Consider the following 72,089-nt stretch of genomic DNA (forward strand, 5'->3'; position numbering starts at 1 on the left):
TACATAAAACTAGTGTGAGTTGGCTCAGAAATTCTGTTTCTATGGGTCTGCTTCAAAAATATAATTTAAATACAGAACCTGTTTTCAGCACCATATTTTCACATATTTAAAACTATATGGCATTAAAAGCAAGATAAACATTCCCAATTTAAAACAAAATGGTGGCAATGGTGACACTGCAGGTAATTTTTAATGGTGAAAGATAGTCCTGTGGTAGGACTATGTTCTGTTTTAAAAGTATGTGTGTGTCCAATCTCTGACACTATTAATGGTACTTTGCTATGCTTGCAGACCAGAGCATGTTGTCCTCTGAGAGGACACCCAGCAGGTGACACAGACAGATAAAGACACCCACAGACAAACAGTGGATGGAAGAATTTCAGGAGGAATGATTGTGAGTCCTGAAGGGGATAGGAACTCCACAGGAAGACCAACAGAGTCAACTAACCTAGACCCTTGGGGTTCTCAGAGTCTGAACCACCAACCAAAGTACATACATAGGCTGGACCAAGGCCTTCCTGCACATATGTAGCAGCTGTATAGTTTGGTCTTTATGTGGGTTCCAAACAACTGGAGTGGAGGCTATCCCAAAAGATGCTGCCTACATGTGGGATATATTCTTCTATCTGGGCTGCCTTGTCTGGCCTCAGTGGGAGAAGAAGAGCCTAGCCTTACAGAAACCTGAAATGCAAGGGTGGGAGGATACCCAGGCAGGACCTAAATGCTCAGAGAAGAAGTAGAGGGGGAATGGGGAAAGGGTTGTGGGAGGGGATAAGTGGGAGTGGGCAATGTGCAGGATGTAGCGTGAATAAGTAAAAGAATAAAGTAAAATTTTAAAAATGTGTATGTATAATTTTTATGTGTGTTTGTGTAGATGTGCTTGTGTCTGAGAGTGTACATACACATTTGTGTGAGTGTGTGCAGAGGTCAGTGACAACCTTGGGAGGTGTTATTCCTTAGGAAAGTCATCCGTTTTGAGACAGGCTCTCCCTTTGACAACTCCAGGATGTGTCCAATTGACAATTGGAGCTAACAATGACATCAACAGATGATCAAACTTGACCAAGTAGCTGAGAGGTTTGATTTATGATCAAAGAAGGTGCCCTGAACAAAGATTGATAGACACCTATGAACTGTGGGTCTCAGAGTAGCAGAGCAACGTGGTTTATAAAAAGAGAAATAGAGGGACCTGGGAAGATGGCTCACTTGTTTACACACTTGTCATACATGCATGTGGGTCTGCGGTGAAGCCACATCATCCATATAATAAGCAGGCACGGTGGCTGTGCAAGGATGCAGGCCTGGTTTGATCCTTAGAACCTAAACTTCCAAAACTAGATGCAGTAGAATGTTCTATAATCCCATAACTGTAGAGGCTGATACACGATGAACCCTGGAGCTCACAGCTCAGCCAGCTCCACGTACTACTGAGCTCCAGACTTAGAGTGAGACCCTATCTCAAAGAATAAGGTAAAAAGTGACTGATGAAGACACTGATGCTGACTTCTGCTTGCCCCACACACCAGAGGAGAAAATGAATTATATATATTGTGGTTTTTTTCTCATTTTGTTACTGTTTGTCTGTTTTGTTTTATTATTTACAACCAAAAGAGTGTAATAGTTGAATCATTCATATTCAGGTGTTTCAAAGGTGAGTTATTTAGTGATAATATAAAAAAGATGATGTTTGCCTGTGTGTTTTGTATTTTGATGTAATTTTAGATTAGTGTTATCCTGATGGATTTTAGGAGAAACTATAATCTGTTTCCAGGTCATTTAGTAAGACAAATTGCTGTTGGGGGAGGCCCTCACCTATTTTTATGCAAATGACTATAATTATTTTAATTCAAATTAGAGAGATAATTATCAATTTTTTTCTCCAGTGTTAATTTTTTTTTAATTTGATATAAAAACATTGTTGTTTGGTCACACTCATGGAGTGTTAGCAAAATAATGCAAACAATACAAGGTGACTCTTCATCTGTATTCTATATGTAGGGCTTGCTGTAGTGGTATTGTGGTTTGGATAAGAAATGTACCCTAAAGTACATGTGTCGAACACTTGGGCCCTCCGGTTAGTGGTAATGTTTGGGAAGGTTGTGGAACCTTTAAGAGCTGGAGCCTTGTTAAAGGAAGTGGATGACTGGAGGCAGGTCTTGTGGTTTTATAGCCAAGCACTGCTTCCTGTTCATGTTCTGCTTCAAGTCTGCAGATGCAATGTGAATGGCTGCTTCACAACTTCAGCTACTATGCTTTCCTACCATGATGGACTATATTTCTTTGAACTGTGAGCTGAAATAAACCTCCATCTCTTATGTTGCTTCCTATAAAGTACTTTATTATAACAGAGAAAAGTAACCTTCTTGGTACACATACAGTGACACAGGTAGATTGGCAGATACTATTTTTCTGCATTAGATATTCAGTTTGGTTTTAGCTTCCCATTCTTCTCAACTGCCAACCTTGGTGAACATGGTGCATTATATGGTTGTATAGACCAGAAGAATTCCTTCATCATCTTGAGATGCTGTACTTCTTCAAGATCTCCATTCAATCTCCTTTTCCTTTGGCAGAAACTCCTAGGAATGAGAAAGTCAATATTCTTTATCATATCTATTAATATTACATCAAAATCCCCACAGACTTTAGAAAGGTTGTGCATGCCATGTACAGACTTCAAGGTGGTAATGCATGCATTACCCATGGAGAAACTGCTCTACCTGGATATCTGGTAGGTCAGCAAGCAGCTGGTCAATTGCATCAAGTACTTGAAGAATTACCACAGTAAGTTCTTCAAGACCTTCTGTCTGTCACCCACTCACCTATACCACTGGGTAGAGATGCAGACCAAGAGGTGCATCATGGGCTTCTGGGACACAGTCATCAAGTACCTGGACCAGAAGGTGGGAGCAGATCAGGGCACTGAGCTACTGGGTGAGGTCAGCATCTTTATCATGGCAGAGCCTTCCTGGTCATAGAGAATTGCTGCCACCAGACATAGCAACACAGAAAAAAAGAGGAACAGCAGACAGCCTAGATGTGCTAGGGGATACAGTGGGTCACCGGGGTGGTGACATAGGTTCAGATACCATTGATACCCATGCTAGGTGCCCTAGAGGAGATGCAACCTGAGCTGCGGGAGGTGCACACCCAAGTTTGCAATGCAATGTGTACTTTACTATCAAGTGCCAGGCAGCACCTCTATGCAAGAAATAGCCAGCTGCTGAGACCTGCCTTTATTTGTCGCCCTGTGTGCCTCAACTTGGCTTTTTCCTGAAACTATCCTGCCTGGCCTGCCCTGGCCCAGCAGAGGCCACTGGTATCTTTATGCAACTGTGACTTGTGGGTACATGTTAGTACAGTATGTGGAAATTGTACGCTAAAATCTTATGTGTTGGACTCTTCAGGATCTAACAGGACCCTGCCACCTCCTCCAGGAAACAACCCATAAGGAGAAGCTTTCAGACAGAATCCTCCAACTTTTGACTCACTGGCACCATCTACAATGCTCAAGGGCCACCCAGCACTATCTTGAACTTTCAAGGTCTTGACCAACATGTCTCCCCACTGCTGTAGAAATGGCAAAAATGAAACCAGGGCTCAAGTCTGATTAGGACCTACTTAGACAAGGGCCCTTGCTCATCAGAGGAGTGCTTTCTTCCTTGTTGGTAGTTACAAGCAACCATGAGGTTCACTTCAGGGAGATGCAGCTCAGTGTCTGACCCTGTAAAAGAGGAACAGTAAGTTGATGTTCTCCCCCCCCTCCCCACCATTCTCTCACTGGGATTGCAAACACGTGTCATCATACCTGGCTTCTGTCTGTCTCTGTCTCTGTCTCTGTCTCTCTTTCTCTCATTCTTTCCTCTGAGGTTCTAATGGAATCATTTCTACAGAGATCCCCTCACCCATCATCCTATGGCATTGTCCACCTGTCCCTTCCATAGTAGAGACTGATTAGAGCTGCCTCTAATCTGGTCTATCTCTTTGTCCTCAGAGTCTCTGGACCTTGTTTCAGGTGGTACCATATTTTCTCCCTTACCTCTACTCTTTTTCAGTGGCATACCTCAGGTCCATGGATGAATTGTTACCCTTCTCCCATGCTATCTCTGTACCATTCCATGCCTGGAATCCTGGGTTCTCCCACTATTTGTGATGGTTGTCACTCTAGGGGCATGCCATGTTACTAGGAATGTGACAGCAAGAACTGTTCTCCCACAGTCTGCAAGCTGGTTTGTTTGAGCCACATTGCCTCTTCTGGCTTCAGAGGCTTCACTTTTTCTGGATTCTGTCTTCTATTCATATGCCCTTATTCTATATCTTGCAGTGATACCTGGCCCGGAATAAAAATAAAGGCCCACACTAAGTTTGAAATGACCATATTACAAGATTCTTTATCTCATATAAGATCCCACTTCTAAGCAGGAACATATTGATAGGTTCAGGGTTAGGACATAGGCTTAATCTTTTGGGAACCCACTATTCAGTTCCTTACCTTCTGTAAGAAAGGCCCCTGACAACCTCCTCTTCTGTTGGGCCACCCAGTTGTCTTCATTTGGCTTCTGGAATTGGGTTCCCGCCTAAAGCTCCAGAAAGACTGTGGGTTCAGCAGTTACTGATGTGGCTGTTCAGTTTTTGATAAAAGAATCCCCAGAATATGAAGGCACCTCAAGGAGATATTTGTAGCTTAATATGGACATACAAAGTAGACCAATGCTCATCAATAAGATGGAAAGCTGGGCACTGTGGCAGTTTGGAATTCAAGTACTCAGAGGCTAAGTCAGGCACCTGGGTTTCACAGTAAGTTTCAGTGCAGCCTGGGCTACAAAGTGAGACCTTGTCTGAAGAAGAAGAAGAAGAAGAAGAAGAAGAAGAAGAAGAAGAAGAAGAAGAAGAAGAAGAAGAAGAAGAGGAGGAGGAGGAGGAGGAGGAGGAGGAGGAGGAGGAGGAGGAGGAGGAGGAGGAGGAGGAGGAGGAAAAGGAAGAGGAGGAAGAGGAGGAGGAGGAGGAGGAGGAGGAGGAGGAGGAGGAGGAAGAGGAGGAGGAGGAAGAGGAGGAGGAGGAGGAGGAAAAGGAAGAGGAGGAAGAGGAGGAGGAGGAGGAAGAGGAGGAGGAGGAAGAGGAGGAGGAAGAGGAGGAGGGGAGGAGAAGGAATGAGAGGAGGGGAAGGGGGGAGGAAGAGGATCAAGAAAAATGAAAAAGACAAAAGCCTTGGAGAAAAGCCTGAGAAATTTTGGCTCTGATGGAAAGGGACCAAGACTCATCCTATGGGCTCTTTCCCACATTAGAAAACTAAAGTCTAGGGGGAAGGGAACCTAAGGGACGTGGACAAGACCCCATAGCTCTGGAGAGACCAGTTACCTAAGATGGTGATGTAGGACTGGGAGGGAGGACAAGAAGAATCTAGGTAGTCCTAGTTGCAGCACAAGAAGAGGGACAACCTATTTCCAGTGGTCAAAGTTGCTAGGTGGAGACAGGTTCCCTAGTAGAAGAGCCCTGGCCACATCTGAGATCTTGGCACATAGGGAACAGGTCCATTCTACCTGGCCCATGTCTTTGGAGGTAGAATGGGCAGGGTTGCCTCCATGACTAACCAAGGGGGTAAAAATGATGCACTCATAGGATTTCCCAAACAGAAACCCAAGACGTGCTTTTAAGACAGCATCTCAGCTCCTTCTAGAAGAGGGAGAACACTGTGTACTAGAAGCTGACGAAATGGAGTTCAGTGGGGGTGTGTTTAAATTTGAAAATGATTGTACTGCATGAAATCTTGACCGAGGGACAATGACACAGGACAGACATGGTCACACAATGAAGGGAGGACAGAGGGCTGAACCCGGGAAACTTAGTTCTTGGTTGCCATGGTTACCCCTGTGGGGTTCAGTCTAGCAATGACAGCTCCCTCACCATGGCCACCAGGTCATGGGTTACTCCATAGCAGTTAGGGACAAGGCAGGCCAAGGTTACTGAGATTTGTCAGGCCAGTCATTGTTGCAACAGGCTGACTAGTTCACTGCTCTGCTGAGGTGGGTCCCACACTGTTCTAAGTGCCTGAAGAAGCCACGTAAGAGTATTTTCTCTGTTTACTTGGGAAGAAACTAAGGAATTGAGAGGAATGTTACCTTCTTTAGGCCACACAAGCATAAAAACAGGTCGATTGTACTCAGACAGCTGGGCCCATCCTGTCACCGTAAATAGCCTTTGCAGGGTTCTGATGCATGCACATGGCAGACCTGCCCACTATAACAGAGCTGGAGAAACCAGGGTGGGGTTTGGGTGCCAAACCCTTTGTAAGTCAGGACAGAACCACTTTCAAGGCTCTGGCTTCCTACATACTGCAGTATTACATATTTCCCATGTGAGGGAAGAGTAAGAAATAAATTTGTTTAAAAAAATTAAGTACCTCTTACTTTTGATTTCACTCTCTCCCTCCCTCCCTTATCCTCCCCCCATGTATGTGTGTGTGTGTTCATGTGCATATACATGTGCAGGTGTCAGAGAACCCCTTGGGTACCATTCCTCAGGAGTTTCCCACTTTTTGCCCATTGATATAGGATCTATCACTGGCAGGAAACTCTGAAGTTGTCTGGGGTGCCTGGACAGTAAGTTACAAGGATCCTCCTGTGAGATTACAAGCACATACCACCATGCCTGGTTATATTTTTCTTAAGCTGGGTCTGATAATCAAATTCTAAGGTTAGCCATTGTGTTTGCAAGGTAATGCATTTTATTGACTGGGCCATCTACCTATTTCCTATACTAAACTCTTTGATTTTTAATTTGCTATGAGTTTGCCAAAGGGGTATTTGGTTGTCTTTAACCTGTGAACAATTTTGTTTTGAATACTGGAGGTTATATTTATGAGTCTTCGGTTATGTGAAATTATTGTTTATTTTGAACATTTAATACCTTTAATGTTAATCTTCATTGGAGAATTTCCTGGACACAAATATAATTTTTGTGGGCCATTTGGACTATCTATTTCTATATTGAGATAAACTAGAATTTAACTCGACTATGAACTCTTTAGGGACATGTACTAGGCTTCACAAACAGAATGTTATAAATATTTATATAGAAATGCATAACCCATTATTATCACATCAATTTTCCATTTATATGAGACTCATAAACGTATCACCAAATATTATATGAGTTTCTAGCATTCTCCATTTCTATGATTTACTCTTTTAACTACTGAATAATTCAGATGAGCCTCAGGGTGTATGTCCAGAGGTGGTACAGCTGGCTGCTGTGATGATTTCACCTTTAGTTTCTTTAGAAACATGCATATTGACTTCCATAGTGGCTGAATCAATTCCTGTCCCTGCCAACACTCTATCTATGTGATTCCCAGTCTTCGATGTTTTAAATGAGAATGTCTGAATGCTTGGTCACCTGTTAGAACTGTTTGGGGAAGATTAAGAGGTGTGGTCTTGAGAAGATATGTCACTCTGGGTGGGCTTTGAGGTTTCAAAAACTCACACAAGGCCCCAGATTCTCTCTCTGTCTGCTTATCTGTAATCTCTCATGCACTTCTGTCTGCCAACATGCTGCCTGACGTGATGATCATTGACTAACCCTCTGAAACTCTAAGCAAGTTCCCAATTAAATGTTTTCTTTTATAATTACCTTGGTTATGCCACTAGTAATGGAGATACTCTCCTAAACACTTGCCAGGATTTGTTCTTTGTTGATGATAGCCATTGTAACTGGAATACAGTGGAATCTTAATGTAGCTTTAAGATGTTTTCTGATGGCTAAGGATGTTGAATAGTTTCCATGTTTATTGACCATCTGCACGTCACTGTTTGAGAATTGCCTACTAATTTCATTAGCCCCATTAATTAAGTGAGTTGTTTGTTTTAGTGTCTAGTTTTTTAGTTCTTTATATACTCTTGATACTAACCCTCACTCAGACGTTTGTGAGAAAATACTTTTGCTCATTCTCTAGACTGTCTTTTTACTTACTTTCTCTGATATACACAGCTTTGAAATCTCATACAGTCCACTTGCCAGTTCTCAGTATTATTTACTAAACTACTGAAATAATTTCTAGAAGGTATTTGCCTAGTCCTGTGTCTTGGAAATATTTGTCACTAACAATTTCAGAACTTTATTTCTTACATTAAAATCTTCAGTCCATTCTGTAAGTTAGTATATCACAGAGATACCTACATATCTATGTTTATTATTCTACTCTGCCTAAGAACCAAGTTAGAAAATCACTCTAAGAGTCACCCAACAGATCAATGGACAAGAAAATATAGAATTTAGTCATAAAGTTTCATTTAGTCTTAAAGAAGAATAGACTTATTTCAATTAGTAGAAAATTCTTGTAATTGAGATTATCATGATAATTCAAGTAATCTAGTTACAGAAAGACAAATGTCACATGTTCTTATTTATGTGTCATCTGTAAATTTCTTTGTAAATATATACAACTATTTGTTTGTATGTATATAAGAAAATGAAAAAGAGACTAGGGAAAGGAGGAGTCTAAAGGGAGGGGACTTATGAGAATAAATGAGAGTGTGAAAGTGCTGTTAGAGAAGCATATGATATAATTGAAAAAAGTCTGTATGTGGCTGGAGAGATGGCTCAGCTGTGAAGAGCACAGACTGCTCTTCCAGAGGTCCTGAGTTCAATTCCCAGCAACCACATGGTGGCTCACAACCATCTGTAGTGGGATCTTATACTCTCTTCTGGTGTGTCTGAAGAGAGACAGTGTACTCATAAATAAATCTTTAAAAGAAAAAGAAGAAAAGTTTATACAAAACACAACTCTACATGTGGAGAATGTTCACTGATAGAAATTGCTAAGACAAAACAAAAAGTTCCCAGTTCAGACAGAGGAAATCGACAGAACCAGCTTTACAAGAGAGTATTTGATATTTATACCCCAACCACCCACGTGAAGAGTTCAGTAGGTACTCCTAGAGTTCAAAAAGAATTACTCCAATTTTCCCAATGAAGAAAGCACTCCATCATGTGGCTCCCTGTTATAGGCTAGTAAAATAATGGTTTTCCTGTGTCTCAAAGATGGTGATGGAATTGACAAAACATTGATTCCCATGGACCCAGCAGTGAGGTAAGGTCCACACACCTTTGTTCTCGGAATGCTGCTCATATCTTTCAGACTTCTCAAGGCCATTCACCTTCCTCTGTTCCTTCTTGCTGTGTTTACTCAGTCCTTCAATATTGTGGATTTCCCCAGTAAATGTTGTCCCCTCATATGTATTTCCTGATACTCATCTGCAAGAAAAGTCTCCTGGCACTAAGCAAAGTTTTCTTTTGCTTTTTCATATTTCTCTGATGTCTCTTCCATACCTCATTGCTAACCTAAACCAACTCATTACTTTATAGGGCATGGAGGGAACACTATTATTACAATCTTGCTCATTTTTTTTAGACTTAAAACCTTTCCAAACCATAAAGGTCAATTTATGTCTATACAATCAATAATCTACTGTATGGCTTTGGTTAGCCTCTTTAAAATGAAGTTGTCATGGTTGGGAAAAAGTGCTTTAAGAATGCTTGCTGCACTTGCAGAAGACCTGAGTTCAGTTCTTAGCACCTAAGCCTGGTGGCACACAACTTTCTATAATTTCAGCTCCAATGATTTGATGCTTTCTTCTGGCCTTCTTGGGCACATGCACACATGTAGCATACACTTACACAGCCACATATATGAAATTGAATAAAATGAAAAGTTTGAATAAGTGTTATTTTGGTATTCTCATCACTGTACAATTCTTTATTTTTATGTCTCCTTTGGTAGTAAATTAAACATGGTTTTATATATTTTATATGGTTGTGGTAAACTATTTTTATTCATGTGCAGTTTACAAACAGTATTTTTCGGTGAACCTGAATTTTATTAGGGTTTCATACAGGAGCATGGGTGACAAGTTATTCAAAATAGCATGATCAACTTGCCAGTGGCTACATAACTGAAGAAAATGTCTCTTTCCTCCAGAAACTACTAATTACCTGTACATTTAGTTGTGTTTGTGTGTACTATGTGGATATTGGCTCATGTGTATATGTACGCCCTTGTGCATACATGGGCAAGCTAACAAAGGATATTAGACAGGTGTCATGCTCCATAACTTTTGTCTATCCCCTTGAGACTGGGTCACTCATTGAATTGTGAGCTCATTGCTTTTGAATTGTTTTGTTTTATTGTTTAGATGGGCTGACCACCAAGCCCCAGTGAAGCTACCATCGCCATCCTCCACAGCACAGAAGCTGCAGGAGCATATGGAACCACATCTAGTATTGTTTTTAGTGTGGGTGCTGGGGATGCAAACTCAGATCCTCATGGCTGTGCAGTGAGCAGTTCTAAGTTTGTTTTATTCTTAAGTGTGACATTTGATGAGTTTATTTAAGTGCATGATGTCATATAACTAACACTGTTAAAAGATTTAGGACAATTCCATTGCTCTTAAAACAAGCCCCATGTCTGCTTGCAGCCAGTCACATCCCTTCTCCAAGGCACATCCTTTGGCAGCCACACATCTTTTTTTTTTTTTTTTTTTTTTTTTTTTTTTTTTTTTTTATAAATTTTCCTTACACAGAGTGCCACAGAATGAAATCACGTAATATGCAGTGCTACCTCTCTGGTTCATGTGCTTGGCACAATGCTTTGGAACCTCATCCATGTTGATACATATGTAAATAGTTTTCTCAGTTCTTTAAAGTTCTCACTTCATTTTTGTTGGTATGATAAAATACCCTGGCAGAAATGGCTTAGAAAAGAAAGGGCTTATTTTTAGCTCACAGTTGTAGATTGCAGTTCATCATGTGAAGAAGTCATGGCAGCCTGAGCACGAGACAGCTGGTCACATATCCACTGTGAAGAGAAGAGAGAAATAAATGCATTCAGGGTTCCTTGTTTGCTTGTTGATTCTCACTTTGATTTCTTCAGTTTTTTTATTGTTTCAGACTAGCCTAGGGAATGGTGCTGCCCACACTGTAGTATGCCTTCTCACACCAATTTATGTAAGACTATCCCCATCAGTATGCTCACAGGACAACCCATTCTAGACACCTCTCTCTGAGGCTCTCTTTCCAGCTAATTGTAGGTTGTGTCAAATTGACAATTCAGGCTAACCACCATATAGGACAAGAACACATTAAATGGATAATTAAAATTCTTTATCTATTCACAAACTAATGGGCATTTGAGTTGTTTACTTTCTTGAGTAAATGAACAAAGCAACATTAAGTTTCTCTACTGACATAATTTCATTTCTAATGGGTAAATAATTAGTAACATAATACCAGGATACATGACCGGTGTACATTTAATTTTGTAAGAAACTGCCAAATTCTCTTGCAACGTGATTGCACCACTTTATATTCCAACCAGTTACAGGTAACTGTCAAATGTCACTCTTGCTGTGATGGTTTGAATATAAAATATCCACAGGATTGTGTGTTGACAATTTATTGAGTTAGATGATATCTGGAGAAGTTCTGGGAACTTTAGAAGGTAGGGGCTAACTGGTGGAAGCACTGAGAGCTTGTCCCTGGGGACTGTGCCTTTCCCAAGAACAAACTCTTCCTTTATCTCTCCTTCTTGTGTACCATGAGGTGAAGAGATTCCTTTACCAAATAGTGTGTTACTGTGATGTCAGTCTGACCTCAGGCATACAGTGATGGAGACAGCTCCCCAGATGAACACTGAAATTGTGGGCAAGTCCTGCCTTTTTTCATGTTACTCATGTTTGCTCTTGCTGTCTGAGTTAGGATCTGTCTTGGTTTAATTTCTGTTGCTGTAGTAAAATGCCCTGAAAAAAGCAACTTGAAGCAGGAAGAGGTTTCATTGGCTTACAATTTCATGTTACAGTGCATCATTCTGGGAAATTCAAGGCAGGATATTGAAGCAGCTCATCACATCCACAGTCAAGCGCAGGGAGAAATGAATACACACATGCTGACTCTTTTCCTACGCTGGCTAGGGAATGATTGGCACCCACTGTGAGGAGGTCCTCTCCTCTCAATTAATCAAGAAAATTGTCCGTGGGCAGCCCAATATCATCTATATAATTCCTCAACCACACTCTTGTCCCATGTGATTATAGATTGCATCAAACTGATAATTAAAACTGCCACAGGATCCAATGTAGCACGGGCTAGCCTCAAATTCACTAAAATGGGTTTAAACTCCCAACCCTCATGCCTTCAGGTATGTGTCAGCATGCCCAAACTATGCTGGAAATAGAACCCAGGGCTCTCTGCATTCTGGAACCTACACTGACCTACAGCCTTGGACCCATTAAAATGTTTTGGTCAAGTATTCTGTCAAAACATTGACAATGTTCACACACTTTCAACTCCATGTTATTTCAGTTTTCTTAATTTTAGGACTCTAGTGGTTTCCATAAATCTCCCGTTAATTACCTCCACCTTAGCTCTCTTTTTCATATACATATTTGCTGTCACATGGCTTTGGTAGAGTCTTCAAATAATGTGCTCATTACTTTTTAACGTAATTTTTTAAATTAAATCTTTGGAAATTTCCCATCATGCACCCTGATCCCACTTATTTCTCAGTCCTTCCATATCCACTGTCTACCCGTTTAATTCCCCCTCCCCACCAAATAAATAAAAATAAAAAAATAGAGATGGTTTATAAGGTGTTCCCAGCCCCCCAAATTGTGGGTTGTAATTTCGGTGTTTTTTAACAGTATTCTCTGAAGAGACAAAGTTAACACTGTGGTAAAATCCAGTTACTCTGGTGTTTGCATGATTTTTGAGCAAGTCAAGGTTCTGTGACCTTGGTTTTGTTGTTGATCATCTGAACTCTTCATTATAGGGCTAGCATGGTTTTTAAGTTAGTTTGTACATGTCATGTGGAATGTGTTCACTTTTTATAAATTTTAAAGATTTCATTTATTTATTCAAGTGTGTGTAGGTCAGATATCTGGACCTGCATATGCTGCAGTTCAGCTCTGGAAGTCAGAGGAGAAATTGTGGAAATCAATTCTCTCCTTTTACCATGTGGATGCTAGGGGTGCAACTTAGGGCATCAGACTTGGTGAAATACCATCACCTACTAAGCCATCTTGATGGCTCATGTATTAGTTTTATGGTGATTGCTTTGTTTCAATTTTTTTCAACTTCCACACATACAACTGTTTAGTACCATTCATTGAAAATATTAATTTCCATGCTGGATTATTTCAGATCTAGCACCAAGTATAAACCAACTTTAGTTGGGCAAGGGGGCACTTGCCCATAATTCCATTACTAAGGAGGCTGAGGCAGGAAGATGGCAAGTTTAAGGTTGGCCTGACTGTATAGCAAGACCCTGTCTTAAAAGAAGGCACTGATCTTATCATGTGTCATGTGTGTTCTCTACCTTGTGCTATTAACCTTCCTACATGTTTGTGTCAAAATTCCACCCTAAGGTAAATGTAGTCTTACAGGAAATTTGTCAAGCACAATACTTAAAAGCAACAGAGAATGTTATCCCCTTAACCCATTTCTCCCAATCCCCCGCCCAGGAACCCCCTATTCCATCCCTCCTCCTCCTGCTTCTATGAGGATGTACCCCCACCTACTTCCCCCCACTCCCACCTCCTCACCCTCGAATTTTCCCACACTTGGTGTTCAGCCTTCATGGGACCAAGGATCTCCTCTCCCACCTATGCCCGACAGTGCCATCCTCCCCTACATATACAGCTGGAGCCATGGGTCCATCCCTATGTGCTCCCAGGCTGGTGGTTTAGACTCTGGGAACTCTAGTTGGTTGGTATTGTTGTTCTCCTCAGGTGGCTGCAAAACCTTTCAGCTCCTTCAGTCTTCTCTCTAACTCCTCCATTGGGAACCCCTTGATCAGTTCAATGGTTAGCTGTGAGCATCCACCTCTGAATATGTCAGACTCTAGCAGAATACTAAGGAAAGGCTATAGCAGGCTCCTGTCAGCATGCACTTCCTGACATCCACATCAGTGTCTACCTTTGATGACTGCACATGGGATGTATACCCAGGTGAAATGGTCTCCAGAAGGTCCCTTCTTCAGTTTCTGTCCCACAATTTGTCTCCATATTTGCTCCTTTGAGTATTTTGTTACTTCTTCTAGGAAAGACTGAAGCACCCCCAGTTGGTCTTCCTTCTTCATGAGCTTCATGTGGTCTGTGAGTTGAATTTTGGATATTTCAAGCTTCTGGGCTAATATCCAATTATCAGTGAGCGAATGCTATGTGTGTTCTTTTGTGATTGGGTAACCTCACTCAGGGTGATATTTTCTAGTTCCATCCATTTGCCTAAGAATGTCTTGAATTCATTGTTTTTAATAGCTGAGTAATACTCCATTGTGTAAATGTACCACATTTTTTGTATCCATTCCTCTGTTGAAGGACACTTGGGTTCTTTCCAGCTTTTGGCTATTATAAATAAGGCTGCTATGAATATAGTGGCACATATGCCCTTGTTATATGTTAGAGCATCTTCTGGGTATATGCCCAGGAGTGGAATAGCTGGGTCTTCAGGTAATGATATGTCCAATTTTCTGATTTCCAGAGTGGTTGTACCATCTTGCAATCCCACCAACAATGGAGGAGTGTTCCTCTTTCTCCATATCCTCACCAGCCTCTACTATCACCTGAGTTTTTTATCTTAGCCATTCTGACTGGTGTAAGGTGGAATCTCAGACTTGTTTTGATTTGCATTTCCCTGATGACTAAGGATGTTGAACATTTCTTAAGGTGCTTCTCGAGTTTGAGTTTCCTCAGTTGAGAATTCTTTGTTTAGCTCTGTACCCCATTTTTAATAGGGTTATTTGGTTGTCTGAAGTCTAATTTCTTGAGTTTTTTTGTATATACTAGATATTAGCCCTCCATCGGATGTAGAATTGGTAAAGATCTTTCCCCAATCTGTTGGTTGCCATTTTGTCCTATTGACAGTATCCTGTGCCTTATAGAATCTTTGCAATTTTATGAAGTCCCATTTGTCAATTCTTGTTCTTAGAGCATAAGCCATTGGTGTTTTGTTCAGGAACTTTTCCCCTGTGCCTAGGTATTTGAGGGTCTTCCCCACCTTCTCTTCTATTAGTTTCAGTGTATCTGGTTTTATGTGAAGGTCCCTTATCCACTTGGACTTGAGCTTTGTACAAGGAGATAAGAATGGATCGATTTTCATTCTTCTACATGTTGACCTCCAGTAGAACCAATACCATTTGTTGAAAATGCTGTCCTTTTTCCACTGGATGGTTTTAGCTCCTTTGTCAAAGATCAAGTGACCATAGGTGTGTGGGTTCATTTCTGGATCTTCAATTCTATTCCATTGATCTTCTTGCCTGTCTCTGTACCAATACCATGCTGTTTTAATCACTATTGCTCTGTAGTACAGTTTGAGGTCAGGGATGGTGATTCTCCCAGAAGTTCTTTTATTGTTGAGAATAGTTCTCTCTATCCTGGGGTTTTTGTTATTCCAAATGAATTTGCAAATTGCTCTTTCTATCTCTATGGAGAATTGATTTGGAATTTTGATAGGGATTGTATTGAATCTGTAGATTGCATAGATTAGTATTATTATTTGTTAGGCAAAAGGTTCAAGGCTTAGAGTGATTCTTAAACTTATCAAGTTTACTGTCAACTGATAAGTAATAAGTTCATATTTGAATGCAAATGCTACATGAATACGTCTAGGACCCAAGCATTAATGCACTACTTGGTATTTATTTTATCTATTTTTATCTTCCATCAGAATTTAAAGCAGAATGTGTCATCCTTTCTATTGTGAGTTAGTAGCTTGAGTCTTGGAGCAGCACTCTCTTGGAGATGTACTTACTTGATTCACTCTTTTCTAGCATGTAGGAAACTCTGGGTTTGATCCATAGCACCACATAGACCAAATATGTTCATGCTCATCTGTGATCCCAGCACTTGGAATGAGGAGGCAGGATGACCAGGACCTAAATGTCATCCTTGGCCAATGTCATCATCACCTAAAGAAAGAGCAAGTTGGAGGGAAGCTTGGGTTACATTAGATTCTCTTGGAAATTTCTTTTAAATTGCTGAGTAAGATGTCTTAATGGATTAAGATGTTTGCCAACAAACCTGAAGACCTGAGCTTTACTGCCAGAATTCACATAGTGAATGGAAAGAACTGATTCTCAAAAGCTATCCTCAGGCTTCTACCACAGCACAATGGCATATGCATGCATACACACATGTATCTACACATGAAATAAATAAATTTAATAAGAAAGAAATACGTTGAAATTAAAATAAGAAAAAGAAACAGGGAGGAAAAATGGAAGGACAAAAGTTAGAATGGAAATCTCTTATGAGCTAGCACAGAGGTAGCGTGAATGAAGATATGGTCCCTGTTCTGAGGATAGGATCAGGTGAATTCTCAATATTGTCATCCTTCTGCAATACTTGACACTTGAAACTTGTGCTGCTTTGGGAGGCTCTACAGCAGAGCAGAAAGGGCAGTAATGAAACTCTGATGCTAATAAAGTCTGGGCCAGGGGCATTTTGCCCTAGTAGAGCATGATCCATATTTCCCGTAGCCTCCGATGCCCTTTTCAGCAGTCTCTTTACAGCTCATTGGTGGGTAATAAGTCTTGACCAGTATTGGTCTTTGACACAGGTAGTAAAATACAATCTAAAAAGCACCCAGTGGAGTGTAAAAGTCAGCACCAGGACAGAAGGGATGATTTCCAATGTCATATCTTTCCCATCTTGGATCACCAGGTACAAGATCAAAGGGGCAAGGCATTCGCTCACCAGGCTAAGTTATAAGTTGGACAAAATCATATTCTGTTTTCTAGCTATGGAAGCTCACAAATAATTCTTTTTATAAAGTTTTGTTTAGAGGAAGTGATGCTTAAAGTACCTAATATTACTTGTAATTTGCATCATCAATTTGAGGGGGACTTTGAAAGAAAATCAGTAGTTGACTTAGAAGATGAAGGCTTCAGAACAGTAGAGGCAGATCTGTAGATACTCAAGGTGGTAGACTAAAGAAGAAAAGACCATCAGGAGAGGAAAGCAAGGTGGGTCAGCAGCTAACCTTGGTGATCCAAGTTTCATTCCTTAGACTAACATTGTGGAAGGAGAGAATTGATCTCCCACACAATGAATGCAGTGAAAAAATTAACATCAATAAAAAGACCATAATGGAGGCATAAAATCTAACCAGATGTTTGAATCAATGATTTTAGCATAAGTGGGGTGATCCCCCAAAATAAGCCCCAAGATATGAATTTATTTGAAAACATTTCTCTCTCTCTCTCTCTCTCTCTCTCTCTCTCTCTCTCTCTCTCTCTCTCTCTCTTTTGAGATTAAAGGTCAATTCTGGGTATTGTATTTCAACCATTGTGCAGCTTGGTTTTTGATACAGGGCCTTTCACTGGCTTGGAGCTCACCAGTAGGCTAAGCTGGATGGCCATCAAGTCTCAGCAATCCACCTGTTATGCCTCCCCAGCTCTGGCATTATATACGATACCTGGCATTTCTTAGGTGGATTCTGGGAATTAGACATAGGTTCTAACAAGCACTTTACTACTGATCCATCTCTCCAGATTCCATTTGAAGTAATCTTTGAAGGTGTAAATTAGTTGGGATGAAATCAAGTTGAATTAAATGAGACATAAATCTAACAGCTAGATTTTATAAGAAGAGGAAGAACATAGAGAGGCAGCTTTAAAAAATCAGGAAGGTGAAAACAGAAACATTGTTTAAGATGATACAGATAAGCAAAGAACGCTGTAGACTGCCAGGAGACATGACAAGCTAGGAAAGGGAATGGGGAGCTCCCTCCCAGAGCCTTCAGCAAGTACCCGGTTTTCAGGTGGGGCACCTGTAGAATAGTTGAGCTAATATTTGGTGCTTTGAATTACTCAGTTTATCATTATGTGTTTTGGAGTCCTTAACAAGTGGACACAACTTTTTATTTAAAGAGTTTTATTGCATTGTGTCTGTGTTTAGGCTTGTACATGTAAATGCAGTGCCTGAAGAGACCAGAAAAGGGTGTTGAGTCCCCTGGAACTGAAAGTACAGGAAGTTGTTAGCTGCTTGATATTGGGAACTGAACTCAGATCCTCTGCAAAAGCAGTATGTCCTTTTAGCCACCTAGGCATATCTCTAGTCCTGTGAATATACTTTTAAAGTAGAATTGGTTGATGCTTTTCTGGGTTTCAATAGTAAAAAACAAGAGAAAGAAACAGCTAAATGAATTTACCATGGCACTGTGTTTGTTAACATGTCCAGCAGTTAATGAGAACTGCAGAATGGTTGGTTGCAGAAGATTGGGAGTTGAGTCCCCAGATCAGGCAGAGAAGAGGAAGCTCCAATAAAGAAAGGAAATTCTCCATTTCCTGATGAGCTCAGAGGAGCTATTCAGACAAGGTAGACTATAACCTTAGTAGTGAGGTGCAACAAATACACACATGCACACACACACACATACACACACACACACACATGCACACATAGTGTGTGTAATAAATAAAAATAAATACATTAAAATAAACAAAACAACAAATACATGAATTATATTGTCACCAAAGTATTATAGAAAAAAAAAAAAACAACAGAAGACTTTGGTTAGATGCTTTTAAGACATTAAATGATTTTTCTTTCTCACAGGCAACATTAAAATTAACCCATTAGTGGCTGCTAGGAAAGTGCAAGATATACAAATCAAAGGACACTGGTAGGTTATTTCCCTGCCAGTGAAATGACTCAATCAAGCCAGATTAGATTACAATGAGGGTAGGCTTATTAGGAAGCTGCTCTCCAATTGTAGAATTCACTGGCCTGAAGAAGGAAGCCAGGGAAGTCACCATGGAGGCAGGGAGAGAAAGGATGCTTTGCAGAGAGAAGAGAAGGCTTCTTGGGAAAGGGCAGCCTAGTCCCTAGGCTGGAAAGTTCAGGGTTGAGAGCAGGGTATGCCAGGTGGAGACTGATAGATGATGGGAGAACCTGAAGGCCAGGTCTGCTTTGATATGTAAAACATGCACCCCAGTTTCTTGTACCAATGTGGAAATGAAAAGGAAACCAGTGTGAAGAAGGTCGAGTGTAGTGATACATGCTTGAAATCCAAGCACTGGAAAAATAGAGGCAGGAAGATCCTTGTAGCCCATGCTTAACCAACTGGCAAGTTCCACACAAATGTGAGAGACTTTGTCCCCCAAACAATAAGGTGGTGGTTTTCCTTATCCTGCTGAATGATACTGAAGACTAAGCTATGGCTTATCTTCACTCTACACCCCCTCCAACTCTCCACACACAAAAACTAAGCATTAACCCACTGTGAGTAGAAGCTTCTCTTGCAGTAACTGAAAAAAAAATGATCATATATCTTACGAAAGATTCTTGTCTAGAAATTAACTTTTTTGTCAACTTACATGTTTCTGTGAAGGAATATATAAAAATTGCTCCCCCTGTTTTTAACGGGAGAGTACTGCTATGACCAGACACCATCCTGAAGAATCTCTTGGTTGATTTAATTTTGCCCTTAAATATTTTACAGCTTTCTGTATCAACATGCTATGAAACATATCCTTGAAAACTCCTCCTAAGGAAATAGAGTGAGTTGGGCTATCCATGGGTCTGAATTTAAAGAATAGATTTTAGTAGATGTGACATGGTAAAAACTTGGGATTTAGGATACACGGCTGGACATTTATATCCCTTGCATTGCTGTCTCTCTGGACAGGCATTGGCTAATCCATTGGTCCAAGGAAGACGAAGCAGTGTGTGAACATAGATGTTCTGGCATTGTGTCACAGCTGAGTAAGCCAAGCTCCACAATCCTCCAAGTCTCAGAAGGTATGCCAACATACAACTGAGATGAATTGTGGTTGGTTTTGTTGGGGGCCGACTTTTAGCAGAAAGCGGCTATCAGCTTTGCAGCCATCTTGAGCCATATACCCTGACATGAGACTTGGATTACAATAGCCTACAACAGCTGAGCACACTCTGATAATCTTGGTTTAAATACCTTGAGATTAAAGGTGTGTGAGATTAAAGGTGTGTGACTTAAGAGTGTAATTTAGAGATAAGATTTAGAGACAAGACCTAAGGGCATGATTAAAGGTGTGACCAAAAGGCATGGCTTAGAAGTGAGACATATAAAAGGCAGAGACAGAACAGAACAGAGAACCAGATACAGCAGAGAGAAGACAGGTAGCAGGCACTTGGAAGAGAACTTGGAAGAAGTAACTTGGAACTTGGAGGGACTAGGAGCTAGGGACTAGGCACTAGGAACTCAAGACTTAGGACTTAGACTGAAGAATAAACGGGATTGAATTACACTCTGTCTGGTCTCCATTCTTCAAGTCCGTCCTCACTCTCGCTCTTGCTGAACCCCGACCCTCGGACCCAAGTGGCAGCTTGGGCCAGGATACAGTGGCCGCCCAAATGTGGGTCTGCCTGGGCCTCAACATTTTGCTTGGGCCGCGACATTTTTTGGCCGCCCCAACGTGAGGCTAGTGCGGTTCTCAACAGGTTCATGCCACAGAATTTTGCTATACAGAATTAACCTGGCAATATCAACTTTATCAAGCTACTAAGAGAATAAATTGGATTTCATTATGGTCCTCTATATCCTAAATCATCCAATAAAAGGGATTATAAAACCTCTTCCAGACACACCTCACTTGAATTCAGAAGTGTGCAGAGGATTGGGCTGTAGTGTGTAAGACCTATTCATTTCAAATGTGTTGTTCCAGCTTGGTTGTAGGGCAAATTCTGCATTCAGTCTGATGTTGATTTTCTATTCCTCCTGATTAAAAAAACTCCAAAATTGTTTGGTGGAAACAATGCACCAATTTAAAAATATCTCTCCAGTTCCTTTGCCATTTGGTTCTGTGAGACATCCCACCTTTGATGAGAAAGCCACTTGCTGCAAATGGCTGAACTGAGCAAGAGAAGAAGCCAGAACTTGGATGAGACATGGTTCCTTTGTGTTATGAGAGCCGATGTGAGTAAGTCGCCACATTAGTTGCCACCTTTGCAGCCCTGACAAAATCCCTGATCTAACTAATTTAGTGAAGGAAGGTTTTATTATGGCTCACAGTTTGAAGGGATAACAGTCCATCATGGTGGAGGAATGGTGGACGAAATGGAGGCAGGGACGTGAAGGAAGGAACCACATTTCATCTGCAGTCGGGGAAACAGAGGTGAATGCTGGTGTTCAGCTCACTTTCTCCTTTGCATTCAGTTTAGTATCCCAGCCTAAGGGATGATGCTGCCCACAGTTAGGGTGGGTTTATTCACCTTAACAAACCCAAAGTACAAACTCTCTCACAGAGACTAGCAGAGGTTTGTCTCCCAGTGATTTCTGACCTTGCAAAATTAACAATCGATATGAACAATCATGGGCACTATTCTTAGTTCTGTTACCTCAAAGAACATGTATTTAATTAGTACAGAAAGTCAATGTTCAAAAGGGGCGAGTCAATTATGGCATACAGAATATACAACTAACCAAAGAGTAGGTAGGCTTTTGGGAGCGAACATCCAGATATTAGAAGTAAGTATCCTTTATATGCAGATGTTTCTTTTTAAGATTCAATTTTTTTTATCTTAGTTGTGTGATTGTATGTGTGTGTACACATGCAAGTGTGATGCTCACAGAGAGCAGAAGCAATGGATACCCCTTAAGCTTGTGAGCCACCTGGTGTGGGTGTTGGGGATCAAACTAGGGTCCTTTGCTTGAGTGGTATACGCTCGTAACTGATGAGCCATCTTTCCAGCCCTTGCAGAGGTTTTTGCTTTGTTTTGCTTTGCTTTGTTTTAATATGAAGCAACTATAGTTTTGTCAAGGGAGAAGATGGTGCTCTCTGCCTGTGGGTTGCAGTCTAAATTGACTCATAAGCCCAAAACACGCAGCCAGAGTCTCAAATGCAAGCTATTATAAGCTCTGCTTTGAGGTTCTGTGAAATGACAGGAACTTAAATTGTGGTCTTGGCCTTTCTTAGACGCCATCTCTTAATGTGCTTTTTGCTGGAAGTTAACTGGGAGGCAGAGGGCTGCTTTCTGAAGGAAGTCGACTCTGCACTGCTTCAAAGTAATTACGTGTAACTAAGTCAAAGATTTAGGGAGGGTCACAGTTCACAAAATCGTTGATAAAATGTATAATTCCTTGGGTTAAAAGCCTGATCATGGAAGAGAACACCCCACACAGTAAGTAACTTAGGCAGTTTTAGACAAAATCAAAGAAAATAAAAGGCAGCGCTATGCTAAGTGTGAGTCTCTGCTTGAATCTCTGACTTCAGAACATTAAAAATCATGCCATGTTTGAGCCCAGCAAAGATGTTCTCTAAAATTCCCATCTTAGATACTTCTTGTAGGTTGTGTGTGAATGTGTGTGTGTGTGTGTGTGTGTGTGTGTGTGTACACTTGTGTATACACATGTTCATTCCTTTGTGTGGAGGTCAGAGGCATCATCTACCTTACTTTTATTGAGACAGAGTCTCAGATTGGCTTGGAATTTATTGACTCAGCTGGACTGGCTGTTCAGAGAGCCCCAGGAACCCCTTCACCTGCCTCTGCCTCCCTGACACTGGGATTACAAGCAGTCATACCCAGGCTCAGATTGAGAGAGAGTGTGTGTGTGTGTGTGTGCGTGTGTGTGTCCAAACTCAGAACTTCATACTGTGTAGCAACATTTTTACTAAGTGAGATGTCTCCCTAGCCCCCCTTTTTAAACTACCATTCCCCTCAGGGTGTTCTGAAATGATCACTGTTAGAAATTAGAAGAAAGAAAGGAAAGAAGGTTGTGTTCAAAGTGAGGATGACAATCTTCTCGAGGTAGTGGATCTTAATATACCCAGATAAATCCTTCTTGTTTCCTGCATTCTGCTGACAAGCCATGGCTTTAAAAGAAGAGAAAGGAAAAGGCCTTGAGGCAGCAGTTTAGAACCACCTCAAATTTTCTTGTCTTTGCTCATTACCCAGTACACGGGGCATGTCAGCTTTGATGCCACAGGCCAGAGAGCTGTTCTTTCCAAAGGGAGATAAACCAGATAACCATACAAATCAGATTGGTACTGCATGAAAAATAACTTTCTAACATTCTTGTCTTCTGATGCCCAGAATCTGTAATTTGTGTTGTCCTCAGGCATCCATTTCTAGATTTCTCCTTAGTGTCCTTTAGCTCTCTTTAGGGGCAAAGAGATGGCAGTAAATTACAATGTCTTTTAGAATAGTCTAAATATGTGGTGTACTCCTTTTATTAGAAATCATCCAAAGGATTTTTCTTGATGTAATCTACAAAGTGCTTCTTAGCATAAATATACAAAAATCAACTTCTGACGTCTATGATAGAGGTCAGAGAGAAGGAGGATGTGAAGGAGGATGTTTATAACAGTGTCAGTAAAAATCAGGGGGTCTCAAGTTTGAGCTTGTCCAACTCTGCTGGTGGTTTCTCTGGTATCATCCTTTTTATGTGTGTTTATAGAATACAGGCATCTTGAGAAGAATCATGTCAAGTTCAACAGATGTGCAAGACTTTACCACTGCACCTTGAACAAACTATATTCTTGTGACTTCAGTTATTGTTATGAGATGCCACTTTTTTTAAGCTCCCTCTTGCCCCACCCCCCCATCATTAATGTTTGGATTCTGATTGGTATATGACTGTAACTTCAGCTATACACATACCTTAAACACACATATGTAGCAGGAGCTAAGGTGAGAGGAGTAAGGAGAGGAAGAGGAAAAGAAAGAGGAGGAGCTAAGAGACAAGGGAGAATGAGAGAGGTGGATGTTCACTTGTCTCTAGCAGTCAAAGGTAGTTGATATATCCAGGTTGGGTATTGGGTTACACCCCTGATTGAATGGGCATCTTGTTATTGATCATTACCAAATTTATAAAGCCTTTGGTAATCTAAGCATTAGAGTCTCATTTGTACAGAGCCCGCGTGGTTGGCAGGATGGTCTGGGCAATGCCCAGACTTGTTGAGACAGCATGGAAGATTGGCAGAGCCATCTCTCACGCAGGCATTTCATGGGTGGCAGGGTTGGTGTTTCTGGCTGGCCGTTTCTAGCTTCGGCATGCATGTGGCCTCTGGCCACGGAACATGGCGGCTGAGGTAGGCAGAGCCGCCGCAGCAGCTTAGATAGTTGGCCTTACCAGTGGCCGTTTTTAAATAATTACAACACACACACATACATACACACACACACACACACACACACACACACACACACACACACACACACACACACAGCCCAGAGGCTGGAAATGACTTAGTTGGTAAAGTATTTGCTGTGAAAATATAAGGACCCAAGTTCTATCCCAACATAACATCCAGGCATGGCAAGATATCCCTATAATCCTAGAACTGGGAAGCAAAGACAACTAGATTCCTGGAGTCTGTTGGAGAGCTAGCCTAGCCAAATAGACAAGCTTCAAGCTCAGTGTAAGATCTATCTCAAAAAAAGTGGTGAATATTGACTAAACAAGACATTTAGTGTCAACCCTCTGGCTTCTACATGGACATGCAATTTTTTGCACATGTAGACTAACACTTGTGCATTAAACTTTAACAAATATACACACCTGTATGTAAGCATGATCATACACCAACACAAAGCCTCAAGAAAACCTCTCCAAAGTCTCATTTTGTTTTTTAAAAGTATATGTTAAATAATCAGTAAAAGATCCTATTTCTATTAACTTGGTCTTATGGATCCAGAGAGCACTAAAGTTGCACAGGCTTCAGTCTGTAGAACTGGCCCAGGAGTCTGGTGGTGTGATTGATGTTTAAATACTCTTTCTATGTAAAGACTTTACAGTGTTATAGATGATTTTAGCGACACATAGCTCTTTGTGGTACCTGGAGGTCAATTAATCTAGGAAGGTTTATAAATCTAGCCCACATATTAAACAAGCCAAACTAAGAGAGAGGTACTCCGACCAAAATTAGTTATATTTTCACTCTAGTTTCACTTCTGCTGCTCTAATAAAATGGTCAGTCATCAAGCAACTTAGGGGAGAAAGGGTTTCTTTTAGCTCACAGTTCTAGGAGGAATATCGTGGTGGTAGAGACTTGAAACAGCTAGTCACATTCCATTCAACATCAAGAGCAGAAAGAGACAAGAGCATTCACGATCACCCAGCTGCTGGCTTGTGCTCAGTTCTCTTATATAACCGGCAATTGCATTGTGCTTCTAACCCCTTATTGTGCCTGTTTCAGAATCAACACTAATGTTTCTGGGCATCTGTAAGAACCGTGTCTATTCAGGACATATTGTGGAGATCAATGGTGAGGAAATAAGAGAAATGGAACATTGAAGGGAGAACTCTGGAGTTTTAGTGCTTATTATGGGAAATAAAATGGCACATGATATAACAGGAAGCAAAATAGACGGTCTGGTGACATGGTCTATAGTCATTACAAGAAATCATTGGAACACTACCTCTGAGTCATCCCAGGGCATCAGAGTTCAAGAGACTGGAAATCTCCAGGAATAGGATCCAAGTGGAATGTTGACGAAGTCGCAGCTTGAGCTCAGAGTTGTTCCCATCTTGCCTATCTGTTTGAGCCAAGATGGAGGACCTTTAATCCAACACAAATACAATTGTGAATAGTGTGTGTGTTGTGTGTGTCTCCAGTGTGTGTGCATATGCACATGTACTCATTTGCGTATGGAAGTCTGGGCCATGCTAAGGTGAAACACACAATTGTCCTCAACTTTTTGTGAAACCTAGGTTTTTCATTGGCCTGGAGTTTTACCAAGTGTTTAGGATCATGACCATTAAACTCCTGGTCTCTGTTTGCATCTGACTTCCCAATGCTGAGACTACAAGAACAGACTACCACACCTAGCTACTTATGTGGGTTCTGGGAATGAGAGTCAGGCTTTCACATTTGAAGCTATATGCTTTAGTGACCGAACCACTTTCTTTTCAATTCAGAGCTGCAATCTTTTTTCAGCATTTACCTGGAAGGCTTCAACATTGCATTAATTTAAAGAGTACCACGGGGTAATTATTTTGTAAACAATTATAACAGGGCTGGTAAGAAAATTGTGGCAGTTGATTATACTCTCACCATTTTGATTAGAGTCCCACTCCATTGGTCTTGAAACCTTACATCTCAGAAACTATGGATTATTCCTGCCCCCTTTACTCTGTTCAGTCAGTATTTTTGAACATTCTTCAAATGCTACCACATATTACATACTGTTTGTGCTAAGGATCTTGTTTGGACTGTCTGACACTTCATTGGCAGGCACATCTTTTATGAATAAGAAGGCACAAAGGGAAAATTTTAGAGCAGTGATCTCTGTGTCTCCATGATGGATCACAGTGGACACAGAATGGATTAGTCTGTGGTGTTTCTATTAAACAGTGGGAGACAAAGCATACATGCTTCATCTTCTCCAAACCATCAGAAACTCAGTGTTGAATGACACAGATGAATTCTGGGGACAGAAAAAGGGAAGAGAGAGCAGCAAGGACAATTTGGTATGAGCCATTTACTTTTTAAGCAATGAAGTCATTTGTCTTCATCCACTGATGTATCTATTGATCTATTATTGGCCCCTGGAGAAAGAGATAAGCACTAACCCATGTCCAATAGGAGAAGGACCATAGGCACCCAGAAGTGTTTGCTTGTTTTGGCAGGGGCGCTGACCCAAGATCTTCTTCTAAGGCTTGAAAAATGACTAACAAATCCAGGGAGATCTCTGTAGTTTATATCATTTGCTAAGCTGGTGATTGTCACTGCCTAAACACAGAGAATCCTCCCTTTCTCAAGCAGGAGCCTGCAATGTGACCATCCGTGGAGACACTATTACATGTGAACTTTATTAGTGCACATCTTTTCTTCGAAGCCTAGCTGTGTTCTACTTTAACAATGAAGGTATTTTGGTATATTACAGGCATGATGTAAGAAACCAGTTTTAAATAAAAGAAACCCAGTTTTTCTTACTTAGCTTTACTGAGTCTTAGCATTTTATGCTGTTTCCTGTGGAGAAAGGATACTTTACTGGAATAGTTTTCATGTATATTTCCCTCTCTGATTCCACCCAATTTCTTCCTCATGTTTCTTTTTCATTTTCTCTTCCATCTTCCTCTCCTCTTTTTCTTCTTTTTCTTCCCTTCTATCTCCTCATCCTCTTCTTCCTTTCTTTCTTCTTCCTCTTCTTTTTGATTCTCCTCTATCTCCTCTTCTTCTTCCTTCTTCTCCTTCAATATCATTCTTGCAATAGGATTTATGTTGCATGTAATTTTAAATCACACCCCCACCTTTGCCCGGGACTGTGGCCCAAGCTCTTGGCTTAGCTCTTAGATCAGCTGCTGCCAGCCCCATCTTAGCCAAACTGCCAGCCACTGCCTTTCCTGAAGTGCAGCCTGTGCTCTGGCCCTGTCTCAGCTCCCTTAGCACCACCCAGCTTAGCTCTGCTAACTAGCTTTGCCAGCTACTGCCTTTCCCAGGAGCTGCTCCCAGCCCCTTCAGGCTTAGCTCAGGATCTAAGGCAACCAATCCCCAACCTGGGAAAGCCACAGCTGCTGTTCAAATTCCACCAGCTCCCTCTATTTCTCTGCCCACCTTTGCTCCTCTGTTGAAGTACACTCAGATAACTTTATTATTTTAGAATTTGTCTACTAGCACAATTGTTCGGCACAGAATCTCCTGCCCTAATCTGATTAGCTAGTCTACATCAGCTAGCTCCTGCCAACCTCCTTGGCTTCCCCGAGGCCTTACATCACTGTTGCTTTCTTCTAATTCCAGTTCAAGGCTGCAAAAGCCCTTGCTCTGTCCCTGTGTCTCTCCTTTCTTCTCGTGGGATCTAGAAGTTTCATCTGTCTAGCAATTCCTTCCATCTAGCAATTGGCTCCAGGCCTTCTTTATTGACACAATCAAGAACCAATTAGAGAATCAGCACCTCCCTCTACATCCTAGCTTTTCTGTCCAATAACAAACCCTCTTCTCCCAGATATAAATTGAACAAAACCATAACAATTAAGTAAATTACACAGTATGAGGTACAATTGACATCTACTCTATCAATTTGTCAATTAGACAAAGCACTCTACCATATTTCCTAACTGAAAGAATTATGATTCTATCCCCGGATTATGTTTAGATTTTTAGCCTGTAACATCACTTGAAAACCATGCCATCTACTCTATAAACTCTCTCTGTGTTAAACAACTTGATTTAATTATGACAAGTTTAATTATGCCACTAAAACCAATCTTCAACTCCATCAGAAATCCGAGCATGACTTCATATTACCTGAAAATATAAGAAGCACAAACATAGCTTCCAAAACTTAACCAATTAGTAGAGACAGTTGACTACCTGGATAGTCCCCCATTTTTCAAAACCTGGGAGCATCTGTCTCTGGCCTTTGGCTAATGATCATCTACCTGACAGACTTACAGTGTAGAATTATTTGAAGGGCTGCTGAACCTGTCTCAGCAAAGTCAACAGTCGACTATTCTGCAAAATGCGTCCTTCTCTGGACAATACTGTCTGTAGATAAAATGGACAACTTTGGCCCAGTGGCTGCCTTGCCATGATAAGCAACTTTGCCTGGAGGTGATGTTCAAATCTTTAGCCAACTCATGCTGTTCAGCATTGAGAGAGATGATGTAGACTTGAAAGGATGTGTGAGGCTGTAGTGTGCATGGATCCTGCTGTGTTGGATTGTGGGTCCTGTGTCTGCCCCCCTTAGGGTCTAGGGCTGCAGCTCAGAGAGGCAGAGGGCAGAGGGCAGAGGGCGGGAATTTGATTGTGTCCACTCCACGCTGGCACCGGGCGGACATCAGGTTATGTAAAGCGGTGAGAGAGCACAGTCTGAGGTCCTGCAGGGGCCGGAGTTCTTGGGTTGGGGTTCCCACTTGGTTCTTAGGCCCTTGGGCTCTCAGGCACCGCTGAGAAGTTGCAGAAGGGTCAAGACGTGGCATATAGGCTGGGTCAGCCCACAGGTTGCAGTGACTGGCTTGGGTGTGTCATGGCTGTTCGGCTTGCTTGCTTGAGTTGCTGGCCTTCCTTGGCTGGAAGGATAGAGAGGTCATCAGCGGGAGATTAGACGGCGGCTCAGTAGGTGAAAAACTTTCTTCATGGTTCACCACGGTGGGTCCCAAAGAAGAGAAATAGGCTATAGTCTTAAGATATTTATTGTCATAGTGGAAAATGGATGAAGCTATATCCCAGTATTCTCAGGGAGGGCCTGAGGTTAAATACCTTTTGCAAGGAGGAAGGTCTGGGAAGGTATGCTTAATTGGCTACACCCTCTGGCCTTTATGTATCTCATTAATATGGAGATCTGTCTTGAGGCTCCTGGCCTGTAGTCACAACTTCTACCTGTGGAGGGGCTGGTAGGGGTGTTGTCCTATGTGCCTGAAAGGTGCGGATTGATGGAGGTCTTTGGCCTTGTGTCAGGAGCCTAGAGTCTGGGAGCGTGGCAAAATGTATGCGGTTCCTTGCAGGGAAACCTGTGAGGTCTCCAACCTGTGGGGTCTCCAGCCATCTCTAGCTGGGCTTGACCAGAAACTATGCTGTCCTTTTATGGTCCTACAAGAATGATTTTCAGATGGTATACAAGCTAAAACCAGGATGTAATTCAGCTATACAATTGTGAGCCTTTTACATTAGGATAGAATGGTAGAGGGCTTTATCTAAATTGACAGAATTGATGGACTTGGTGTTAAATGTATCTTATAGTTTATAAATTACATAATGGTAATAGTTGTGACCAATTTATACTTGAGGGAAAAGAGCCTTTTAATTGGACAAAAGGGGGAAATATTATGGATTGCCCCGGTTCTGTTAATATTTTGATGCTAACTCTGTTTCCTCATCAGGACAGGAGGCAAAAATGCAGAACCTGTGTAGACTGGAAGACATTAGTAATTAGGGTAGTCTTCTTTAATGCTACTATAGGCATGACCATCCAGTATGGAACTTATGGCCACACTATTAACCTGAAGTGTAGGGTGAAATGGTACTTTTCTTCTCCAACAAGAGTTTCCATCAGGGATCAAGTATCTCATGGTTAAATCTGGACATTTCTCCGAGTATGTTCATTGGCTGTGTGTGCTAGGGATGGAAGTGGGGTAATACTTGAGACTTTTTATACTGGTCTCCTCCTGATGAAATGCCAGTGGAGGCAAGGAATAATGCACTGGAGAGTTTCTTTCTTCTGATCTGGACCTTCTGAGGCTATGCATCCAGGGCTGAAGCAACTGCTGGAGCTATGGTCTTGCTCATCTCCCAACCCTAGAAATGCCCTGTGGATGGAGTAACATTGGAAGCACGAGACTCTATCCTGTTCTATAAATGACAGGTACTAGTGAAAGGGATGGGCAGTATCAACGACCAAAACCATATCTTCAATCTTAGTGTAAATCTTTGTTTATAGTCATATTCTGGTCAAAGAAGGAGGAGACTAAGATCTTCATCCCTGCTCATTATAGGGTAACTCAGTGGGTTTAAGTCGGGCACCCTGCTGAGCCACATTTTATTTGTTTGGCAGTGACCTCCTGCGAAAAAGCAACAGAATGTCCATGGAGTTCCAGAGATAGCCCCAAAGCAGTAAAAATTCAGGATATATGTTCTCTTTGCTGTGGCTCCCACTGAAGACATTATGTGGATCCCTTTCTCAAAGCCAGACAACCACTGTGAGACTTCAGGTTGCCTATCCAGTTGGGCTGCAAGCCCTCAAGGGTTATGGGACTATCTAGCAGCCAAGATTATCTGAATCTGTCCTGACAATGTTTACCATAATTCTTGCAGAGGCAGTACAACCCCACCCTGGGTTGGGAGCTGGGCCAGCAGCTGCAGGGATATTTTCTTTCTCTTACAAAGCTGTTGCCAGAAGTTTCTGGATTTGCAAGGTTTCCATTTTCTTCCTGATTACTTCCAGCATCCCTCTATAGTGTGTTGTATAAAATCAGCAGTTGTGTAACTATCTCAGTGCTATAAAGAAAAACATATCTGAAGTCCAAAAATTCACACTTGAACAGCAACGAAAGCACAGGCAAACTAGTGTTAGATGAATGAAAACAACAAGGAGGAACTATCCGGAAGAGGAAACAAGCAGACCCGACCATTGGGAAGAACAGGTTTATATTATTAAGGAGCAGGAAAGAACATGATACAGCAGTACTGATGGTCATTACTGTAGTATTTACCTCTTAATGTAGAAGCTCCAGTTTCTACATATATCAGCATTGATAGAATCAGAAGTTTTCTGAAATCATTCCAAATTCAAGACAGGTCAAGTAAAACAGTAAGATGGGGACCTGGGAGCCTTTCAAGGCTGATAAATAGCCATAGTTACTTTTCCTGTTGCCATGACAAAATACAGAACAATGGCACCCTAAGAGAGGAAGGGTTTGTTTTGACCCATGGTTTGAAGCAACAGTCCATCATGCTGGAGAAGGCACAGCAGCAGGAGTGAGGCAGCTGCTCACATGGCATCCACAGTCAGGAAGCAGAGAGATGGATGTTGGGGCTCAGATCACTGCCTCCTTTTTATTGAATCCAAGGCCTCAGCCCATGAGATGGTGTCACCCACATTTAGGAAGGGGCTTCTCACCTCAATTAAACTATTCAAGAAGTCTCTCCTAGATCCAGCAGTCAGTGTGGAGGATGAGCCCCCACCTGGCTCATATGCAGTGAGAAAGGACTGATTCTGTCTCTTCCCACAATCATGGTCAGCAATCACATCAATAAGCTTGAAGCTTGCTGTGGTGGTAACATTTATAACACAGAAATTGGCAAATGCTATGAGGAAGTTTTATTTCTTTTTTCCATAAAGGCCAGTTTACCAGTATGCCAATGACTATAGATAAAACCTATGTTCTGTAATAGGAAACACCTTTTCTTCTAAAATACACATGCTGCCTTATCAAAGAACAGCTTTATGTTAGGCACAGAGTAAGGAGAAAAACAAATATAGAGGAAGAAATAAAGCAGCCCTTCTACCAAACCGCCCTTCTAAGCTTATTCTTTATAATTCTTTGTCTCTCTCTCTCTCTCTCTCTCTCTCTCTCTCTGTGTGTGTGTGACAGAGGCCATTCCATTCACAAGCCATTTTAATTGTTTTTGAGACAGGGTTTCTCATTGACCTGAACCTGCTAAGTAGGCTAGGCTGGCTGAGCACTACCAAGGATCCTCCTGTCTTGGCCTCCCTAGCGGAGGGATCACACACACATGCCACTTGGGCTGGAGAGCTGGCTCCACAGTTAAGGGCACATACTGACTGCTCTTGCAGAAGACCCAAATGTATTTCCCAGCACTGATGGCTGGTGGTTCACAACTACTGCTAACTCGGGTTCCTCTGGCTTCCATGAGAACCTACAGTCACATGCACATTCTCCTGCCCATATTCATAATCAAAGATAAAATAAACTATCTTAGCTAGATGTTGTAGCACACACCTTTAACTCCAGCACCTGAGAGTCAGAGGCAGGAGGACCTCTGTGAGTCTGAGGTCAGACAGGCCTACATAAAGAGTTCTAAACCAGCCATGGCTATACAATGAGAGCCTCTCTCAATAAAATAAGATTCATCTTGTAAAACAAAACAAATGCATGTTAGCACATCTTTTTAAAGTGCTTTCTGGGAATTGAACTCAGGTCTTTAGGCTTGTGCAATGATCACTTTCGTGATTGAATCTTCCCCCAAGGCCATCACTCATTTCTTGAGCAATGAAGAATATATATATAATGTGGATGTGCTAAAATTTGTAGGATGTACTTAAATCAGCATTCAGAGAACCAGTCTTTTGTACTCATCAACGACCTCTGACCATCATATATAGAAATCATATGATTTTTAATCATAATTAAAAAGAATTCATTTTGGAAATGAATTCAATTCAACTCTAAAAGCAGATAAAAGGGAAGCAAATTATACCCAAACACATAGCATTAATAATATAGAGTTACATAAACAATGAATGAAAACACATTCTCTTTGAAAAAGCTTTAAACAAAGTAGAGAAAACACCAACTAATGTTGAAACAAAGACAACATATGAAGAGAGAGCAAAATAATTAAAGAAAAGAAGAGGAAATTAAAAACAAATAGGGCTGGCCCCTTCTGAGTGCTGGGATCAAAGGCAAGTCATACACCACTGGAACCAGCAATAATAATTTAATACTAATGCTAATATCATTATGAATACTACTAATAATGCATTTTATATAATTTTGTATAAATTCATTAGAAAATCTGGGTGAAAAGAATATTTCTCTACATGGATACATGTTACCAAAACTGACTCCAGGACAGGCTGAGGTTTCAAATACATAAATTTCCACAGAGAGAAAGAATGTTATAAATCAAGCTAACCACTCTTTTCTTCAAAGTGGCTCTGGTTCCTGCTGATGGGGCTTTGGGATAGAGTTTGTCTATCAGGTGACAAACCTATTATAGGGGATCCTGGGTTTGATCCAGAACTGCAAACAAACAAACAAACAAACAAACAAAGACACCTGATCCAGACCAAGGGGATCTTACTGGAGAATTTTGGTAAAATCTCAGACTAGATAATTTCACCACTAAACAGAATCTTCCACAAAGAAAGTAAAACATTGTCATCAAAATTCAACAAACACAAGAAAGAAATCAGCAAAGTCATTCGATTTTAGGCTGTAATTAAAAAATTAAGAATATTTCTTTTAATAATGCAAAACAACAGACAATTGAATTTATATTACTGTTTTTCTAAGTTGTATTTACTTAGAAACATTCAGAAATATTTCTGTATCCATGCATTCAACAAACCACTTGCATTTTCTGTAACTATAGAGTCCTACTTTTTTTAACAGAACAACAATTATTTTTATTTAAGCTGCATCAGAGAAAACTGAAAATGAAAAAAAAAAAAAAAAACCAAAACCGTGTACCTGTCCTCAGATAAGTGTTGTGCTGTGTACCAAGAACCTGCTGTACATTTTTATGACAATTTACAACCTCCAGGCTGTACTAGGCAAGGTTGGTGGATATTAAAAATACTTACAGGACGGGGCTATCTAAAGATACACTCGGTAGTGTGTTAACTATACAAAAATAGACAGTATATGGTTTAAAACAAAGTATTACAGAGAGTTACATTTCAGCGTTTTGCCTAAAAAGGAGTTGTGTGCAGTGTGGTTAAACGTTTTACAGACAAGGAAGCACAAACAAAATAAACAACTTTACTGGACCCAATTTATTTACCATCTTCCTCTTCCTCTTCCTCATCCCCTTCATCCTCCTTTCATCTTCTTCCTTCCTTTTCTTGCCCTTTTCCGTCTTGATGACTCCTTTTCTCTGTAACTGGGTTTCCTTTAGTTTTCCTGAGCACTGAACTCTGAAAACTTGACAGAAGCATTCAAATACTTCTTCACATGCTTCTCCCGGCAAGTTGGTACAGAGAATGCCTATGAGGACATTTTGCCGCTCAGCTTCTTAGGATCTCCTTTGCCAGTGTTTAGTTGATTTTTTTTTTTTTCCCAGTGAGGCATAGTTTCCCGCGGTCTGTCTGGGTCTTCTTGCCCTTGCGCTATCTCCATGGAGCTCAGTGCTTTGCAATGACTCTGAGAGCCTGCAGTAGCTAGATGCAGCCTCTTGATTTCCATGTTCTCTTCTCTTTGCTGAATTGTTCTTCTCTTAATTTGCTTCTACCAAAGTTTTAACCACGATGCATCATTGTCAGTTTGGCTGCCCTCCAAGCATAACATGACCAGCATCGTTTTGAAATAGGAGTGTATGTGATCATTTAATCATCGGCTGTTAAAATTCACTCATGGAAGGCGCGGTGGGCCCATCGTTAGAGCTTCCTACATATCCGGCCCAGCTGTGTGCAATTCTTTCCAAGCTGATTGTGGTCCCAACAGAGCTTCCGTGCACTGAGGGAGGGAGTTTGGTTGAATGAGGGCTCCAGCAGCTCACTCCTCACAGGTCTCATCCGTAATGGGGTGTGGCTTTCTGATGATGCAGGTACACTGGAGTCAGTCATTCTTCTGTGGTTCAGTCATTCTCCTGATTAAATTAACTGCTTCATCCAGCTAGGGTTGGATGGTTGATGTCACTGGTGCTCTGTCTGGGGAGTCAGTTTAGCTTTAAAAAAATTAAGACTATAAAAACAGCTGGAGACTGTGGTGTCCACAGCCTCAGTCCTTGGGAGGCAGAGGCAAAAGAGTGAAGAATTTCGATGCCAGCCTGGTCTTACATAGTCAGTTCAAGGCCAGCCAGGAGTACATCATGAAACCTTGTCTCAAAAAACCGAAACTAACCAAATAAATAAATAAATAAATAAATAAATAAATAAAATGGAAACAAATGTGAACCGTGTTCTATACTTACCCACACGAATTCTTTGGGTTTTATATTTCTTCCCTACATCTAATTACCTGCTTGGTGCCATTTCCTGCTGTCTGAATAAACAAAGTCCTTAGTACCTTTATTATGATGTTTTAGCAGCAGGCTTATTAGTGCTCACATTTATTTGAAATACACATATAAATATAAATTCCAGTTTGGCAGAAATTGCTCTCTTCTGTCATTCGTGATCTCAAAACATGGACGTTTTGCCTCCCTTGTTCCCAGTGAGAATTTCTAATTTTTAATTGCAATTCCCTTGTGGTTAGTGTATCCTGTATTTTCCTTAGATATCTTTTGAGACTTTTTTCTTTTTTTATCCCCTTTCAATTTATAATCAGTGTGTGTATTAGTCTGGACTCTAGAGGAACAGAACTGATAGAAAGAACCCATATTAAGAAAGCATGTATTATATTGATTAACAGATACAATTTGAGTAGTCCAACAAGCACAACCTCCCAATGTAAAGGCTAAAAACTTGATAGTTGCTTAACCTAACATGCTGCCTGCCTCAACAGTGCCTACCTGGTGCCGGAGACTGAGAGGATTCCTGAAAAGTTGCTGCTGGTCTTCAGGCCACAATGGAAGAGCACAGAAGCTAGTTCTGTTAGTGCCAGCAAGAGTAAATGAAGGATGAAGGCCAAGGAACCAACCAACCAAACAAACAAACCCTTTTCATCTCTCCACTATCAGAAGACAGAAGATATAACCCACACTTAGGGTGGGTCTTCCTACATAATTAAAATAAAATCAAGACAGTCACTCACAAAAAGCCACAGGACTGGCTGGCTGTTGTGGCTTGTAGAATCCCTGGGATGGGAGAGTCTCTTTTCTTCCTAGGTTGTGCCAATCTGTCAAAACTAATCACCACACTATCTAATTTGGCTTTTTCCTTAAATACAAAGAAATCTGTTAACCTTTGCATATGCGTAATTCTATACTGGGATACACACACAGAGTTCATGTAAACATGAGGCTTTTACACATCTTTTTAATATAGGACCCATCTGCCAAAGTCTCCACACTGTTTCTGGCTTTCTTCTGGCTCCTTCTTGGTTTCTCTGGTCATTCCCAGCATGTCCAAGGAATCAAGGAGAGTTTGTACACAGACAGAGGAAGAAGGGGCCTTTGAGGTGTCTTTCTTTTTATATTTTTTTCTCCACAGTTTCATGTGACTCTGGCAGTCCTAAACTCTCCTCCTGTACTCTAAGATACAGACTGTGGCTCCCTGATTGGAGCTACCTCATTCCCTGTAGATGCAGAGCTGGACAGAAGACACGAGGGGGAAATGTGGGTGTCTCTGGTATCCTTGCTTTTGGAAGATCAGATGCCTTACAATTTCTATCTGTGGGAATGCCAGTTTACTTTATTGTGTTTATCATTATTATTTGTGGAAGGATTAACCAAATATGAATTCCCCTTTGCTAAGGTCAGAAGTTACATTGCTATAGTGGATGAAAATAATTACATTGAATAAAATAACTTTTTGAACCATATTGATAATCAAAAATCTAAATGTATGTGCTCATTCCATATATTTATATACAACATGCATATGGATGTATACAAACATGTATGTGAGATAAAAGGAAAGTAAAATATGTTTTCATACATTCCTGTACAGAATAAATGGTCCATTTAGAAAATTGTCACTTTGAAGTCTCTCCAAATATGAAAATTGCCTCAAGTTTCAGTGAGGATAAAATGTTGTTGGAGAACAAAATGTGCCCATAACACTAAAGTCCTGGCCTGCAGCCTATTTACTGATGATAATTTTCCTTTTTTTTTTCTGATGATAATTTTCAAAAAGTACATAGATAAGTGCAGAGAAAATGAATTTAACTTGATTTCAATTCTAATCAAGCAATTTTAATAAAATTTGGCTACTCACAATTTTTTTAAAAAAAGTATAAAGATGAAACAATGTGGCAAAGGATTAAGAATCAGGTTGCTAATAGATTGAATATCAGAATGTAGTATCCCAATACTTTGAAGTCTAAGAAAACATTAGCACCCAGAATTTTATTGCTAGGAGAGCTCTCAAATGAGATTAAAAGCAAATGCCCAAGATATTTGGATATATATATATATAAGCATGCAGACAGTTTTTCTCTTCAATATCCTGTTTGAAAGCACATACTTTAGCTCTTGCTTCAGGAAAAAAAAGGGGGAAAAACTAATATTGTGAAAGAATGACATTAGATACTAGAACAGTGGTGGTTAACTATGTCCCAGAGGAAGTAAAAGAAATGAGAAAAGAAATATGATACACTCTGGATACACTCTTAGAAAAATCTCCTCAAACCAATAAACTGTTATGACACAAAATTGCAAAGTAATAATAATGGGAGTGTTGATCTATTTGCTTTATTTATGAGCTTTAGCCATACCCTAAATGCATAGAATAGTAGATTAAATTATAGTCTCATAGGAAAATAGAAACGTTATAAACCTTGAAAAATGTAAATGTAATAATGTTGAGAGGAGGAGGGCACTGAGTGTGAATTAAAACCAGAATCAAAAGCAAGAGCACCCAGGCTAGCTCCTCATTTCTTGTGTGTATGCGTGTGTGTGTCTGTCTCTCTGTCTCTGTCTCTGTCTCTGTCTCTGTCTCTGTCTCTGTCTGTCTGTCTGTCTGTCTGTCTCTCTGTGTGTGTGTAGCATGTATGGAATCATTTCTCAGGAACAATCTTTCTCTCCCTTCTCCCTCTCTGTCTCTGTCTGTCTGTCTGTCTGTCTCTGTCTGTCTCTCTGTCTGTCTCTGTCTGTCTCTGTCTGTCTTTCTGTCTGTCTCTGTCTCCTCTCTCTCTCTCTCTCTCTCTCTCTCTCTCTCTCTGTCTCTGTCTGTTTGTCTGTCTGTCTCTGTCTGTCTCTGTCTGTCTCTGTCTGTCTCTGTCTCCTCTCTCTCTCTCTCTCTCTCTCTCTCTGTCTCTGTCTGTTTGTCTGTCTGTCTCTGTCTCCTCTCTCTCTCTCTCTCTCTCTCTCTCTCTCTCTCTCTCTCTCTCTCTCTCTCTCTCTCTCTCTCTCTCAGATAGGATCTCTCACTGACCTGAAACTCCCATTTGTTTTTAGGCTGGCTGGCCAGAAGGCTTCAGGGATCTATCCACCCATCGCTATGTCTCTAATTCTATGATTACAAGAGTGTGTCTGTGTCTGGTTGTTCTTACATGGGTTCTGGGGATCAAATTCAGACCCTCACGCTTGTGAAGCAAGGGCTTTACCTACTAAGCTATCTTCACAGACCCCAAGGTACTGTTTCAAAAAACACACCCACAGCTCAGTTAGCAGATGCCTGTGAGCCTCAGTTTTCTCTTCTGACAAACAGGATGTTTAGCTAAAGAGTATTTCAGGTCTCTTTCAGTTCCTTTATTCTATAACAAGCTCTGCTTTGTGTAGTGAAATACATATGCCACGAAGGCAAAAAGAGAAACTGGTTGGAGATGGGGAGAGAAATGGAACCATCAGCAAAAGGTCACAAGATAAGAGGAGGCTGATTGGGGAAGAAGAAGGGCTAGAATAAATTATTGTGACATGTATGTACCAAAATGTCATGACTCACTTTATGTCAACTTACTTCCAACTGGTCAAAGTAGAGAGAAAAATGTCTGTGTAGTGTGTGGCCATAAATGGGAGGTCTGTGTTACACAGGTTCCCATTAGTTCCCATCAGGGACTATGTCGGAAGAAAGATTGTAAGAGCTGGAGGTCAGGGGGAACTGGGATGAAGCAGTGTCTGCTGGACATGGCAGGGCAGCTGTAGTTGTGACCACACAGCAGCTGTGGTTAACTGCATAAGGTCAAGCCAGTGAACACGCCTACATGGATCGGGGTGGACAGACCCCTCCTCATAGAAGAGGAGATAAGAACTGATAGCTGCTAGTAGAGGGAATCTGAGTTTCCATTAGATATGTGGTCCTTGGTAGGTCAACGATGTTCCTGTGAATGCTCTCTCACCCATGCATATACAGGCAACAGCAACTAGATACAGAAGATTACGAAATTGAAAAGGAAAGGAGATGGAGCATTAAGTGTGACTGGAACGTGGGGAGATCTGGGAGGAATTGGACCTAGAAAATGATGGTGAATATGGGGAAAAAAGCATTACAAAGTGTATGAACGTCTCAAATAATAAATGTAAAAATTACGTTAATTTAAAAAATAAATAGGCTGGGCAGTGGTCGCACACACCTTTAATCCCAGCACTTGGGAGGCCAGAGGCAGGCATATTTCTGAGGCCAGCCTGGTCTACAGAGTGAGTTCCAGGACAGCCAGGGCTATACAGAGAAACCCTGTCTCAAAAAACAAACAAACAAACAACACATAAATAGATTCAGGCATTCACCTCCTCCCCTTTGGATGGAGAGAGGGAACTGGGTGTAAGGTGGTGAACAGGGATGCCAATAAGATATGGGGAGGGGAGGGACAGGGAGAGGAGGGAGAGGGATCTGGGAGTGAGAATGGAAATCAATGATCAATAGGGGGAATCTCTGTGACTAGCTAGAAACCTCCAATGTGGGGTAGGCTCCTAGGAGTCTATGGAGGTGACACTAGCTGACATTCCTACCAGTAGGGTGTTTGGAGACTGAAGTGGCTACATCCTGTAACCAGGTAGGACTTCCAGAGAAGGGGAGGGGACATCAACCCACCTAAGAAACCTTCAATCCAAAATTTGCCCCGCCTACAATATGCACAGGGATAAAGATGAAGCAGCAACCGAGGAAACAGCCAACCAATGACTGGCCTAACTTGAGACCCATCCCATGTGAATAAGCTAACCCCTAACAACTATTAATGATACTCTGCTATGCTTGCAGACTGAAACCTAGCACGACTGTCTCCTGAGAGGCTTCATTCAGCAGCTAATTGAGGCTGATACAGAGACCTGTGGACAAACATCAGGAGGAGCTAGGGAAGTCTTGTAGAAGAGTGGAGAGAAGAACTGAGGGAACTGGAGGAGTCAAGGACACCACAAGAAGACCCACAGAGTAAACTAACCTGGGCCCATGGAATCTCACAGAGATTGAATCACCAACCAAAGAGCATGCATAGGCTGGGCCTAGGCCCCTAAGTGGATCTCCTAACAATTAGAGGGAGGTTTCCTCTGACTCTGTTGCCTGTTATTGGATCCCCTTTCCCTAACTGGACTGCCTGGTTGGGCCTCAGTGGGAGCGAATGTGCTTACACCTGCTGGGAATAGATGTCCCAGGGCAGGGTGGTACCCAAGGTAGGTCTTCCCAAGGAATCTACCCTTTCTCTGAGGAAAAGGGGAGGCTGCAATGAGGGAATCTATTTGTAAGGGTGGTACTGGGAGGAGAGAAGGGGAGTTCCAATCGGGATATAAAGTGAATAAATAATTAAATTAATAAAAATAATGAGATTAATAATACAAAAGTGGTCTTGGAGTCTTAGCAGTAAAGTTGAGAAATGATTGGAGAACTATCTGAGAAAAACTTAATCAGTGCTAAGAAATTCTCTGGTGAGCTTTGCAAATGTCCTTCAGGTAAAATTAAAAAAGCATATTACACCCATATCAGAACACCTCCACCAGGAGAGGCAATACTTGGCTTTCAGCACTTGTTCAAGCCACATTAATTTGACAGCAGGCATGAGCTGTTGACTGCCTGCCAGAGTCTTCCACTGTCTGTGGCTCGTTGAGTGCACAACTGCTCTGATCGAGAGTAATTCCCTGCCAGGCAGCTGTGGAATGAATAAGTTATACCCAGCAGTGGAATCCAGAGCCTTATCAGCTAATCAGTGAGTTCCGTGGGAGACAAATTAAAGTGAAGCAAGGTGCATATAGGAAGAGGAAGGTGATGAAGGAAAAGATAAGCCCACATTAAGAGGTGGCAAAAGCCATGGGAAAAATGCATGCATTTTAGTAAGAAACAAATGAAACACATTTGGTTCCAATTTCAGAGTCCAGGGCACAGATATTAAAATGAGTTTGGTAAAAGAAGGTGACGAGAAGCTTCTGGAAGGTGAGAGAGAGAGTTAATGAAGTTATTTGAGAACACTTAATGAAAATGCTGATCGTAAAATTCATGAGACACCAAAGAACTGAAATCTAGGCTGGTAGGACTATAATTTAACATTTATTTGCCGGCTCTGGTTAGGACAAGAAGAGATAGCAGAGTCTAGAGTTTGGCTTGCATAGCTGTGAGATGCTATATCTATAGCAAAGATCTAAAGAATAGTCATGGAGCCAAGTCTGGTATTTTCAATTATAAGTCGATTCCTATGAGGGTTCTGGTACTCAGAGATATTTCCACTTTCTGTGGAAGACAATGTGTTCATCTGAGTTTTCCTGGAAACTTCCAGAGGGGACCAGCATGTTCTATTTGTCAAGCACATTGGTCCTATGGCCTCTCTGTGGGCTTTATCCATCTGCCATCCCTTCCTTCTTACCTACCTCTTGACAGCAAGAGAAGACATCTAAGCCTGAGCATGATAGCATATTTCTTTAATCTGGGACCTAGGACATCAGAGGCAGGTGATCTTTGTGAATATGAGGCTAGTCTGGCCTACATAGAGAATTCCAGTCCAGCCTGGGCTACATAGTGGGATTCTTGTCATGACTGGGGTGGAGTGGGAGATATCTCAAGATCTAATGACTATGCAGTCCAACCTCTTTATTTCTCATGTTAGAAAATCAGGAGGAATTTTCTCAGTGCTATTAGCTAATTTGTAGCACGATAGGAACTAATTCTTCTTTCTATTGTAGAGAATTTTCTTATTTATGGTACCTTTCTTTTATGATTTGAGTATCTTCCCACAGAGTCCTGTGTTGGAAACTTGACACAGAAGCAACCATACTGACTGGTGTAAACTTTGAGAAGGTGATTAGGTCACCAGGGCTCTGAGCTTGTGAACAGAACCAGAGCCTATGTCCCCCTGTCCTTCAGGTACCCATCAGGCCTCCTGGAGTAATGTGCACATCCCCTCCCTGAGCCACCTGGCCCTCCTCTGGATTCTCATAGCCATGTGTGTTTGTTTTTCCCTCTTGTTTGATTGATTAGAGGGAAACCGAGCTAATTAGTTGGTTCCCCACTGTGGGAAAGTCCATTTTTCAATGTACTTGAAAGATAAAAATATCATTCATTCATTATTTTTACTCATGGAACAACATGTATAAGGTATGCCTTGAACTTTGACTAATGGAAACCATTTCTCCTTCCTTATTTTCTCATTAGTTACCTGTACACTTTGGCAATGCCTTCCAGATGCACCTCAAGCTGAAATATGAACAGCTCAAAAGTAATTAACTGTTGTCATCAATGGTTTCGTCTCTTGTGGTGCCCATGGTTTGAACAGATCTTCCTTGTTTGCTTTGGAGACCACTCAGCTAGTCTACTCCTTACGAGCCTTGCAAAGCCAAGCTGGGTTAATTTTACTTTCGTTTTTCAATCTCAGGATTGAGAATAATTTTATTTCCAAGTGAAATGACTGGGGAACTTTTTTAGAGCTGGATGTAGATCGACTTCTCAATCCTGTGAGCCATTTTTTGATTATTTTAAAGTTTATTATTAACACACATTAATTCTACATAAGGATGAATTTAATCATGACATTTACATTCTTGTATATACTGTATTTTGATCTTTTCACCTCTTGTTAACGTTTTTTACCCACCTTCACTTCTGCAAATATCTTTTCTAATTAGTTTCCCTTATAATTTCATGTCTTTATTTTTGTTTTAAATAGCCCCATGTGCTTCATTATTGTTGCTTACAGGGACATAGAAAAGAGGTTATTGACAGTTGCATGGACATCTTACCAGAGGCTAAACCATTAAGAGAATGTCTCCCCTTTTCCCAACAGCCATTAATTGCCTGAAGATCCTTAGGCAAGGGTAGACCCTCCTAAGCCCTCTCCACTCTGCCAAGTTTGTTTACCCATGTATCTCTCCTTGCAAATTCATAGTAATAATTTAAACCTCTTTTGTGACTACTCAAAAGAAACTCAGAGCAATTCCCAAAACTAAGCTGCCTCAAATACTGGAAGCAATTTGTAGTGAGCACACAACAGAAACGCTTGAGATTGAAAGAAAGTCACTGGGTCATCTCCATCCCCCCCACCATCAAAGACATGAGTGTCACTAGGGAATTGCTGGGAAGAAAGGGATCAACAGAAGGGGGAGGGGAGGAAGAAAGAGGTAAGGGGGATGAACATGATCATAACACATTATATACATATACACGCAAATGGTAATGTCACTATGAAGCCCATTACTAAGTATAATTAACATATGCTAATAAAAGCCATTCAAAAATTTTATGGTAGTTTAGCACTTGTTCTAGATCCAACACAAAGGATACTTTTGAAAACAGTTTCTGAGAGGTGATGTAGGCCAAGCTGGCCTAGAACTAGGAGATCTGCCTTCCTCTGCCTTCTGATAGCTGTGATTAGAGTCTAACACTTCCACCCTGAATGGAAATCTTTAATGTAGGTGTATAAATTCCTTTCTTTTTCTTAACTGAAAAAAAAAAAGGATCATTATATCTAATTAGCTCATACTCTTTTCTTCCCCTTAATAAAGTAATGGTTAGAAAGGAGACTTGGCCTCAGTTACATTCCACAATATTCTGCATAGAAAATATTATGGGTTATCACAGGTTCCAGTTAGGTCACATCCAAGGATAAGGATCATAGGATGGAGCTACAAAAATGGCTACTGGGTACATAGAGTCATAAGTGAAATAGATGCGGTTAGTGGTACATATCTTCACACCCCAGCACTTAGGAGGTAAAGAGAAAAATTCGTGATCATCCTCGGCTATACAGTGAAGTTAAATATCAGCCAGCCTTGGCTATATAAAACTATGTAAAAAATGTATGTGCATATAAATTAAACACACACACACACACACACACACACACACACACACACACACACAATTTCAGTGTGAATATAGAACATAAATGAAAGACCAGTGTTGGACTTCCATTTGACCAGACCAAATAATCAGGGATTTTGGCAACACACCAGGAAGCCAAGCTTATGAGCATGGCATTGAAGGTTGCTGCCTGCTCCTTCTTGTTAGCGCATGGGAGAGTCTGATCTGTTTTAACATACAATTTACCCTTTTGCTACATTTCTATTGATTTGAGCATGAGCTATATTTGTCATGAAATAGCACATAACTTAAAGATTTATTTTAGGTTGTGTTTATATGTGTGAGTCTGTGCATGTGAGTTCAGGTGTGTCCTTCAGCGTGTGTGCGCACGTGTGTGTGTGTGTGTGTGTGTGTGTGTGTGTGTGTGTGTGTGTGCAGGTGCATATGAAAATGCATGACTGCTTGTGAGGTCAGAGGACAACCTCTGGCATTGTATCTTAGGAACCTTGCATCTGTTGTTTGAGATAGGTCTCTTAGCCTAGGGTGTCACCATGGAGGGGCTCCAAGTGCCATCTTATTTGCCTCTTATCTCACCATTGCTGTGAGTGCGTATGGCCATCTGGGCTGGCTTTAAAATATCACATCTTCACAGTTACAGAGCCATCCCTTTATGTACTGTACTGAGTTATCTGTCTTAACTCCTTTAAGGTAGGAAATAGCTCTCTAGGAGAGGCAGGTGCAGTCATATTAGCTGTGTAGTAAGCTTCCTGGGAGGAACACAGGGGTGGACGGGGCAATGTTCTGCTCACTTGTTTTCTGGAATGATCACAAGTTTTTTTTTGGGGGGGGATATGCTAAGCATCTCTCCCCCATGGGGAGAGATAGGTGCTGAAATATTTTACTCTTATTTTGTTTCAGTTTTGGCAAGCACATCCTCTACTGGCAATAGAACCAGCTTGTCATTTCCAAAGATACCCTCCAGAAAAAGCATAAAGTCACGGACATCCAACTCATCCATATGCTGCTTTTGAAATTCTGCCTGTTAATCCTCACCTGCAGGGAGAAGGCAGGCCTCTGCCTGGCTCTGTGACAGGCTGCTTTGTTCCTGCCTCCCTCTCCTTTGGCCCTCTCCTCTCTTATCTTTCTCACTTTAGCAAGAAGCAACTTCGCTAGAGAGTCCCTGAAAAGTGTGTTTATAAATCTGGAAGTGGAGAAAGACCAGAATGCAACTGAGGGATGAGTAGTTTGGAGCTGACAGGATGCTGTTTTCAGAATAGGAAAATTATTTCAGCCACTGTGTTATGAGAAAGTCATGGGTGAATTCTGAATTTTGCAGCCTAAGTGACCTTCCAAGAGTTGCTGTGCCCAACTAAGAGGAACTGGCTTACAACATGTAAGTAGATAGTGGGGTTGTGATAGGGGATAGCTCGTCATGTAATGGTGTTTATTACAGTGTACAGGACCTGGGGTGTAGCACAGTGGTAGGTCGAGAACCTGGAGAATGTTTGCATAGTTCTTGGTTCAAGTACCATCGCTGCAAAATAAAAATAATGTAACTAAGAATTCCTGGAAAGAAGTTGTCTGCAGTGACTGGCTGGTTGCTTAGAGCCATAATGATACGGAGATGCCGGAGTGGTTCAGGTCCGGTGCCCAAATTATACATTATCTTGGGCTAGTTTTGGCCCACCTCTATGTTGAAGGTGAACATCCTGTGACCAATATCAACTCAGCAGACCATTAGCTTCCACAAACCAAGAGTAAAAGATGACATCAGGTAGGACAGAGTCCCCCTACTTGCCGTTTTGGGTTGAAGATTTAAATGACCCTATACCATAGATTAATATACATGAATTCTGGTCACTAGGTAGTAGAATTATTTGAAAAGATTACAATATTTAGAAGGTATAGGCTTGTTGGAGGAAGTGTGTCATTGGGATTGGCCTTGAGGTTTCAAAAGCCCATAAACCTTTATCTATGTGAATTTCATTGTCTCTCTCTCTCTCTCTCTCTCTCTCTCTCTCTCTCTCTCTCTCTCTCTCTCTCTCTCTCTCTCACATGCACACTGGCTTTTTCAGCTTGAAGATCAGGATGTCTACTCCTTCAGCACTATAGGTGACACAATGCTCCCTGCCATGAGGCAAATGGATTAACTTGAGAAACTCTGAGCAATTCCCCAACTAAATGCCTTTTTAAAAACTACAAGTTGTTTTAGTCTTGTGTCTCTCCGTAGCAATAGAACAGTGACTAAGACCCTCGCCTACCCCATCTTCCCAGCAACATGTTTCTAAATTCTTCCTTATGGCTTTTTTCTCTCTGCTACTCTAAAACTCCACAAAACGGATTCCATGTTGGGAAAAGAGGGACCTGGGGTAACCTAGCCACTCAAATTTGGTATAAATTCTTACTCCTTTTGGGTGAGGGCTGTGTTTTCTTTTGAAAAATATTAAAATATATATTTAAGACCCACATGATCTTATGATGGTCATCAGAAAGGTTATAATGTTGAGGGGGGAATATGGACATGCTTCAGTTCAGACTCATTATGCATATGTAGGAAGCATGGCCATAGCCACTCTTTAGCTTGGTGAGATTCTACCATCTTTTCATTTTATAAATGTTCTTCAATACTGCTGACTCTGGGCAAAGCTTTAGGCTGGAAAGTATTGGGTTCTAGAGGGAACTCACTGTAGTAATATGCCAAGTGAGCATGCCATCAAACTGCTCTCTAAATATTTACATTTACCTCATAGAACAAGAGGACTTAGTCACAGAATTCTGTGTCCTTTGGTCTGTGCACACCCTCTTCATATAAGAGACTTGCACAGCTGTGGATTTGGGGTTCTATGAAAGTTCTAGGATTCAGTTCTGCTAAGGCCTTGTAATGGATGGTATTGATTGCCAACTTGACAGGATTGAGAACCAGCTAGGACAAAAACCTGTGGGCATATCTGTGAGGAAGTTTCTAGACTGAAATAATTGAGGTGAAAATATTAAATGTGGTTGTACCATTCCATGAGCTGGGGTTCTGTACTGAAGAAGAAGAAAGAGGGGAGCCAAGCTCCAGAGATCTCCTCCTGTTCTCTCTCTCTCGTTCTCTCTCTCTCTCTCTCTCTTGTTCTCTCTCTCTTTCTCTCTCTCTGTTACTGGCTGTAGATACGACGTTAGCAGCTACCTCAATGCTCCCACCCCACCATGATCGACCATACCTGACACTGTTACAACATATACTGCTTCCTAAAGTAGCTTTTGTTAGGTATTAATTACAACAAAGAGAGTTCACTAATACAGTCTTGGAAGGAAGATTCTCTGTATACAGGCATCTATCTCAACTTGTGCTTGTCTAGTTATTTACATGTCATTTCATTCTCATTTCCTGTCCTTTTTGTCTGTTCTTAAATATGTATGCATTCTTGTGGACAGTGTCTTATTTTTGTACATTCATTTCAGATGCACACACAAATGACATTTTGCACATGTCATTAACTTCCTTTTGTTTTAATTGCAGCTTCATTATTTCCAGAACTCTTTGTATGTATACATCTAATTTATCTCCCACAAATGATATTTATTTCTTGATATTTAGTTTTTTGTTTAATTCTAGTTATCCATTTATTACATTTAAAAAATGTGTTTATTTGTTTGTGAACCTGCACATGGGTTTAGGTCAGAGGATGACTTTAAGGGCCAGTTCTCTCCTTCCACCATGTGGATGATGGGGACTGGACTCAGGTTGTCACACTGGGTGGCAGGTACTTTTTCCATAAATTCATCTTACCAGCTCCAAGAAGTCCAATTTAAAAAAAATGGTGCTACCTGCTTGCCACCGTTGCTTCTTTCTGGTGAGGGATAGAGTGCCTTGGTGGTGAAATGTGATTTCTATTATATTACATGTGACCTTGCTTATGGGTCTGCACAGAAAGGAATGCCTGTAGAGACAGCCTGTCTTCCAAGTCTGTTTATCTTGCCTTGGCCAAACAGTTTTAGAAAGAAGGTACTACAGACCCACATGAAGCCCTTTAGGCTGCAAAAATTTTTTCATAACCAAGCTCTTTGCCCTGCCTCCTATGATGGGTCTTACCCAACATTCCCTAGCCCCTGAAAGATCCCTCAGTTTTCCATGGCCGTCCCTTGCTATGTGCTTTAATAAACATAGTTCTAGCTGTTGAAGGTCAGACTCCTGTCTCTTTTGTGCCTTCTGTCTTTTCCCTCTGCCTCAGAATTCTAACAGTGGGTATGTCTGCCCTGTTGTAACAGGTGCTACATTCTTTCATAGCCTTAACAATCCAGTTTCTTTGTCCTTCCAATGGGGACTGAAGACCAATGGCTCTCCAGGAAGCCCCCAGACTTCATTGGCTGGTTGGGATAGCTGAGGTACCTAGACAGGACTCAGAACTAGTCAGACCTCTTACAATGAGTGGATAATAGGTTTTCAGTCTCTCCAGAGTGCAGCCAACCATTGGTGTACTACCTAGAATCTACCATGTAAGTCAACTTAATAAATCCTCCTTCAATATGTATTCATTCTTTGGTTTCTCTTCCACTAGGGAACACTGACAAATATACTCCTTTCAGTTTTAGATGCTAAAACGATCCCCGTTTTTGGTGTCCATGCCATAATAGACTATATACCTAATTCAAATCAACAAAATGAAATACATGGGACATAATTTTCTACCCCTGGGAAACCAAAGTATTTGCCTTTATTTTCTCTTAGTAAGTTTGAAATTGTAACTTTAAAACTTAATTTCTCAGTTCGTTTACTTCCATCACCGATGCTAGTTACAGATCTGGTTGTGTTTTCCTTTAGAAAATGAGACAGTTTTCTTTCAAGGCAAACTTTACACTGATTTGTTTCTGAGATCTCTCCTCTTTTCTTTTTAAAATTCCTCCCCACCCCCTCTGTGTGTGTGTGTGTGTGTGTGTGTGTGTGTGTGTATGTGCATATGTACCACATCATGTGCATGGAAGATGGAAGGATTTAACAGTCACCCTGCACCTTTCCTGAACAGGGGCTCTTGTGTGTCCTGTGCTCTCCAGGCTAGCTAGCCTTACAGCATTCAGGAATCAGTCCTCCCTCTGCCTCCCATCTTGTTATAGGAATGCTAGGACTGCTGACTTGTGCTGCCACTTCTGGCCTTTATGTGACTTCTGAGGATTCAAACTCAAGCCTCCACATTCTATGCAGTGTGGGGCAGTGAGCAGGTTCTTCCTCTTGGCCAAAAAAACGCCAGGCCAGGCCTGCTTGCTGCCTACCAGCTTCTCCTCCAACCCAGATCCCATGTGTCTCCTATGACTCAGTTTTTTACACAGAATCTCACTGCTTCTGACTCTCCTAACAAGCCCCTATTTCTTGCTTTGAGCTTTTTCCAAGGTTGGCCTTTCTTCTCCTTCTCTACACTGAGGATTTACCAGCTAAGAAAAACAAATGGGGAATACAGGGGCCTCTCTGCTGGAACACCCAGCCACCACACGGTGGAACAGCTACCACATGACAGGGCAGGCCCTTCCCCCACGGCTTCTCAACCTGCCATTAGTGCTTCTTCTCCCCAACAGGAAGACCTAGAACAACATTCCTGTTTTTCAACCAAAAATTTTAAACGTTTCCTTTTCTCCCCATAGGAACACCTAAAGCAACAATGTTCATGCTTTTCAACCGAAAATTTTCTTGTTTTTTGTTTAACTGTCTCTCTAATTTCGCTCTAACACTCTTGATATATGCCCAACATTTTTTTTTTTTCTTCAATTTTTAGGATTCCTTTAAGGTTCAAAAGTCATCCAATCTCCTTCCACAGGTTAAATCAACATGCGGATCAACATTTTTCAGTTCTTAATTAACAACTAGTTCCTTTTACAGACAAACTGTTGCTGCCTACCCTAGATATATAATTAACATGATGTTTTTCTTCCTCAGCCATCCAAAGCAGACGCAAAGATGCCTTCCAGGACTAAATTTCCTCAAACACCTTTGTTTTTCTTGAATCTCAATGACAGACCATGACATGCTTGCTCCTAAGTAGCCTAATGCTTGCTACACACCCTTTGCAGACATCCCCCTGCTGGGGTGCTGCTTCCTTGTTGTAATTATCCTATAGGTGCTCCCACAAGTCCAGCAGAGACAATGTCATCTCCTGGAACCTGCCTGGGATGCCAAGCTACCTTCTTCCAGCCACCTCGTCTGACTGAAGACTGCAGAGACACACGCCGAGTTCTACAGAAGACAAATCCAGACCTTTCAGCTACAGATGAACTCTTTTGCCAAAGTCAAATAGCTAAAAGTTACATGTTAGTAAGGAAAACATAATGTCTATCTGGATTAATCAGATGTTATTACCCTCAAACTGTACCACCTGTGTTTGTTTCAATGATCCCTTGCCTTCCTAACCCCCACCCTCAGCTCCCCTTACCCTATGGCTTAATTGTGCCACACCCTATGGCCTTCATAGTATTTTCTTTTGACTTCCTCATCCAAAATTTTCACTACAAATGAGTGACCCCCCTTCTTTTTTAAAAAGAAAAAATGGGGAGTTGTGGGGCAGTGGGCCGTGAGAAGCAGCTGGGTGCTTGGTCGAGCAGAGCATGAGCTTGGAACCCCAGGCCATTATTGGATGGCAGGAGTTTAGCTCTGTTCTTAGGCCCTGGTTCTTTTCATTTAGCTTCAGCCCTCCACAAGCACTCTCAGGAGGAACAGGCCTCAGGCCCTAGAGAGATTTACATACTAATGAGGTACCTGAAGGCCAGAGGGTGGAGCCAATTAAGCATCCTCCCCCAGCCCCCTCCCCCTCTCTCCCTCCCTATTTAACTCAGGTCTGCCCTGGGTTTCAGGGGGAGTGCACATCCAGACTCAACCATCATCCTTCATGCCAATAAACCCATTGTGGAAACCCAAGGACTTTCTCTTGTCATTGGGGCTGTGCGGAGAGGAGCCATGGAGCCACAGCAGCCATGCCTAACTTCCCCCTGGAGGGACCCTCAGCGATTCCCAGCCACAGCTACCTACAGCCTGACTGGAGGAACCCTCTCTGTTTCCAGAGGACTTACCCACAATGCAGCATGTACTCTGTTCCTCAGCTCCAGCTTCTCTCCTGTTTCCTACTGAATCCTGTTTGCCCTTTCCTGCTATTGTAGCATTGTGAGTGTCTTAGAAGGTTTGTATTGATGTCAGGGAAGACAAAGTCTCTTTTTGCTGCTTTGTTGTTGTTGTTCATTTGTTTTGGTTTGTTGTTATATTTTTAAGTTTGTGTGCAATTTTATTCTTCAGTATGACTTTTAAAATAAATTTGCTGTGTTAAGAAAAGTCAGTTCAGATTATTCTTAAAGGCACATAGACTTTATAGATGAGCTTATTTTCTTTGGAAGCGTTTCCATTTTTTTTAATCATTTTGCTTGACGTATTTTGACACAATATTGTTCAAGACATAATGTTCACAATGACTTGCTACATAAGCAATGTTCCTTAATCCGTATGTAATTAACCTCTGCAGACACATGAAATATTTTTTTTTCTGCTTCAAATGCCTCTTGTCACATACTAAGATTACTTTGGTTTTAATCAAAATTTCTAAATATATTTTTTTCATTCAAGAGAATGAGAAAAGGCATCGTATACTTGAATATTCACAAATTTCTGCTTATAAAGCACGCGTTCTTTTATTAGAATAATTTCTAGACAATTTGCATGTCTTATATATTGTGAATCACATCGTATTTTCTAACTGATTGAAACTAGTGATTTTCAAATTTTATTGTTCATTGGAAATCAGCGCCCTCCTATCCCACGAGTTCTAACATTGATTTATCTCTGTTGCTGAAAGATGAATATTTTGTCTTTTCTGAACTTATTGTGACTTATCCTTTTTAAAAACTTGTCTAACTGCAATGACTATGCTTATACAACCATCTGGAACATTAGCTGGATAACGGATGCCCACCTTTGTTTTGACGTGAGTATAACTCAGCTGAAGCTCACTTTCAGTATGGTATTCCATGTAGGAGTTTTGTTAGGTGACCTTTCAAAATTAAGGAATGTGAAGTGCACTCCTGGCTTGCCCTGAACGGTTAATGCGTTTGAATTCCATCAGATGCTCTTACTGTGTCTATTGAATTAATGAGGTCATTTGCCTTGTCAGGCTTCCTAGTGCAGAGCCACTATTGCCATCTCCAGCAAATGTCTTTTAACTTTAATACTGTTTTCATAGCATTATTTTAAACCAGTTTTGAATTTAATTAGCTAATAAATTAGTATCACTTTCATGATTTTTGGCTTCATCTGCATAAGTGAAATGGAATTCTAATTAGTTTCAAGTTTATTAATATGTAGTTGCACCCTACACTGATTCAGATTTGAAAGTATGTTTTAGATGAAATTATTATCACTATTTGTAAATTTATGTTATTTTTGTCTTGGTCTGTTTCTCTCTCTCTCTCTCTCTCTCTCTCTCTCTCTCTCTCTTTGTCTTCTTCTGATTTTTAACATATTTCTGATACCATTAATTATTAATCACTTCAAACAACCTGGAACTTCTGACCATACCTATTGTTTTTTGTTTGTTTGTTTTGTTTTATTGTTCTTTTGGTTGTTTTTGTTCGTTTTGTAATTGGTTGCTGTCTTTTCCTTCATTCTTTCTCTGTGAGAAGTTCTGCAGGGACTGGGGATGGTGACACTAGGAAGGGGTTGAAAAGTCAAAGTCTGAAATCTGGAAAGGAATGGAGGAGAGGGGCTGGAGAAAGCTTAGTGCACACATATCCCTCCATCAGGTGGCTTCAAGAAGCCCTCAACCTTCATCCACGTGCAGGTGAATTCTCAGTGAAGAATAAATGCCTTCAAAATTTTTTACTGATGAACTTCAGTGTTCAAAATCTACAACAGTTTTATTAGCTGTTAAGTAAACCTATAGCAATATTATGGTAAGGGTTTTCATTTTATGACATTTATGAATGTGTGTGTGTGTTTATGAATACCCACATGTGTGCACACAGGGTATCTGGGTGTGGGTGTGTGCTATGACAAACATACAGAGGCTGGAGAACATTAATAGGAGTTATTACTTTCCTACTATGTCAGTACTGGGGCTAGTGCTAGGGTTGTTAGGATTGTGAACAGATTCATTTATCTGCTGAGCCATCTTGCTGGCCCAGGATAGGTATTTTTAGTTAAAATCCTTTAAAACATGTCCTCTGGACACTTTATTATATTTTTAAAAGATCTACAACTTAGAAACTAACGGTTTTCTCAAATTTTGTGGCGTTTTAGAAAGGATAGTTTCTTGAACTTGCTGCCAACTTTTTAAGAGTTTTGAATCAGAAAACACACACACACACACACACACACACACACACACACACACACACACACACACGATGTAGCTCACTTGGTCAAATATTTGTCTAATAGGTACCAATCCTGAGGGTCAGTACCCAGCACTCCACACGTGTACCTGTAATCTGAGCACTTAGGAGGTTGTAGTTTCATGAACAATACCCCTCATAGGGTCGGGAATTTGAATGCTTGGTCCACAGTGCTGTGGTTTGGGGAGGTCTAGAATGTGTGGCCTTAATGGCCTCAGTGGAGGAAGTACATTACTGAGGGCTTGTACTAAGCTTTCCAAGCTTTGATTTTCCCCAGTGATAGCTCTTTGCTATCAACATACGAGTACTCCTCTTTCTCCTCCTGCCCTCACACCTGCTGTCTCTCTCCTGTTATTATGGACTATTAGCCCTCTGCAGCTATAAGCCAAAATGAGCTGCTTCTTCTATAACTTGTCTGGCCCATGCTATTTTGTCACTGCAATTGTAACATAATGAAAACAGAGGTTAAGGAAGAAGTTTCAGAAGTTCAAAGTTTTCCTTAGCCAATGCAGAGCTCATAAGACCCCATCACAAAACAAAACAACAACTCAAAATGATTATGGAAGAACAATTCTTCATAGATAAATGTAAAATGTTTTCCTCTTGTGGGAACAATGACTTCCTAATGTCTCTCTTTTTTTTTTTTTCTGTCAAATGCATGTTTACTTAACGTTAACACTAGATATGTTTAACACTAAATAGAGTATTCCACTCGATTTAATGGACTCTTCTCTGAGTAGTCTGTCCTGATTGGAATTGTGAAAAATTCAGTTTACAAATCTAACTTTCTTGTGTGATTTCAATTAAGATTTTAGTAACAGTCTTGTCATCCCAAAAGAATAAGTTAGATTTGTCAGTGACTGGTGAGCAGCCTCAGGCAGGCTGCTTTAAAATCTCAGTATTGCTTTCTTCACAAATCAAGGAGTGTGGGCATGCTTACCTTGCAGGGTTTTTCCATGATTAGAGTATAGCTGTAAAGTGCCTAGTGCCACGATTGGCATCCAGTAGAGATTCGGTGTACAGTCATTGTTATTATCCATTACTCTTTCATAGAGGGAAATGTCTCATACAGCTTGCATATACAGAACTAAGCAATAACATTTTAGCACTCTGTCTTGGATTCCTTGGTCAGGACGTGAGTGTCTTTCCATGAGGAGTATTCAATCACAAACCTAACCATATAGTAAAATGGGAGAGTAAATAGTGGAGAATAAGTTGGTTAGTGTAACCTTAGCATTCTGTTCTAGTTTGAGATCCTCCTTCCTGACTCTAGGCATTGTTTTAGTAATGGGGGAGATTTGTTCTCAAAGAAATTCTATTGCTCCCTTATCTATGCAACACTTATGTGTTTATAAAACCACAGCAAATGCACAAAGTTCCATCTCAGGCAAAGCTAGCTTAGAGCAGAACACTAAACTTAAAACATTCTGATGGGTGGGGGAGATATCTAAATGGGTAAGTCACTTGGTAGGCTAGTCTGAGGACCTGTCTTTGGATCCCATGAACCCATGTAAAGCTGGATTTGTAGCATGCCTCTGTAAACTCAGAGCTCCTATAGTGAGAAGGGAACTGGAGACAAGAGATTCTCAGAAGCATGAAGGTGGGCTAGCCTGTTGTACGAAGCAGGAGATAGCAAGATATTCTCTCTCAATCAAGATATAAGACAAGGACCAATACCTGAGGTTGTTCTGTGAACTCTACATGTGCATTATGGGGTCTGTGTGACTGCACTGCCACATAAACGTGCACACAACATACACATACACACAAACAAAAAAGCATTTTCAAGTATTAGGTACCATTTAACACACACACACACACACACACACTCACACACACACAAATATTCTCAACTAATAGTTACCATTTATATGGTATATTTTTCCAAGTCTCTTAGAATTTATTTTACAATATTATGTTGCTTCTTAATATCCCTAGACAACAGGCTAAGTAATTTAAGGTTCTTTTCAGAAAGTGGAGCATAGAATAATGAAACAATTTACTCATGATGTGATTATAATTATAGGTAGAATTGGAACAAAATCCATATCACTTTTTTTGCAGTGATTGCTTCTTGCTTCTGGCTTATTTAAGGAACAATGGGTGCTTATTTCCTGTCAGTCTATCTCTTTCTAGGATATGCCTATTCTGACATTTGCCCATTTAAAAAAATTAGGTTGTCTTTTCATGTAGATACATATTCAGGCTGTTAATATGCTAAATCAACATTGCACTTCTAGGATAAATCCCATTGGAGTATTATTTATTCTCATTTGCATATAGAGTTAGATTGGAGCTGCTAATATTTTATTAAAAATTTGCATCCGTATTCATAGCAGATACTACTCTATAGATCTTTATATATATTAACTTTGTAGACATTCTATTAACATTGACTATTAGGGTTCTCTAAAGGAACAGAATGGATAGACTATAGATACAAAAAGGGGGAATATTAGAATAGCTTACAGGCTGTGGTTTGAATAGTCCATCAATGGCTATCTCATGATGGAAAGGCCAAGAATCAGGTAGTTGTTTAGCCCATGAGGCTGGATGTCTGTCCTACTGATCTGGTGCTAGAGTCCTCGGATTGTTGGAGAGCTGCTGGTCTTCAGTTTACATTGGAATCCTGAAGGTGTAGATTCTAATACTAGGAAGGGAGTGCAGCAGGAGCAGGACAGATGAACTTGCCAGCGAGAGTGAAGGCAAGCAGGCAGAAATTAAAAGCTTCCTTTTTTCATGTCCTCTATTTTATATACTGTCACAAGAAGATCTGGCCTAAATTTAGGGTGGTTATTCCACCGAATAATCAAATATAGAAAACCTTTCATAGGTATGTACAGATGCTTGGGTTTAGTTGGTTAGAGGTATAGTCAATTGACAGCCAAGATTAGCTGCTGCATGGGCTTTATGTAGTGACTTTACTCTTGCTTTTTGTTCTTTGAGACAGGCTGCCATTTGTAGTTTTGCTGACCTCTTAACTTCTTATGTAGTACAAGCAGGCTTTGATTTTGTGGCTCTATACCCAACTCAGACACGTCACTTTTGAGATTAACAGTGTGAGCCACCACACCTGCTTTACAGAATAACTTTAGCATTGAAATCATTCCTGTTTTTCAAAGTTTCTAAAAGGTTCTGTGTAGAATTGGTAAAACTTCTTCCTCATATGTAACCAGTAAGCTACTCTAGCCTGGGTTTTCTCTTTGTGAATGTTTTAAACTATGAATTATGGAGCCTGTAAATAGAGATAAAATTGAACAAGTTATTTATTTCTTCTCCAGGGAGGCTAGCAGTTTGTGTCTCTGAATACATTTTTCCACTTAAGCTGTTGAATCTATTAGCATAAGTCCTTCATAATGTCTCATCTTATCATCTTATTAGCATCTACAGAGAGGGAACTAAAGTCAGCTTTCTCATTCTTATGTCAGTAATTCGTGATCTCTTTCTCCATCATCACTATGGATAAATATACATGTACATATATGATATATATTGAACATATAATTATATATTAATCACAAAAAGTTGTGATCTTGTGGATTTTTTATATTATTTTTATATGTTTTATATGATTTTCTGCTACAATCTTCATATTTTTATCTTTGTATAGTTTTAAACTTTTTATTATTATGTATTTAAATTGTTTTCTTGCAGAGATATATGGCGTGGGCACCAGGCACACACACAGTGCTCTTGGAGGATATAAGAGGACAGCAGATTCCCTGGAACTGGAGTTATAAGAGGTTGTAATCTAATGTATAGGTGCTGGGAATCAAACCTGGATCCGCTGGGTGAATGGCAAATGTTCTAATTGGTGAGCCATTTTTTCAGCCCCAGGAATTTGTGTGTGTGTGTGTGTGCGTGTGCGTGTGCGTGTGCGTGTGCGTGTGCGTGTGCGTGTGCGTGTGCGTGTGTGTGCGTGTGTGTCTGTATGTGTGTAGTGTGATGTGTAGTCAGTCTGTGTGCATGCATGTGTGTAGCATATGTATGTGTCTGTCAGTATATGTCTCTATGTGTGTGTGTGTACGTTTATGTGGTGTGATGTATCGTAGTCTGGGTGCATGTTTGTGTAGTATGTGTGTGTATCAGTGTGTGTGTCCTTGTGTGTGGTACCATGTGAAGTCAGTCTGTGTGTATGTGCTGTGTGTGTGTGTGTGTGTGTGTGTAGAGCAGAGAGACAGATGTTGATTTTTGTTTCACCATTCATGATGCATTTTTAATATTCTTAAGCTTTTAGACATTTTCTTTAGTAGTATGTGCTTGAAAGTATTTCTGCACACAGTTTTAAAGATAAGTTATTAAGATAAGTTTTAAACTTGATTAATTTGCTTTAAAATTTTATCATTATCACTATACTTAAGTATTTGATTATAACATATCTGGGTGATATTTATTTATTTTTTATCTTTAGGACTCTGTCATGAGTTTTTATCTAGAGCATTGTAATTATCATCAAATTTCAAAATTTTCAATGCCTTTATTTTTACATTTTTTTCCTTCTCCTTTAGGTACTTAAGTGTGGCTCTTTGAAGTGTCATGTTCTGTTGTTGTTTATTTCTCCCTTGCTCTTTACTTATAAGCATGCTTTTCTTGGTGTAGTTATTTTGATGGCTGTGTCTTCCAAGTCACCAGTCGTGTACTCTGCAGTGCAGTGTCCCCAGGTTGACCAGCCAGATGTTGTAGCTTTGGTCTTTAGAAGTTTCACAGACCACGTGAAGCTCAAAACAAAGGAAGACCAAAGTGTGGATACTAAAAGGCAGGATAGGGCCTCACAGACAGAGAACCTAACATTTGCAAGAGCTTGAAAGCAGGCAAATAGGGTCAAAGTAGAAGGGTAGACGGCCATTAGGAATGTAGGCCATCAGGTGTGGATAGCCTTTGGATTCCTGGTCAAGATACAGCATCATCCAGCCTTTAGATTATAGATGCTTATAGGTTACAGAACTGGGCTCAAGTTCCTTCTCTACCATCCTAGGAGCATGGAAAGCCCACAGACTCGTTGGCTGTAGAGTCATGATAACACAAGCACCTTCTCATGTGGTTACTTTGAATATTAAATTTGATCATGCATATATTTCACTGCTGAATGTGACCAGTGCATACTAAATGATGAGACTTGTCATCTGCATTCTTACCATCTTCTCCCTGACCACTACTGGTTTGTATAGGGTGTGGAAGCCACAGAGTCTGTTAGGGTAGAAGGGGAGCAAGGGGAGTGCCATGAAAGCTGTGCTTTAGTGTCAGGACTTTCTAAAGAGGCTGGCTCTGCAGGTGAGAGAACAGGATTGGGATTCCCAATGGAGAAGTTAGAGAAAGGATTGAAGGAGCTGAAGGGGTTTGCAGTCCCATAGGATGAACAATATGAATCAACCAGAATTCTCAGAGCTCCCAGAGACTAAACCACCAACCAAAGAGTACACATGGAGGGACCCATAGCTCTAGCCACATATATAGCTGAGGATGGCCTTGTCAGACATCAGTGGGAGGAGAGGCCTTTGGTCTTGTGAAGGCTTGATGCTCCAGTGTAGGGGAATGCCAGGAAAGGGAAGCCGGAGTGGGTAGGTGGGTGGGGGAACATCCTTGTAGAAGCAGGGGGATAGGGATGGGATAGTGGGTTTTCAGAGGGGAAACTAGAAAAGGGGATAACATTTAAAATATAATTAAAGAAAATATATAATTAAAAAATGGGGGAAAAAAAAGAAGTTTGGCTCAGGGCTTTGCTGCATCTTCTCCCTCAGTCTTTTTTGAAACTTTCTGCACCAGAGCACTGCCACAATAGTGCTGAGAACTGTGTTTTAACAGCATAATAATTTCCCCTTCCTTTAGATTGACTGACTTCCTTCTGATAGAATACTAGAATTGTCTTTTTAACACACTTCATGATAGATATTTTTAATAACCCTAAAAATATTGTTGAGCTCGTGTCTGAATTGCAGTTAAATGACTTGCAATAGTTAGATGGATTTGATGTTTGTCTCTAATCTCTCCTAGTGAGAGCAGGAGAATATTTATCAGAAGGGTAACCTTTTCTCACTACTGAGACAAAGACCCTTCTTCGTACTCTAACCAATGATCCTTGCATTGTGATGTTCTCTGGATAGGAAGTGAAACTGACTTTTTTTTTTTTTTCTAAATTTGCATGAATTTGAGCACTGTTTTTCTTGAAACTGGTATTTTTCTTTTGCAAAGTTTCTTTAAATATCCTGATACACGCTATCTGTACATGGACCTGTCTTCTAAACAATACCTATATTTGCCTATCTTTCAGAGATTCTCATTACTTGGTAGCCATTGCCCAACATCTTTATTGCTGTGAATTTTGCTACAATCTTTTGGAGTTAATCCAAGCTAGTATATAATTTCCCTTTTATTTTTTAAATTGATTCTTTTTTAATGTTAATATCTGCTTTCTCTTTCTGTGTATGTCTGTATGTGCATCTTTCTCTTCTCTCTCCCTCTCTCCCTCTCTCTCCATCTCTCTCTCTCTCTCTCTCTCTCTCTCTCTCTCTCTCTCTCTCTCTCTCCTCTCCCTCTCCCTCTCTCTCTCTCTCTCTCTCTCTCTCTCTGTGTGTGTGTGTGTGTGAACTACACATGTGCAGACACCGAAGAGTCCAGAAGAGGGCATTGAATCTTCTGTTGCTGTAATTACCCGTAGTTATACAAATACTATGCAGGTTCTGTGAATTGAAATCAGGTCTTCCAAATAAGAAGTACATGCTCTTAACTGCTGAGCCGTCCCTCCAGTCCCTTAATTGTGTCTTATAGTAAGGCAAGAATGGTCCTTATTATTCAGTCTTAAATGGGAGCACATGTTGTAGATGTCTGTCAGCTTGGATTACTTCAAAAAGATTGTAGCAATGTTCACATTTTTGTTGTTCATTATTTCAAACAAACAGTTGGCCATCTGTAGCCATAGGCTCAATTAAGTATCAGAAATATTCAGGATACATGAATTTTTATCTAAATAGATAGATATTGTTCCTCTTGTCATTCTATTCTTAAATAGTGCAATATAGCAACTGTGACTCTTAGAGACTGCCAAATTGAAAGCATATAGATTCGTGCGGTGAACTACCATCTGAGCATATCTATAAGATAACTAGACTCAGTTAGATGAGGGGATTAAGACCTATTCTAGACATGGACAGCAGTAGCCTGGACTACATACAAAGAAGAACAACAGACGAGGTGTTCATTTCTGTCAGCTTCCTTACTGCAGATGAAATGAGACAAGATTCTTCAAGTTATGGCCACCATGCTTTCCAGGCCCTGAGAGACTGGACCCTCAACCTGTGAGCAAAACTCAGCCTTTCCTTCTTTAAGTTGCTTTTGTCCAGTATTTTGTTACAACAATGGAAAAAGCAAGTGATACAATAGAATTATTTGGGCAGCATTTTGTTACATTAGGTCCTATAGGAAACCCAGGGCTGTTTTAAAGCTTCCAGGAGTGTACATGTTCAAGAGAGTTGACCTGTGCAGATTCTGACATCTTTGGTAAATGCATCACTCTTTTACTCATACTGAGGAACAATTACATACTTAACAATTCTACTTTGTTTTTTCAGCTTTACACCACACATATTTTTTCCAGAACAGCTTTGTAACCCACACTTTTGAAGGCTGAAGATCTAATCCCATTCTTTCAGAAGAAGAAATTGAGAGTGAAAGCTGTTAAATGACCAATTTGAGCAGTGATATTTCCTGGCTGTCCACAATAGCCAACTCTGTAATTTATACAATATTTCTGAGATTTTACTGAATAACTAAAAGTCAAGAAGTTGAAGAATCTGGAGCTGGGGAGGTGGCTCAATGCTTTGCAAGCATCAAGATGCAAATTTGAATCTCCAGCATCCCTGGAAAAGGGGGGACATGGCTGCATGCTTGTCTGTAATCCAGGTAGAAAATTCCTGGTTCTTGCTTTGCCACCTACTTTATGCCAGTTTCAGTGAGAGACTCTGTCTCAAAGGGAATATGGTGGAGATGGGTAGAAAAGAATAGGAAACACAATAGCCACTGTCATATCAGTGTGCACAACTGAATATGTGAAGCATAGAGCACACACATGCCTGCACACATGCACGCATGCACGCACACACACACATGCACGCATGCATGCACACACACACACATGCACGCATGCATGCACACACACACACACAGACACTAAGTTACAGAATCAGACTTAGCAGACAGAAACAAAGGATGAATAAACATTAGAGACTTAGCAAATACTACACAATCAGGCTATTGTAGTGTAACAATAATGATAACATGCTGTTTCTGTGGAACAGTCATGCACTGCAGAAGAGAGGATACTCATAGGAGAGATGAACCATCCCATGTCAGTTTATTTTTTTCTGGAATATGAACACGCAGGACTCAGAGATCTGGGTGGAATTACATGATTGGCTGAATGTATAGCTTAATACCATCTTTTAAAAAATGATATTGATTGATTGATTGATTGATTGATTGATTTTTCTGAGATCTGGTTTCTCAAGTATCCAAAGCTGCCCTGGAATGTGCTATGTAGCTGCAGATGACCAGTAACTCTGATCTTCTTGCCTCCAGCCCTGAGTGCTGAGACTATAGGAGTGTCCTACTCTTCCAAGTTGATGGAATGCTAAGAATGGAACCCACAGCTCCCCGCAGGCTAAGTTAAGCACTTTACAAACTGAGCTATGTCTTCTAACTCTCATTTTCATCTTCTAACTGCCAGAGGAAACAAAGAATTATCTAATTCATCTCATGAGTCAGATCTTGGCACTTACTAAGACCAACAAAGTGAATGATTGTCCTTCAGATGAAGGAGTCCAGATGAAAAGAATATAGCTGGTATACATTGCCAAACTTCACGATTTTACCACCTGTGTTTTGTGCCATTGAACAAAGGATTTTGAGTGCGTTTGCCACAGTGATTCTCAAAGTTCATTTCACTGAAGTGCAGACAGTAACCCTTAGACATCTAGAACGTTCTATGAGTTTTAAATGTGTTCCATGGGTGTGAATGTTTTTGAAGTTGTATCCTGTAGTGTATGTTTCAGTATGTATATGTTTCAGTATGTACCATGTACATTTATACATGACAAACTCTGCAGGAAAGAAATTCCTTTAAGTTTGTTAACCCAGGTTTCCAATATTTATTTAATTGTTCAACATTTTTTAAAAAAATTCCTCCTGCACTTTCTTTCTTTCCCAAGACAATTTTGGGAAGTGTCAGACTAGAATCACAATTCTGTTATTTGGAGGAGTAGGGAGGATACAGCCAGTTGGCCCAGCTGGCAATGCCTACAGCATCCTGTGCTAGTCTGAATCTTTGGGGGACATGTTCATTGGCAGGCCGAAAGTGGGGCAATCCAATGTTCCAAAGATTTGATTTGGCAGCTAAGTGGGGTTCAAACAATTATAAGAGCCCAGGCTTCCAGGTAATTTGCTTGTAGAGAAATTTAAAATGAACTTTTAGTTATTGGTTGGGCAGAAGTTGCCTTCTTTCAATAAAATTTAACTATGCTAGTGATCCACAGACTCAAACCATTTCATAGATCCCTAATACATTTTGTTGAAGGCATAGTGAATCTCCACAAGGGGCCTTAGCCAGGCCCTAGGTACATTTATGTACATATGTCTCATCTATTAGCAAAGTCCTGGGAGAGTTCCTGTAAGCCACTCAACACACCAGCAATGGACAACGACTGGGTACACTCTAATTTATCCTCTGCCCCGACCGCCTTTATTTCCTTCCAGGGCTTCAATCCACATTCCTATGCTCATATAAAACTAATTTTGCTAATTTACTTGTAGTAAAATTTTATGAGCTATAACAATCAGATACTTCAGGAATATTTCAATCTAGAGTTCATGATGCATCTTCTTCATTATTTTGGAAACGAGTCTGTTGAACATAATTTGCTGCAAGCAGTCCCATGCAATTTACGTCTGACGATTCCTCTGTCTTTTTGGGCTGTTGATTTGTTTATTTCCATTATCATCCTAATACAGTTGAACAGCTCGGCTACCCTTGGACTCAATAAGTGGTAGTTTCCTGCATGCATTTTAATTTTAATTTTCTTCGTGTTAAATGGTTATTTAGTTTTCAATGTATAGAAGACATTGTGATCACATCCACCACCATCATCCTGTTTTCTCCATACTCTCATTGGCTCTCTTCTTCCCCACCATTCCCTCCCCCACTGCATCCTTTTCTTTCTGTGTACAGATAGCTACAGGGATTGTATGCTCAGGATACACATATCTAGATGACAGCATCTAAGCAGCACCCTCCCACCCCATCTTCTATCTATTACAGTTTTCCATCAATCTTTGGTGCTGTTCCCTGGTCCTTATAGAGGATGCTACAGATAGCTCATTTAAGACTTGGTGCTGAACTGTTACTTGTTCTTAGCACTTGACCAGTTTTGAGATCTTTTTATTAATTATCACCCTCTGCAAGAAGAAGTTTTTCTGACCAAGCTTAAAAGCCACACTAGTCTGTAGGTATGAGTTCGGAAGACAGTTTGACTACATATCCATTTAGTAAAACATCAGTAGCACATTCCCTTGTAGGGTTATGACATCTCTAATCAAAAGTTCCTGATCAGGTTTACAGAACTAGGCATACATTCTCTTCCATGGAGTGGACCATTAATCCAGTCTGGAACAAGTAGGTTAAACACCAACCATTCTTTCCACCATTGTATAATTGGGCATATTTTGCCTCAGAGGTTGGTATTGTTGCCCATAGATTCCACAGTTGATAAAGAAGCTTGATGCCTTTTCTCTCCGAGTAGCCTTTGTAGCAACTTCTGCTACTATGAATGCTAGCTAGTGAGGAGAAAGCTTCTACTCTCACTTCCAGCTGAGATTCTCTGTGTCCTAAATATTGCTTTATTTTGGGGGAAGACATTATATGTGTTGTGATTGGACTATGAAACACCTCTTGTAGATACATGTATTTAAACATTAGGTTCCTTATTGGTGGTGCCTTTTGGGAAGATTATGGAATCTTTGAGGACAAAGCCTTGCTGGAGGATATGAACTGGGGCTCATGTTGAGTTTATGTGGCCTGTTGACTTCCTGTTTTCTGTTTCCTCAATGCCCAACTGCCTCAACACTTCTTATAAATATTCTCTGATGTGATAGATTCTTATGCCCCACACCTCAATTGTAAACCAGGATAAACTCTTTCTCCCCTTTCTTCCCCTTTTCCTCTTTTTCCCCTAAGTTGCTTTTCATCAGAGTATTTTATCACAGTGGAGAGAAGAAACAGATACAGTAAATTTTTCCACAGATAAGCCATCTCCAGCACTTCTCACACATCTGCCTTGTTCATCTCTCATCATTATTGATCTTTAATTTTTTCCCAGTTACTGATTATATTGACACTTCTATTGCTTTTTATCAAATTAATTCAAAATCATGGTTAAATTTAGAGCATGGGTTTACAGTCTTAGACATCCAGGCTGTGTCTAAGGTAATAAAAATCATACCACTAAGCAACACATTATTAATGTTTCAAGGTTTTGTCTCATGAGAACTTTTCAGACCCTTCAATAGCATGGTGACATAAGGCAGATAATCTCATCTCCATGGAAATTATAAGACTGCAGATGTCAGAGATATGAGATTAATTTGAGATCACGGCTAGCCAAAGCAAGAACTTAAGGCTTCTTAAATCCCTCAAAGGACACTTTGTAAATCATTGGCTTGAATTGAGACTCTCAAGCCAACATGAAAGAGGAAGGGATTACTAATTTATTGGAGGCAGAAAAATCTGCTTCAAGTTTCTTTCTGAATATGAAGAACACTGTTTCTTCTTATTATAATAGAGACTGCATGATATGAGAGCAGGAGGAAAAAAAAAACCCAAAGAGTATAGAACTCAAATTCATGAATTTACAGCAAATGTTCTTATCTGCCCCCTTTCTTTTTCTGTCTCTTTTGTTTTAACATTATTTTGTAAACCAGGACACTTTGGACACTGGATGTAAGTATATGCTTGATTGATGTGTGGAGGTGGTTTTTACTGTCATGGGGGAAGTTTGTCTATTGCAGATAGAATGAATGTGAGTGGCTGAGGTCTGAAATCTAGTCTTTGCCCAGCCTTTTTAAAAAATGATGACTATACAAGGTTTGTTGCAACAATACAAATTTTTGCATCTAAAGAAAGGGTACGGGATTGAGAGGGTAGGAGAGAAGGATTACGGACAAAGGTGAATGAATTATAAACGCATTCTAGGCTGTTAGGAAAATTAAAAACTGTTTCATTAAAATTCACATAATTAAAATGAAAACTTTCATGCCACATAATCCCACTGCATTTCTTTTGTCATTGATGTAGCAAAATATCTGAAGAAAAAGCTACTTAAGCAAATGGTTTATTTTGGCTCATGGTCTGAGGCTACAGCCTATCATGGCAGAAAGTCATAGCAGCAGGACGGAGAGGGGGCTAGCCACCCTGTGACTGTCCTTGGGATGCAGCTAGGTAAATGCTGGTGCACAACTCCCTTTCTTCTTTTCTTCAGTCCAGCATCCTAAGTCATGGAATGTCACTGTCCACATTCAGAACAGATCTTTCCCCACCATTTAAACCATCCTTATAGACAGGAGTGTGCCTCCAGATGATTCTAAATCTTGCAAAGTTAACCATGGAGATTTACTATTACATCCACGAATTAATTTTTGTAAAAGAAGTTGTGTAATACTTCTCAGTCTGGTCTCAAATTCCTGACCTCTACTCATCTTCTTGCCTTCACCTCCTTCCTCAGCCACCATGCAGGGCATAATCCCGGTAATTTAACCACAGTGCACAGCCTCAATGAGGTACACTTAGAATGAACAAAGAGCTGAGACTTTGGGCTGCCTTTCCTGCACCTGGGAAGCCCCTCTTTTCTAAAGGTAAATGGATCTAGTCACAATTAAGTAAAGTAGCACCAGGAATTCCCCAAGGCAAATGTTTGAATTTTATAATCTTTTCTAGTTTTCTATTAGGCCAGTATCATACCCTCCTTGTCACAATTCAGGCAAACTACCCTAGTTAGCAATTCAGCTTTCCGTTCTTAGTTTCTATATACAAGGAATTCTCAGTGTCCATCCAGAAGCTACAGCTAATGATTCAATGCTACTCTTACCTTCTACCCTGATGACAATATGCTCCACTAGAGGCCTGTAACCTTCAACTCAGGAAAACTCAAGAGTTGTGGGAATAAAAGTAAATATTGTCTTGTGGTGTCATAAAGAATAATGGTAGGCTTGTGGTGTGGTTCTGTTGATATAATGCTTACCTAGAACACAGAAAACTCTGATTTGATTCCTAGCACTGCAAAACAACAAAACAAAACAAAACAAAACAAAACAACCAAGCATGGTAGCATTGCCTTGCAATTCTACAAGTTGAGAGGTACAGGCAGGAGGGCAGGTAAATTCAAAGCCAGTTGCAATGGTGTAGCAAGTTTAAAGCCAGTGTGGGCTACAGGAGACTACCTCCAAAACACAATAATGATGAGTGGGACCCCTGTTGCCCTCATTTCTCTTTGAACGGCATCTACACTTTCTACTGAGGATCCAGAGCTACATTATGTAGAGACACCGTTTTGCACATTTACACCTAAGATATGGAGCTAATTCAAATATTCTTTCAGCCTGCCATCCAAAGTTCTTTTAGGCCAGCCATTTTGCAGTAGTGTGAGACTAGTATTATCAAGGGACCCAACAGATACAGTCCCTTTTTGTGCATATAGTTAGCAGTGGACTGGGTATCCCCATCTTTTTGGGATACTCTGTAGAGATCTGAAAGAGTAGCTAAACCATTCTACACTGCCTTTAGAAAACTGTGCTGAGGTAGGGTGCTTGAAAAAAATTTAGCAAAACTATCTCTCAGCACAACATTGGAGGCACTGAAGAATTCTCCTCATTTCTTTCATTCACATGAGAGAAAACAGTCCCACACTGTCTGTCATGGAATGATTTTTTTTTTAAAGCAGTCATTTTGTAAACTTTTATATATTTATTCTCTAGTTGTATTTCTTTGACAGCAGATCTGGTACTATTTCTTCCATCAGAATTGCCAATGCACATGCTCATTATTGAGATATCACGATAACATTCTTAGCTTCTGATGTGTGCTTTATTCTGCCTTTCACAGTGCAGGCTGTCTGTAAGAGTCCTAAAGGCAGAGGCGAGATCTTATGACTCTCTTAGTTCTTGGACCTAGGACAGTCTATGATGCATGTTCACAATGTTCACAATGAGTGCTTTTTTAAAAAGAATTTTATTGAATATTTTATTTACATTTCAGATGCCATCCCCTTTCCCCATTTCCCCTCCCTAGAAAACCCCTATCCCATGCCCCCTTCTCCTCTTTGCTTTTATAAAATTTTTTTTTATGTTAACCAAAGGCTTTATACGTTTGGTAGTGCTCAATATCAATCAGAAGTGTAACCCAATACCCAACCTAAATATATCAACTATCTTTGACTGGCAGAGACATGTGAACATCAGCCTCCATGCCCCCCCCTTCCTCTCTCTCGTCACCTAGCTCCTCCTCTCCTTACTCATCCCACCTTAGTTCCTCCTACATATCACCCTTCCTGTTAAAATAAAACTTTTCTCTCAAAATACAAATAGAGAATAACTATACCAATTTGTGTCAGTAAGGTGCAAGATAGACCTAATACCCAGTCCATCATTTTGTTGACTAACCAGAACCTCTGTCATCTCTTCTAAATAAAAGACTTAGTTCTGAACCTGGCTTTTTTCTTGGCTTTAGAATGAATGTCAGCTGAAAACCATCCTCTCAAATCTTTTCTCTCAAAGTAAAGAGCCAGGATTGGCTATGAGACTATAAGTTTTCAACCCTGTCAGAAATCCAGAATGACTGAGTTAACTGAAATTATGGGAAGCACAGAGCATAGCTTCTAAAACTTAGCCAATTTATAGAGACCACTAAACACCTGGACAGTCCGTATACTACAGAACTTTGGAGCATCTGATCTTCAGCCTTCTGGCCCAGGATCATCTGACAGACCTAGTGATGCAGAATTATTAAGGGCTGATTACTCTGTCTTGGCAGATATAAGCAGTCAACTATTCTGCAAGTGTGTCCCTTTCTGGACAGTAATTTGTCTGTAGATGGAAAGAGGCAATTCTTGCCTAGTGGCTGTCTCACCACAACTGAAGTAACTCCAAAGATGCTCAATTTCTGCTTAGAATCCACGACAGGAAGCTGTCAGGAGCAGACAGGTCTCTAATCAAATGAACATTAATACAGAAATGTTTGTAACATCAATTCTGTGAACTTCTGATGTAAGGTAATCTGGACTGTTGTCTGTTAACTCCTCTCAGCTATTTCTAAATAAAATATAGAAAACACCCTAACAATAAACTCAAAGCCATGAATTTTCTATAGGCCCTTAACTCACAGTCTAACCATTTCAAATAAGTTAAAAAAGTTAAAGAAGGACTGGGTCTAAGTCTTGTATTCCTAAACGTATTATACAGGCACAATGCTTATGAGAGTAACAATATTCATTGCACTTTTATATCAATAAGAAGCTCGTACTAATGAAAACCTTAAATTTGAGATCAAAGTAAATTTTGTACCATTTAAGAAATTATAACTTCATCTTAATAAAAATTATACATATTTCTACCAGTGGGTTATGGCTATGCAATAAATCCTAGCTAATCCTCCCAGTTCCAGCAAAACCACTACTTTTCCCTAGAAAGACAGCCCAATATTAACCACCTCAGTTCCCAAACCCAGGGAATAGGGGTGCCGACTCTTCATTAACTTCTTCAAGCTGATTAATGGTGTTGAGATATTAGAAGAGGGGTTGGGGGAAGAGTAAATTGATAAGCCTCTGATGCTGTGTCTTCACTGCATCCAGCTGGAATTCCAGGACATCAGAGGTTCGAGCAGGTCTGCTCAGCTTGCTTGATGAGTAGATTCACCAAGGGTGTGTATTCTGCAATATACAATTCTCAAAACAAATTTTAGTATCAAGATGATTTTTTGTTTGAATTCTGGAATCTAGTCTTGTGGCTGCCTGCCTCTGTCATGTCTAATCCATATAATTCTGGGAGTTTCTATGAGGGCGTGATCCTACCATTCTCCCATTTTCACCTCCCTGCTCTCAAATTCCCTAACACTAGGGAATCTAAACTTTCAGGCACCAAGGCCCTCTACTTCCACTGATGCCTAACTCCTTACCCCATCCCTCCTCCTCCAATCACTATGAGGGTGTGCTCTCACCATCCTCTCATTCCTGCCTCCCTGCTCTTGAGATTCCCCAACACTAGGGAATCCAAATTTTCAGGTACCAAGGCCGACCACTTCCACTGATGCATGGAAAGGCCACTCTCAACTACCTATACAGGTGGAGCCATGAGTCCCTCCCTTTGTGTTCTTGGCTGGAGATTTTTGAATGGCTACTCCAGCTTGTTTCTTAGGACCATTTGCTTGAAAAATTGTTTTCCAGCCTTTTACTCTAAGGTGGTCTGTCTTTGTTACTGAGGTGGGTTTCCTGTATGCAGCAAAATGCTGGGTCCTGTTTATGTATCCAGTCCATTAGCCTATGTCTTTTAATTGGGGAATCGAGTCCATTGATGTTAAGAGATATCAAGGAACAGTGATCGTTGCTTCCTGTCATTTTTGTTATTAGAGGTGGAATTATCTTTGTGTGGCTATCTTTTTTTTTTGGATTTGTTGGAAGAGGATTACTTTCTTGCTCTTTCTAGGGTATAATTTCCCTCCTTGTATTAGAGCTTTCCTGCTATTATCCTTTGTAATACTGGGTTTGTGGAAAGATATTGTGTAAATTTGGTTTTGTCATAGAATATCTTTGTTTCTCCACCTATGGTAATTGAGAGTTTTGTATAGTAGCCTGGGCTGGCATTTGTGTTCTCTTAGGGTCTGTATGACATCTGTCCAGCATCTTCTAGCTTTTATAGTATCTGGTGAGAAGTCTGGTGTAATTCTGATAGGTCTGCCTTTATATGTCACTTGGCCTTTTTCCCTTACTGTATTTAATATTCTTTCTTTGTTTTGTGTACTTGGTGTTTTGATTATTATGTGACAGGAGGTATTTCTTTTCTGGTCTAGTCTATTTGGCATTCTATAGGCTTCTTGTATGTTTATGGGCATCTTGTTCTTTAGCTTAGAGAAGTTTTCTTCTATAATTTTGTTGAAGATATTTATTGGCCCTTTAAATTGGGAATCTTCACTCTCATCTATACCTATTATCCTTAGATTTGGTCTCCTCATCGTGTCCTGGATTTCCTGGATGTTTTGTGTTAAGAACTTTTTGCATTTTGTGTTTTCTTTGACAATTGTGTCAATATTTTCTATGGTATCTTCTACACCTGAGATTCTCTCTTTTATTTCTTGTATTCTGTTTGTGATGCTTGCATCTGTGACTCCTGATTTCTTTCTTAGGTTTTCTATCTCCAGGGTAGTCTCCCTTTGTGATTTCTTTATTGTTTCTACTTCCATTTTTATGTCCTGGATAGTTTTGTTCAATTCCTTCACCTGTTTGGTTGTGTTCTCTTGTAATTCTTTAAGGGATTTTTGTGTTTCCACTTTAAGGGCTTCTACCTGTTTACCTGTGTTCACCTCAAATTCTTTGAGTGTTATTTATGCCCTTCTTAAAGTCCTCTATCATCATCATTAGAAGTGATTTTAAATCTAAATCTTGCTTTCCTAGTAATATGGGGAATTCAGGACTTTCTTGTGTGGGAGAACTAGGTTCTAATGATGCCAAGTACTCTGGGTTGCTGATGCTTATATTCTTGCACTTGTCTTTTGCCATCTGGATCCCCTTAGTGCTACCTGCCCTGTCTCTGACTGGAGCCTGTCTTTCCTATTATCTTGGTTGTGTCAGAACTTTGGGGTGTGTGTTACTACTGGGGTTAGATCTGGGGCTCAAGATCTGTTCAGTGGTCAGGCAAAGACCAGAAGGAACCAGTGCTCCGGGTCAGGAGTGACTTCTTGGTCCTAGTGGGTCCCAGTTACTCCCTGTTTGGAGTAGGCTTTGCTGTCTACATACCTAAGATACTGCCCAGGTTAGAGCTCCTGGGAGGCTGGCTTCCTCTGGGGTCTTTGAGATTGGGGGCAGAGCTGCTGCCTGGGATCTGCTCAGTGCTTAGGCCCAGACTGGAAGGAACCAGTGCTCTGGCTGGGAGTGACTAATGAGTGCTTTTTGAATCCCCAAGTCAAGCATTTCATCTGCCCTGTTTATGCAGTGTTTTAGTCTCATGTTGTTCTGTGCTTACCTTCTTAAACTAAAGCTCAGGGGCACTGGTTTTAACCTGTTGTGGGAGAAACAGCTTTTGCTTTCAATATGAAACCTCATGGGATTTTTTTTTAAAGATTTATTTATTTATTTTATGTATATGAGTACACTGTAGCTATCTTCAGACACATCAGAAGAGGGCATTGGATTCCATTAAAGATGATTGTGAGCCACATGCAGTTTCTGGAGATTGAACTCAGAACCTGTGGAAGAACAGTTGGTGCTCTTAACTTCTGAGCTATCTCTCTAGCCCCAAACCTTATGTTTTAATGATTCTGTTTGTGTCGAAGCTTGGAAAGTCATGCTCTTATCTAGGTCATCTATG

Source organism: Arvicanthis niloticus, chromosome 10 (genome assembly GCF_011762505.2).
Source record: "Arvicanthis niloticus isolate mArvNil1 chromosome 10, mArvNil1.pat.X, whole genome shotgun sequence".
Classification (NCBI taxonomy): domain Eukaryota; kingdom Metazoa; phylum Chordata; class Mammalia; order Rodentia; family Muridae; genus Arvicanthis; species Arvicanthis niloticus.